The sequence below is a fragment of the Mesocricetus auratus genome, unplaced genomic scaffold, assembly GCF_017639785.1.
Source record: "Mesocricetus auratus isolate SY011 unplaced genomic scaffold, BCM_Maur_2.0 Super-Scaffold_6730, whole genome shotgun sequence".
In the NCBI taxonomy this organism is placed as follows: Eukaryota; Metazoa; Chordata; class Mammalia; order Rodentia; family Cricetidae; genus Mesocricetus; species Mesocricetus auratus.
In genome coordinates, this window is record NW_024429184.1 from 39497365 (window position 1) to 39569453 (window position 72089).

The following is a 72089-nucleotide window of genomic DNA, read 5'->3' on the forward strand; positions in this document are numbered from 1 at the left end:
GGGCTTGTGCTCCCATATATATAGACACACATATACACGCAACAGAGTTTACAACGCAGCAAAGAGACAAACAAAACCATGTGCCATTTGATAGGAGCCAATGGTAGCACACAGCCCTTAGCTGTTCCTTTCAGGACTGTGCAGAACCTGAACTCACCATGAGGTATAACCACTTGGAGCTATTCCTATAGGACAGGCTGTGATTCCAGCACTCAGCAGGCCAAAGGATGAGGACCAGGAGTTGGGGACCACATTGGATCATGTAAGGAGACACAATCTAAAAACAAACAAACAAAATCACAAAACTGACATGCTCTTTTTACAGAAATCAGGGACACAAAATTAAGAGCAAAGAGGAGAACTGTCCAGACAGGGTGGGTTTCCAAAGGCATAGCGACTAAGTGGAATTTGCAGCCCAGGGTGTGTGGGTTCCACAGCTATCACGTTGTCTCTGTGAAGAAGCAGGCTGCTAAGATAAATACACTTGATAAGATGTTCTGGGATGGTGGGAAATCATGACTGCAGCTTGCTCTCAAATGGTTCTAGGGGGAAAAATGGTTTCTTAACTGCAGCTTTTCTCTAACCTTGAAATTATTCCAATTAATATGAAAAACGCAATCGTTTACTTTGAGAACAGTAAACACTATTTTAAACCGTCTATTCCTGTCTGTTGTAACAACCAAATGAGTTAGTACCTACAACACACTTAGCATGACGTCCTGGGCAAGCAAAAGCCTTTAAAAAGTAGCTGAATGCGGTGAAGAGCATTGCCAGACACATGAGTTCCCAACGTCTGGCCAAGTAGTCCGCAAAGCCAAAGGAAAGGGTTCTATCAGACTGTAGAATCGTGTTACCCCGAGAAGCAAATGTCAGGACCAGATGACCTTGAGGCCCCATTTGTACTTAATTATGCCGAGTTGCTCAGTGCTAATTACTATGTTTCTTCAGCCCTTGCCCAGGCAGCCTCCTGATTAAGATCATTTATTAGGCAGAGGATGATGAGAGTCGCACCAGCAACACTTTACAAAGCTTGATTAAACGTCACACTTTTCTTGGCTCCTTTCAAACACGCCCTTTCCCTCTCTCTCTCTCTCTGTGGGGAGAAGCTGGTTTGAAGTCTGCCTCCCAAGGGCACAGAGCAAGCTGACAGCAGAGCCAGGAACAAGCACCTTGAGACTCACTGGCCTTGTTTCTCCAGCTGGTTCCAAATGACCAGCTCAGCTTACCACATCGAGGACAAAGCTCCAACTCAGCCAAGTTCAGATAATAATAGTTAATGCAGCTAGCTTTGTCCCTTTTCAACTCTGACTTTGTATTTAATTCCATATCTAAAGATGTCACCTCGGGGCTTGACACAGCCTCCTGAAAATAATTTGATGGAGCTTAGCCCGTGCTAAGTTCCCATGCCTTCAAAACTGTCTTCATTTAAAAACAAGTAGAGAGAGGCAAAGAAAGAAAACTGCAAAGAGCTCGGCCCCAGCATTGATTGCATTCTCCTCATACTGCACCATTTCTGGCACACTCAGCTCGCTTTGACATCGAGGGGCACTCTGCCAGCAAAGAGCCACATGGACTGCCGAAGGGAATCACAACCTGACCCTCTCATCTCCTGCTCCTCCCCCTCCTCCAGGGCCCCACTGCCAGCTTCACCAACAGTTAATTGTCTTTTCATGCAAAGACTTTGACAGCTACTCTCCCACAAAGCGCACACAAATCTTACCCCCTGTATAGTTTGGGGAGGGAAACGTTTCCATTTTTAGGACAGCATAAGACCTGGCCCATTTAATTTAGAAATTAATAATAATTCTGAATGCTCTCTCTTCTCCGTGTTCTGGAAGAGCAGTGAAGCAGCTCTGAAATGAGGCATTTACTACTGTGCCTGCCAGGACAAAAACAGATGGACCAAAAAAGTTTAGATGGATGAATCTGAAAAATTGGATGACCTTTATTATACCCCAAAAGTTATAAAAAAAAATTAGAAGTGCAAAACTTCCACTTGCCAAAAGTCTCTCCAGTTTGCAAATTTCCTATTGTGAATGTGGGCACAGGAGGGAGCAATGCCCATCACCCTCTAGGCCACTCAATGTCGTTTCCTGGGCACTAGCCCACGGTGTCTCCTTACCTAGAAAGTTTAGAGAAATGGTTCTGTTCACCAAGACCACGTCCTTGCTTGCATGAAGAAAAGATTAAGGGCTTCATGGTCATGTGAAATTCTCGAAGTGGATACAGCTCCTTAGAACTTTAACTAAATGAAACCAAATCTTGCCCAGTTGTTGAGTTGGCCCAGCTAACTTCATGCTTGTTGCCTACTCCTAACTGATGCTATTGGCGTCCCAGATTCACCTATGATCAAGGTGATGGAGAAACTACAGACTTATAGAGTATAACTGGATCAGTGCAAATCTAGGTGCTGCCCCTGCCTGCACTAGACACTTGATCTATAAGGTGTGGTGTGTAGACAACAAACTCAAGTCTCATTCTCCAGCATGCTATGACTTAGTAGAAAAAGCATAGAGCTGTCAGATCCCCAAAGAGGTCAGAGATATATGTCAGAGAACCTGAGATCGAGGAGGGAATCGGGATACCCATCTTCCTCCCTCCTGAAGGTTCTAGAGACATGAAGCAGGTTAAGTTACAGAACACACCAGCCTGATAGTCTGATACAGATAAGGAAGAAATTCCAGGCCTGGGGTGGAATGCTGAGTCTTAAGCCTTACACTACCTATGTGCCTGGTCACTAGATGGTTCTGTGGGGCGTTAACTCTCCCTGCTGTTTCTGGTGGCTCTGACTGGCAGCAAATTGCACACACAGGGAATTCCATTTCACACTGTTGTGCGGAAGCATTCTGCCAGCTGTGACAACAAAGAGAAGCCCCCAGGTCTTTTTCATCTGCAATCTCTTGGGATCCACTTAATCCCACTCAGTTATTTTTATTAATCTAATTTCACTTGTTTTTAAAATGCCATCCAGATAACAATCCTTACAACAAGCAGCCTTTACCATTTATCTCCTTCCCAAAATAGTAATAGTATACCCAGACACCAATCTCCAGCCCAAACTAGTAATTCTCTCTTTCTCCTCCTGGGACCAGGTACTACTGCATTAGCAAAAGAGGTGGGGCATCATGATGTGCTTAAATGTCAAAACAGTCTTAGAGCTAATACATGCAAGGAAAAAAGTCGGACATTTGGGCTTTTGTATCAATTATGTCTGCAAAGTGAATGAAATGGTAAAGCATTGAGGGCGGGTGTTTCTACTAATATAAGCAGAGCAGAAAACATCTTACCAATGATTAAAATGCAGGCTGCTGGTGTCCCTCAGGATTTTTATCATTTGTTCACATTCTTCTGCTTATTAGGAAATTTGGACTGTGATTTTGGATGCTGAGTCAAAAGAACTAATTAAATGATAAATGCCACTTTTTCTCCCGACTTACACAACCAGGATTTGAATAACATGTTCTTCTATTATGCCGAACCAAGAGAGAAAATACTACTCTTTTGGTCCTTAGAGGGCAAGGGGATTCATAAGAAATGAGTTGCTGTTTAGTTCCTGGTTTATCCACTTCTGCTTTTTTTTTTTACAAGATAGATTTCTAGCGAATTCCTGATCCTTTGATCAACTTACAAACATTTATTCACTACCTTGGTGAAATCCTGAGTGGCTTTAAATTTATTATTCTTCCCATTTACAAATAAAGCTCAGAGAAACAAAATTCTAGGTATCAAGGTTGCCTTCCTCAAGCTTAGTCTGGTTTCTGATCTTGGTTTCGGTTTATAGAGTTGTGTGTTTCGGCCACAGGGTTCAGTGCTTTAGTTTCTTCTCACCCTCCTCACATTGCCTACAAGAAAGAGCAGGAGAGGAAAGGGAAAGGGCTGAAAGGGGGTAGGGGGGGAGGAGGAAAGGACAGGGAAGGAACCAGAGGCAGAGGAAGGGAGAGGGAACAAAAAACTGTTAACAAATACAACTATGAACGTCTTAACAAATCAAAGTCTAAAGTAAGCCTTCCCTGCTTCATCTTTACATTGATATATATGTTTATAGCATTCTGCAAATCCTTAGTCCCCTGACCAAACACACACACACAGAGAGAGAGAGAGAGAGAGAGAGAGAGAGAGAGATAGCGAGAGAGAGAGAGAGAGAGAGAGAGAGATAGCGAGAGAGAGAGAGAGAGAGAGAGAGAGAGAGAGAGAGAGAGAGAGAGAGAGAGAGAGAGAGAGAGAGAGAGAGAGAGAGAGAGAGAGAGAGAACGTTCCAGGCCTGGGCAATCTGTGTCGATTTGGTTGCCCAGCATAACCACTGACTTCTATTGTTGCCGTTGACAACATAATCATACGGTTCCCAGGGCTGGAGGTATTAGCTCACACTGTCATCAGGCAGTGTGGTTCAGACATTGCCGACTACCAGTGTTCTACACATGGGAAGGCAGCACCCGACATCATTTACGTGGCTCTGGGACAGTCTAGATGCAAAGATTACCAGGTGCAAGAGTTCACTGCAGTTCATCCTAACTCTCCTGTTAATCAGTTTATTTCATAAATCCATGCATTTTCCAAACACCGGGTAGGCAGGTTCTAGCAGAGGAGGGAAACTTGTGCCATAGTCTCAGTTGCTGTCTGAGGATAACCTTCACCTTCGCCTTATGATGAACATAGTTAGCACATTCTAAAAAGCTTTTCCTGGTACTCAAAGGATCTTAAGTCAGAAACAAAGGTGGCCATGAATACCTATTAAGGAGACTAAAGGTGGCCCAAGATAATTTGGTCCTGAGCCAGCAACATCCCAACTCTTCACAATCTTGGAGTTCTAGTCAATCACTTAGCTTTGTAGAATATCTAACATGACTGTGACATTTTTACTCTGTGTGTGTTTTAGTTCACAGATGGAAATATTAAGAGATTTTATAGCAGAGGAACAAAACTTAGACAAAATGTTTCAGCAAAATCTAACCAATAGTATGTGTTCAATAAATAGAAGTCATTACCACATGATTTTAACATTTGCAAGAATACTTTGTATTCATGGATATTTCCAAAAATGATGTATAATCACAGGAATCCCTGCTAGAATTAATTCTCTATTCTTCCAATAATGCCACACATTATAATTACAGCTCCTTAATCTAAAATAAGAAATCCCTAAGGGCTTCCTGGGACTTTTATCATTGGTTAAAAATTCACTTTCCCACTGCACTCAGAGATTTTTGTTTATTGCCTTTGTTGTCCCTGGTCAGCTATGGCAGACTGGAACCTCTGACCAGCAGGGCCTCCCAACAAGGTAGGACATTCCCCATGCCCCAAAGTTGCTTTTAGTTATTTCAAAATTGTATCTAAGCTGAACATCAATACCACATACCTATCACCCCAACACTTAGGAGACACAGGTGGGAGAATCCTGAGTTTGAGGCCAAATTGAACTATGTAAAAACAGATATCATGGGACCTCCTGAAACTGAAAAGCTTCTGTAAGGCAAAAGGACAAAGTCAGCAAGACAAAAAGACACCCCACAGATTGGGAAAAGATATTCACTAACCCCACATCTGACAGAGGGCTTATCTCCAAAATTTACAAAGAACTCAAGAAGCAAGTCTCCAAAACACCAAAGGATCCAATTGAAAAGAGGGCTACAGAACTAAATAGGAAATTCTCAATAGTGGAGTCTAAAATGGCTGAGAGGCACTTGAGAAAGTGCTCAACATCCTTAGCCATTAGGAAAATGCAAATCAAAGCAACTCTGAGATATCATCTTACTCCTGTCAGAATGGCTAAAATCAAAAACACCAATGACAGTCTGTGCTGGAGAGGATGTGGGGAAAGGGGAACACTCCTCCACTGCTGGTGGGAGTGCCAACTCATACAGCCACTATGGAAATCAGTATGGAGATTCCTTAGGAAAATGGGACTCAGTCTACCACAAGACCCAGTAATTCCACTCTTAGACATATACCCAAAAGACACCCATTCACATAACAAGAATGTCTGTTCCACTATGTTCATAGCAGCATTATATGTAATAGCTAGATCCTGGAAGCAACCTAGATGCCCCACAACTGAAGAGTGGATAGAGAAAATGTGGTACATTTACACAATGGAGTACTATTTGGCGGGAAAAAACAATGAAATCTTGACACTTGCAGGCAAATGGATGGCACTAAAGGAAACCATCCTGAGTGAGGTAACACAGACACAGAAAGACAAACATGGTATGTACTTCCTCATATATGGATTTTAGATAAGGATCAGGGGAGTCTCAGCCTACAATCCCAGTGCCAGTGAGTCTGGGAAACAGGGAGATTCCCAAGAGAGATGCATGATACCTCAGAGAAGTGGAATGAGGCAAGTTCTCCAGAGCACATTGGGAACATCAGGGGAGGGGAGAGAGAGCCAGGAAAAAGAGAGGGGGATAAGAGGAGGGGAGAAGAAGGTATGGGGGAGCAGGAAGGTTGAGTCGAAGTAAGAATAGAGGAGAGCAGGATGAGAGATTCCATAATAGATGGAGTCATTATAGGCTTGAGGAGAGAGCTGACACTAATGAGATCTCTAGAGATCTACAAGGATAACACCAACTGGCAAACTAAGCAAGAGTGGAGAGACTATATTAAATGCCCCTCCTTGATGGTAACGTTGATGACTACCTTATATGCTACCCTAGAACCTTCATCCAGTGACTGATGGAAACAGAGACAGATACCCATAGCTAAACACTGAACTGAACTCCTGGAACCTAGTGACAGAGATGGAGGAGTGATGAGCAAAGGGGTCAAGACCATGATGATGAAACCCACAAAGACAACTGACTGGATAAGGGGGAGCTCTTGAATCCCAGACTGATACCTGAAAGGCCAACAGGGAACTGATCCAGACTCCATGAATGTAGTTCCAGTGAGGAGGCCACATAAATCACTGGGGCCTTGGGTAGTAGATCAGTGTTTACCATGGCTTATGAATGATCTTGGGAGCCCATTCCAAATAGAGGAATGCTCTCTCAGCCTGGACACATGGGGAAGGACCTAGGTCCTGCCCTGGATGAAATGACAGACTTTAGAGATCCCCCAAGGAGGGCCTCACCCTCCCTGGGGAATGATGTAGGGATTGGGTGGGGGGCTGGGGGACTAGTGGAGGTACAAGGGAGGAGGGGTGGGAGAGGGAGCTGGGACTGACAAATGAAGCATTTATGTTTCTAATTTAAATAAAAACATTACAAAAAAACAGATATCAAAGAAAATTGTAAGTAACAATAAAATAAAATTTTATCTAACAAAATGTTGTCATCTGAGTATACTCCCCGATATTCAAATGTTGGAATTGAATAACCAAAGGGGCTATAATAAGAGATTAAGAGGTGGGACATTCAGGAGAGCAGTCCTGACTGGAAATGGAGCCCAAACACAGGTTATAGAGCTCCTGCCACTGATGCTTCCACTGTGTGCAAGCAGAGCTCCAGGATTCAACCATATGCAGGTACAGCAAGAAGGCTCCAAGCAAGCTCCAGAGGTCGGCACCTTGATCTAGGACTCCCTGGCCTCCAAAACCATGAGAAGAGAAATGTCTAATCATTATTTATTACTACATCTCAGAAATTATGTGTGACAGAGCAAATGTCCTAAGAGAGTTAACTGGTTAGAGTTGGAGAGATGGCTTGGAAGGTTAAGAGGACTTCTGACTCTTCCACAAGACCTGAGTTTAGTTCCCAGTATCCATGCCCGATGCCTAAAAACTACCTGCACCTCCAACTCCAGGGGGTCATCCATGCTCCTCTGGCCTGCACAGGCTTCCACATATATGTGGCTTAATTTATACATGTAAATAAAGATAACAGATGAATTACTCATATTTTTAACAAAAGGCTATTGTTGCAATTAGTGATTAAAGACAGTGGCGTAAACAGTTTCAGAGTGCAAATGTGGAATCCAGAAAGACCTGCCACACTACATTTATCATTTTACAAAAGACATCTACCTCCCTAGCCTATGATTTTCTTGCTTAAATAGTAAAAACATCATATCTATGTATGAATCTCACAGTGATTAAATGACTTGAGAAATGTTTATGTTGTCAAAGTTCCTGGGGGATACATACGCATAATGTGTTTTGATCGAATCCATCCCCATTTCCTCCCCTATAATTTCTCCCATCCTTCCCAGGCACTTTTTCCTTGCAGCTTCATTGCTTTGTTTTTGTGTTTGTTTTTTAACCCACTGAGTCCATGTAGTGTTGTCTGTGTGAGCATGGGTTTAGGACCATCTGCTGGAGCACTGGGTAGTCTCTCACGCTGCATATCCCGAGAAAAAAATGACAGGATAAATTGCTAGTAGCTCTTCAGCTAGGGTGAAACTTCATGATCATCTCCTGCATCCATGTTAGAACTTGTCCAGCTTAATCTCACCAAATGCCACAGTCACTGTGCGGTCCTATGTGCACCTGCCCAGTTGTATAAGGAAAACAGTTTCATTTGTAGCCATTCATTGCCTTTGATTAACAATGTTTCAGCCCCATTTTCCATGATGATTCCTGACCTGAGCCTTTGGAGGAAGGGATGTGGTACAGATGTACCTGAGACCTGAGACTCCACAGTCTCTTGCTCTGTGGAACTCATCCCATTGTGGGTCTCTCTGTTAAGCAATATCTGCTATAGAAAGAGGCTGCTCTGATGAGGGTTAAGAGCTGCTTAATCTAGGACAAGTCATTAGTGGTCAGTTTAACCCCATGTTCATTTAGCAGAATGATAGTTACAGGTTACCCTTATATAGCCCATGACCTCAGTTTCTTGGTCTAGACAAAGGTGTCAGGCATAGATTCTTTCTTATGGACCAGGCCTTAAATCCAATCAGAAATGGACATTAATCATTTATAATGTGACATTCATGTCTGTAATCCTATCTCTTAGGATGTAGAAGAGGAAGTTTAAGGGTTTAAGGCCAACCTTGGCTGCATAGCAAGTTAAAGGTCAGCCTAGGATACATGAAACATTATCTCAAAACTCCCCCAAACTGTCTTCAATGAGTCTATCAATACTTAACCTCTATCAAGACAATCACCTTTGAGGTTGAGCCCAGTGGCATCCTAGAGGATGTCAGAGCTAAGATTCAAGACAAGGAAGGCATCTGCCAGACCAGTACTGACCAATATTTGCCACAAACAGCTGGAGAATGACCACACTCTGTCTAACTAAAGCATCCATAAAGAGTCTACCCTGCACTGCACCTAATGCTGGTCACCATCATGGAACCTTCCCTGTGCCTGCTCTCACTGAAGTACAACTGCAGCAAAATGATCTGCCCCAACCACTATGCTGTCCTACACCCCAGCCCTCAGCTAACACAAGAGGTTCAGAGACAACCAACAACCCCCACCCCAAGAAGATCAAGTAAAGCTGCTTTCAGGCTCATAGCAATGGACCCCTAATTAAGTCCTCCTTAAACGTAACCATTATAAAGTCAGTAGATATAGCATTTAAGAGTCTTCCTGGTTTGGACTTCTGCCCTTTCCTGTGATCTTGAGGGTCAAGGCGTAAGATTTGTACTCCCACAATTTTGATTTAGCTGTTGAAGACAAAGCACACTTCATTTGAACTTATCATTTCAAATGCCATTGCTAAGCATTCAGAGAGCATCAACCTGTGCCTGTCTCTGATCACACAGACTGTTGTAATCAGGGTGAGCATTCTGCGGTGATGGAACTATTTGTTTATCAGACTTTCCAGTTTTTGAAACCTTAAATGTTCCAATTCTATCCAACACACAATTAATACTCTCTACAAAACAAATCCAAGCTGGAGAACTAAATTAACACCTTTCAAGAGTGATCTACCAGCTCAAAGTCTATGGAATGTTTTATTCTTTTCCCTAACTTCATGGCTAAATTGCAAGACTATGAATGCCCCCGAATAGTTTTAATTTGTTCAGAGATGCAGAACTATGCATTCTTATGAGGAGCAAGTGCAGAAATGAAACTTCTGTGTATATGAAAGCCTTCCTTCAAATCCCTAACCTCTGCTACAAAGCTAAAATGCCTATTGATTAGAACTGAAACCAAAGTTTTGTGGAAATGATCAGAGCTGAGACAAATGGTTTAGATGTTTTTCTATCCTCCCACTTGGGAAGAATTGTGTTCCAGACCAGCAGCTTGGTGCAAGGGATTGTCCTTCCTGTAGTCAGGGCCACACCTTTCAGTCACACCTTCCAAATGCAGAGTCAGCACACTTTTCCACATATCACATGCTATCTCTAGGATTTGAAGTGAGCTTTTAGTTTGTAGGGGATTTTTTCCATTTGTCTGTCTGTATGTCTGTTTATTTGTTTGTTTTAGGAATACTACACTGATGACCACCAAAAATGTTTCCATAGGACCGCATAATCGAATGGAGGTTGAGAAAAAATTGGCAACTGTGAAAGGTCTCAGAAGGTACCACCAAAACTGTAATTCAGATTAAATGCAGAGTGAATCTGAGGTCTTCCCAGCAGCATTTTTCCTTCTTGCTCCACACAATTACACTGCAGCCTTGGTTCTGCACACACAATTCTCACACTTGCACTCCGAGGGTCACCATCACACAACTGCACTGCAGACTTTGTTATTCACACACAATGCTCACACTTGCACTCTGCGGGTCACCATCACACAATTGCACTGCAGCCTTGGTTCTGCACACACAGAGCACACATGCCATCCACGGGTCACCATCACACAACTGCACTGCAGCCTTGGTTCTGCACATACAACATGTGAACGTGCACTTGGTAGGCCTCAATCCCACACAACACCAGTGAGAGCAGCTAAAACAGCAGCTTGGCTTCCAGCCTATTCTGTAATGAACCATAGTGTTTTTACAGTACATGCAAAGTTTTCTGCTCTTACAGAAACATGATGGCTTGATTACAGAAAACAAAGACTTTTCATGTTTTACTATCATCATTCTTGAGCTTGTGAGTATCAAATTAGTCTATCTCTGGATTTTATTATGTTTGATTTTGAAAGCTGTTCTTTGAATTGCTGACTTGAGTTTCATTAAAAAAACGTTCAATGAATTTTGCCTTAGGATTAGGATGGAATTTTCCATTTCTTAAATGTCCCTAAAACATACTTCTACATATTCATATAAGTCAGCATTTTTAGCATTTATACTATAAAGTCTAATTATTGATCAACTCCAAAATAAAACTTAAAGATGTGCTATATACTACATTAGCAAATACAGCCAATATTTAATTCTTTATGTAAAAATGAAGAAGCTACCAATCTTAGTTAGGGTTTCTATTGCTATAAAGAGACACTAAGACCATGACAATTCTTGTGAAGGAAAACAATTTAATTGAGGTGGCTTACAGTTTCAGAGGTTTAGTGCATTTTCATCTTAGCAAGAAGCATGGTGGTGTGCAGGCAGACATGTTGCTGGAGAAGGAGCTGAGAGTTCTACATCCCAATCAGCAGGCAGCAGGAAGAGACTGTGAGCCACATGGGGCCTGGCTTGAGCACCTGAGACCTCAAGGCCCACCCCCAGTGACACACTTCCTCCAAGAAGGCTACAATTTCTGCAACAAGGCCATACCTCCTAATATTGTCACTCCCTGTCTACAGGATCCATTTTTATTCAAACCATCACACCATCCATCTCATTAGTATACAAAACTTTCTTTCATCTGCAATAATAAATGGTCAGGCTATATACATGAAAGAATTAAAATCAATAAAAACATTTTTCCAGGAGCTGAAGAGTTGGAGTTGGCCCAGTGGTTAAGAGAACTTGTTGTCCTTGCAGAGAACCCAGGTGTAATTACTAGTACCCACATAGTGACTCATAAATATCCATAACTCCAGTGCCTTCTTCTGACTTCTGTAGGTCCCAGGTGTGCACATGATACACATATATACATGAGGGGGGAAAACACTCATACACATAAAATAAATAAACCTAAAAATTTTCAATTCACCAATATTCATGCTAACCTGGCTTTAAGAACTAAAATGTGAGTACCCAGAAAGCCTTGGATCAGATACATGAAGCAGAAGCTGACCTGTGCTCCAGGAAGTACTTATTAAAAGTACTAGGACAGTGGGAGGACCCTTCCTCATCAGTCCCGAGAACCAAGGGAGCCGTCAAGCTTCTTCTTTCCCTTCAAATGGAAGTCATTGAGGTGCCTCTCACAGCTCTTCTCTTATGAACTCGCCTGGAGAAAGAGACTGGCTGGGAACTTCTCAGTTTTCATGTCTTCAATAAAACTTAAGGAGATCCTTTATCTTAAGAGAAAAGGAAAGTTGGTATCATTAGCAACAACATCATCATTGTTGTCAGCATTTCTATCACCATCACCATCTTCACCATCATCATCATCACCACCACCAAAATCATCACCATCATCACCACCATCATCACCATCATCATCGCCATCATCACCACCATCATCACCATCATCACCATCACCATCACTATCATCACCATCATCATCATCACCATCACCATCATTATCATCATCATCATCATCGTTGCCATCGTCGTCATGTTATTATACCAGGCCCAGGGCCTTGGCTTGGAAACTACATACAGAGTCATTGATTGTACTGGCATGAGCTGACAAATGGGAGACTAATGAAATAGTTGTTCAGAAAGATGCAAAATCCTACTCGGGCGGTAAAACACAGACAGGCCAGGGCTGGAGCCCTAAAACAAGGCTGTAGAAGACTGGGCTAAGGAGAGTAGAAAGGACAATGATGACAGGAAAAGATTTCCAAGCCAGCACTGCTGGCAACAGCCTGGCAAGGGAAGTCAAAAATGCTAAGAAGGGAAGAACTTCTGAAGCATGACCCTCAAAGATAGTGCAGCCAGGAAAAGTCAGGGCATGAATGTCATCTCACAACTCCAGAGAAACACCTAACAGTAGTTAGGGACATGGATTAACCAAGAACTTGTGGCAGTAATTAGACTAAATTACAATAAGCTAGCTTGAGAAGTCTCCAAACGCTTTTAAGAGGCTTAAGAATAACACATTTTAACAAACAGTACCATGGCAAGACAGAGTAGGAGCCCAGCTCAATATCAGAGCAGTAAGCTAGCATGTGTAAAGGCTCACAAAAGAAGAGAAGAAGAAAGGAAATGAAAGGGGAAGACTGGAGAAGGGGAGAGGAAGAAAGAGGGAGAGGGAGAAAGGAATGGAGGGAGAGTACAGCTACGCAACTGTTAAGGAAACAGATACTACTACAGTCACAGTGACTTTCCTTGGGAAAGTTTAGATCGCTTGCTTCTTGATTTACTATCTACAAAACCAGTGTTGGGCGAGCAAAGTGACCCAGCAGGTAAAGCAACCCTCACCACATCTAATGGCCTGAACTCAACCCACAGGACCCACATGGTGGGAAGATAGAACTGATTCTCCCAAACCGCCCTCTGACCTCCATGTGCACCATCAAATGTGTGCATACACACAGATGCATGCACATACACAACACACACACACGTACACACACACACACACATATGTGCACAACACAGAGACATGTGAAGGGGCAAATAAATGTAATACAGATTTAAAAACGGAAATCTTTCCAAATGTTAAACGGAGGTTATAAAATGTATTTGAGGATCATTTTGAGCATCATCTGCTGTTTTAACGGAATAGCACCAACTGGGCGTTCCACAAAGAATGGAGGTTTCTTTAGCTTGATGCTCTGGCGGCTAGAAAGTCTGGATGCCGGCAGAAGACACTACATGGTGAAAGACAACCAGCACCTCTCTTCTGCTTCTCCTGCTTCATTCAGGTATACAGGTTCTACCCTCACAACCCCTTCTAGCCCCCGTTATCTTCCAAATCCCCACCTCTAAACGCCACCAATGTGAATTCCATGGTGACTTTTCCAAATCATTATCTAGAGGGTGGTAACACAAGCTTGTAATTCCAGGTATTTAAGAAGCTGAGGCAGGAGGATCACAAGTTGAGGACCTGCCTGGGCAAAATCGTGAACTCAAGGTTATAGCCTAAGTAACATGGTAAGAGCCTGTCTAAACATTTTAACAAAGCAGAAGGACTAGGGCTATAACTCAGTGGTAGAGTGCTTACCTAACATGTATAAGGTTCTATGTTCAACCACCAATACCTAAAATAGTAAAATAATAATATCAAGAATAATAATCATCTTTATGGGAAAGATAAGACAGTGAAGTTGAGAACAGCTTCCCCAATTTAAAGTTAAAAAAACTGATCGTGATCACTGTGTGATTTTTCTATTAAGCTTGTTTTTGGACTCCAAGCCCACCAGCTAAATGAATAATTTGGTTCCCATGAAGAGGAGCACCACACCCTAAAGGAACATATGTGTTGATGATTGCCACAGTGTTTCCCAAAGGGGTCCGCAGGTAGCTCCCACCGGGAAGACAAGGGGCATGCTGAGACATCATAGGACTGTTGAACACAAGATCACAGGCAGCACAGCATGGCTTGCCTTGATGGTCAGAGGCCCAGAATTGCTTTGGAAAATGGGCAGCAACAAAGTCTGGGAAAGATGTACATAGAACACATACTCTATGTGTGCCACGGTATAGACACCCCCCCAACCCTGCACCACAGCTGCATAAAGAGGAGGGAAGGTGTGGAAGACAGAGGGCAGCCTGCGGGACTCAGTTCTCTCCTTCCACTATGTGTGCCTAGGGGACTGAACTCTGGTCATCAGTGTTGGCAGCAAGTACTCTTACCCACTGAACCATCTTACTGGCCATGCACCAGGCTTTTTTAATGGAGAGTTAAGTCAGTTCCTCATGTTTGTGTGGCAAGCACGTTGCCAACTGAGCCATCTCCCCAAACCTATTCAGCCACTTTGAAGTGTGTCATTCAGCCAAGTACTCGTGTTGTCACACAAATATCTCTACCACCCATCTCCAGAACACTTCCTTCTTGTCAGATGGAAATTCTCCACGAAGCACTGTCTACCTTTGCCCACAGCTGCCAGCCCCTGCCTGTACCCACCTACATCTTGGCTCCGGGATTTTGACTCCTCTGCTTCTCTAAAGAGTTTATGTAAGAGGACTCACAGTAGGTTTCATCCTTTCTGGTTATTTCACTTAGAATAACACTCTCAAGGCCTGTCATGTTGTACCATGCATTAGAATGTCATTCCTCTTTCCTCCTTTTCTTTTCTATGTTTTTGTGAGTTTGCTAAGAATCAAAATGAGAAACGTGTACATGCTAGGCAGACACTCTGCCACTGATCTACAATCCCAAGCCTTACTAAAATGCTTATATACATACATACATACATACATACATACATACATACATACATATTTCCAACACAAGCATTCTGGATGACATACCCAAGCCACAGCAGTATACATGTGATTATATGTATATATATATATATATAGAGAGAGAGAGAGAGAGAGAGAGATTGCTTTTGTAAGACTCCTCTGTACCTCTATATATATGCACATATTTTAGAAATGCATTGATAATTATTTTTTTGCCCTATCACTACTAATGGAATATTTGCTGGGGTTTTGTATATTACAATGAAACTGCTTTATTCACCCTTTCTTTGCCTGTGTATCACACATTGTTTTACTTATATGGGCAGTTTGGGAACACATATGAATCTAATGGGTATAAATGTAAACCACATAGGTCCCAGCCTATGTAGGACTAGTCCAAGACAGGTAACATCAGAAGCAATCATGCATTCCCTAATTATTGGATAGTACTGTGAGCTTGGCAAAATGCTAGATTCTGAGTACACAGTGCCTACCTAAAAGATCTAAGACTGGTCAGGCAGAGACATGCAAACCAGCACTCAGAGAAGCACTGATCCAAGCTGTGATTAGAATATGTATAAGGTACTGTGGTCATGGAAATGTCCTTGCACTTCCAAGGAGGGACAATACATTTGACTGTTTCCCACACAAATATTTGCTAACATAAAATATGCATGACAAAGAGACATGTTGAGATCTAATAGCAACTATTTTTAATTTTGCCAAATCTATAAGATCTACACATTTGGATCTGGTCTTGCAAACAGCCCTTATTTACCAAGTCCTCATCAGCTCGTAGGTGCGGTTACTACTATCCTTTAATCTCTAATTTTTAACACAGTTTCTGCCTCTAATCTTCAATCCCCCATAGACTTGTCATCTACTTTCCAGTTTGGGGTGAAGGTCATCACCTGGTCATTCGTATTGCTGTGTTCTCCGTGTGCTGGAGACATATGGCTAATGTGTCCTTAATTGTGTTATTTTGTTGTGCTCTGTTGCTATCTCATCTCCTGAATTTTCTTCATCCAATTACTGTCAAGTGCATTTAATTTCTTCTATTACATGTTAGCCCTTTGCCAACATTCCCCTCCCCATAGAGCCAATGTTCTGTCAGAGACACACCAGATTTTCACTTCACAGTGATGCAGAGAGTCATGCTATAGCCATGTGTTTTCCTTTGTGGAAGGTCCAGCCAGGTATTATAAGAGCAAACTTCTTTTAGCCAGTATATTTCCTCATCTTTTATTCAATATGCCAGTCTCCCTGTATACTTCATCACACGACACCTTGAAGAGTGCCATTATAGTCCAACAAAACAGGGCAATCATTCTGGATGTCAACATCTAATGGCAAAATGCTGTCTGCTTGTCCTCTAGCTAATAAAAACTACCTGGGGTCTTAACAGGAGAGCTGGAAGCTAAGTAAAAGACCTAAAATGCTTACACTACTGAGAAATGAAACACTGTTCCAATTGACTGTGCCACAGTCAACACTTGGTATCTGTGAGTTCCAAACCTAGGGATCCAACCAACCATGGACCAGAATGTGCAAACCTGCCTTCTGATCATTAGTTTCTATTCAATACGAAAGAACAACTGTTTACATGGCACTTACGGTAGAGTGGGCATTATAAGTCAATGGGAGGTGACTTTAAGAATATGAACGGATGCACAGATGCATATTCTATACAATTTTGCAAAGGGGAGTTAAGCATCTGCAGATTTCTGTATTCACAGGGGTCCTGGGGTCAATGGATACCAAGAGGCAGCCATAAATTGGTCACACAACTTTAAAAGTTTCCTGTCCCACCCCAGAACATAGTTTAAGAATCATAAAGTAATTGGAAAAGACCATACCTGGTGTATACTTCTTTTTAATCTGAGGTGATTAATTTATTTACCATAGAAAATAGACAGATTAGTTTCTAACTCCAAAAATCAACTTAATTTTGCCTTTATTCTCTAAATGTTTTTAAGTGCGCTGTTCCCACCACTTTCAAGTGTTGGTTTCAAGAAGAGATTCACAGTTTGCAACTTTTAGGTTCCATTACATCTGCTTTTTTTAGCGTAAGTCCTAAATGTACTAAGAACTGAAACACGTTTTAAAAACTATCTCAACAGCTCAGTCCAGATCACAATTTTTATAATTTAGCTATTTATGGGGAAAGCAATCAATTTTTTAAGTTAACATTTTATCACAAAATTTTCAGTGCATGAATAACAAATTTCTTCACACAGATTTTTCAAAGGTGTACAGGCACTAAATTTGTCCACAAAGAATTTAAAGAGGATATTAGAAGTGGACTTAGAATGCTGGGTGGCAGCTGGTCTGACATGACAGGCTTGAACAAATGTGCCAACAAAGCCCTTATGGTTTATTGGGTAATTATAGGACGAGGCACTGGTGCCAGCCAATCAAATTCCTGGGCAGCTACTTCTAAACCCACTTTCTCTTAAAGTAGATCATTAACAATGCACTTTGGTGGAGAAGCACTGCTCGTACTCGGCATAAATAGTCTATTTGCAAACTTAGTCATTTGGTCAAACGCAGCACATCAGTGCTGGTACAGTGAGCAATCACCTCCAGATTACATGCGCATCCTCCGTTAAAGGCATTGCAGAGGGAGTGTTCAGACGGGAGAGGAACCGATGGGCTGCAGTGTGCACAGGCCCATTCACTCCATCCATAAAGCCACACACCAACACACACAAGTGGGTCCATTCCATTTGTTTGCAGGGTTCTGAAAATTTCACTCCAGTGCTTATGTGTACAAAATAAATTAAACCCCCTTCCCTTCTCCAGAAGACAGAAACTTTAAATTGAAAGGATAAGTCTTAATTTCTGGAAGCCAGTCGCCTCCACTTCATACTGCCTAACCGAGAAACAAAGAAGTGATCACAAAGAGACTTTCAACCAATTATCCAAGATTAGGAAGTGGAGGTGGATATTCTTAAATGGGCAATTCCCTCTACTCTAAACTTCTAAAGTCTAGCTGGTTCCAAAGCCTATCTTGAGGGGAAGAGTAGATCAATTTTAAGAAAATTGGGAACTGTTCAAAAGTTATCTCAGGTCTGACATGAATTTGATGTTCGTTTTCCGATGTGACATTTGTTTTCATTCCCAGGATGGTACAAATATCCAATCCTGGAAGTCTCTGGCAAAGTATTTGGTCCCTGGAAAATGTATAAACATTAAGGAAAGAGGGCAAGAGAGATGACTTGGCACTTAAGAGAACAGGTTGCTCTTCAGGAGGCCCAGGGCTTAGTGATCAGCATCCCGTGTCCCTGGATAAGTCACAATTGCCTCTAATTCCAGGTGAGTCACAGGGTTCCAACATCTCTACATCCACAGACACCTACACGCATGTGCTGATCCGTGACACAGGTACAGACACATAATTAAAATAACATTTTATAGAATATTTTAAAAATTAAGGAGGGAAGTTCTGTCTATAAGCTCTCCATAATGGTGCTCAAAGTGGAAAAACTGGCTGACGTAAGCACCACCCATCAACACTGCACTGGGCAAGGTCACTACAGGAAATTTCAAGAGTTGGATCTCAGAGGAGGGACCAAATACACAAAGCATCTCCAGGTTCCCAGGAGAAGGGCCATTTGCCAAGCAGTTAGTTCATGTACTGGTGTGTTAGTAACTGGTTCTAACATATCTGTACATACTAACTGCCTGTAGACCTTACTCATACCTATACAAAAACACCCGTCACAGGGGTTAAACTCAGAAAACCATCTAAAGAGTGACAAGCACCTCGTGTTGGAAACAGAAATGCTTATCAGATGTGGCTGAGTTCTTCCCTGCAAAACACCAGAGGGGAGATGGGAGGACAAAGAGATGGTCATAGCTATCACAGCAACTAAAGGATGTGTGGTTGTGGGCCTTGAGGAAGAGGAGACAGAAGTGACCGGCTGGCAAGGATAACAAGTGTGCAGGCCACAGGAGCAATGAGGTAAGTACCAGCTCCCATTAGCATCTTCAATCCAATATGAAATCATCATTCCATCTTCAAAGCAATAGATGAAAAGTTTACACTGAAGACAAAGCACCTGAAGCTGACTCGTATTGCCGGGTGGATTTTCTATTACATTTCTACAGAGTGAACATCTGTCTCCGGGTGAGCTCATTCAGCCTCAGCCAAAAGCTCTCATATCCTGGCAGACTCATCATAATCAGAGGGCACCGAACTGAAAGATGCTCTGAGGAGATAAAACAGACCATGGAGAAATAGAATTTAATCCTGAAAGCTTATTCTGAATAAGGGGAAAAATGTCTCAGGTGAACCAGCATGAGGAAGCGTCCATGGCTCAGCAACCAGGCCCTTTTAAAAGATGAGCCCTTACACCGCCACTGTAAGGAAAGTGACCTTCCACTTCTGAAGCAGAGCCAGGTACCAAGGAGTGACTGACCTCTTGAAAGCACAAAGCACTTTATCTCGGAGACAGGAGGAAACTCATGTATAGTGCTTAGATTTTCAAACAATCAGTGGATGTTTTTCACTGGCATCAGGAAATGTTGGCCAGAAGAGTAAGGGAAAGAACAAATCCCTTTCAGTTCACTGTGATATTCTGAAAGAAGGATGCCATGGCTGAGTCCCTGCCTCAAAAACAGTAAAGGGAAAGAAATGGAGAAACAGGAGGTTATGAAACTGAAGACTAGTCCTGGCCAGCCTTCTTTCAAGGAACGTTTAGGGAGGCCGCAAGGATCCCAAGAGGGCTGCATTTGGGAGCCATGGCAGCGTACCATAGTGCATGTCAATCTCTTCTATTTCAATGGACCAGGTGTTGGGTTCTTTGAGAAGAATGTAATAATTGGAGACCATTGCCTTCTCCCAAATACCTTCCCCAAACCTTACCGCACTTAAGCAACTCAAAGTTCAATGGCTCAGTTCAGCTCAGAGAGATCTAAGGAAACCTGTGTATGAAAGACACAACCATTTGAAACAAGTGTGAACTAACTGCATGCCTTCTTTCTCTAGAGAAAAGACACATGACTCCCTGAACTAGAGTTCTGAATTGATTTAGCAAGCAGTGCATTTGAAAAGGGAAATCTTGTAGAGTCTCTCATCTGTCTTTAAACTCTCCTCTAGCCACTTGATCACAACTGATCTCCTTGAGATGCTAATAGATGTTTATCTGAGCAATGGCATGGTGCACTTCACAGAGAGCCTCTCTCTGGAAGGCACAGCTCCTTGGAACAGCACCACATTGGCCAGAAACCTGCATTTCCTGCAGTGCAGCATCCATCCAAGAAATACTCTCTCCAGGGCCAACATTGCCAAGAATAATACAGACAAACACTTTGGCATTCACAAACTTTGAAGGTAGCCCAGAAACAGACATGTTCAGAGCACTGACAGCAGAGAAAGATATGCACCCCACTTCTTTGCCCAAAATGTCAGCTACCTGAGAGGTGTAGCTAACCACCACTGGTGAGCCAAGACTGACTCCTCATACATCAGGTTCTTTCAAAAGGCCAGATCCTGTTCAACAAAATCTGATTCTACTTAGAGTAGTTTCTCCCAGCATGAATCTAGATCTTGCCAGTGTCTCTTGTCTCTATTTGATCTTGTGACCAAGTTAGATGCTAAAGAAAACCCTCCTATAATCTAGATCTGAAGTATCCCTGAAAGCCAGGGTGTTAAAAGGCTTGTCCGTTATTTATGGTGCTATTGAGATGTGAGCACATGTCCTTGGAGGAGATATTGGGATTCCAGTGCATTTTTCTGTGCTCTCCCGGGTGAGCATGCTGAGGTGAACATCTTGTTTGACTACTCAGTCCTTGCCATAATGTTCTCTCTCAACACAGGACCAAAAGCAACAGAGTCAAGCTACCATGGGCTGGAACCTCTAAAGCCATGAGCCAAAATAAATCTTTCTTCTCTAGAAGCGGATTGCTTCAGGTGTTTGTCACAATAACAGACAGCTGATCAATACATATCATTAACTAACCAAGAATAATTAACTTCAGTCTATATGCAGCAAAATGCAGGGCTGAATCTACAGCTCAGTGGTAGTGTTCTTGCCTAATATATGTGAGGTCCTAGGATCAATCCTTGGTACTATATAAACAAATAAATAAATAGAATTCACACAGTTGATCAAGCTTATTTGAACCTTACCTAACCAACCTTTCCAGTGCCCTTGGGATAGAGAGTAGAGATGTGACCAGATATGAGTGCTATCATCCCCTCCCTGAACTTCTGTCCCTTTTCTATTCTACAAGTAGAAAAGAGTATGCAGAAATTATAAGCCACTCAAATGTTGACAGGCGCTGTTACCATAAGTCCCCTACAATTAAGTGACAGGAGATCCTGGTTAGAAGATTCTCACCATCTTCCATGCTACTCAGTAGCTACCGACCCTACAAAAACCCTGAGGATGCCATTAGTGCCAACATCTCTTCAGAATAAAACAGCTTTAGCTGGGCATGATGGAACACACCTTTAATCCCAGCACTTGGGAAACAGTGTTGTGAATTCAAGGCTACACAGTGAGATCCTGTCTCAAGAAAACAAAGAAAAACAACCAAAAGAAAAAAAGCAAAACAGTAAAACAACTTCTGTGGCATTATAGCACACACATTTAATCCCAGCACTTAGAAAACAAAAACAGGTAGATCTCAAGGACAACCTGGGCTACACCGTGAGACCATCTCAAAAAATAACACAAAAACAAACAACCAAAACAGAGTAAAACAGCTTCTTCTGTGGCATGATAGCAAACACGTTTAACCCCAGAATGCAGGAGGCAGGAAGATCTCTGTGAATTTGAGGCCAACATAGGTAAGTGCAGGTCAACAGAGACTACATAAGACCCTGTCTCAAACAAACAAACAAAAACTCTCTTCCAAGGGTAATTTTATTTTGAAACACTTTCAAATGTACAGATGTTTCTTAAATTGTCTTTTTATACACTAAGCTAAGAACTGGGCTTAGAGGCCTGGAGAGACAGCTCAGCCCTTAAGACTATGTGTTACTCTTTCAGAGGATGCCGCCTCAGTTCCCAGAATCCACATGGTAGTTAGCGGCCATCTATAATAGCCATCTATAATCCCATTTCCAAAGCATCCTACCCCATTGCTGGCCTCCATGTGCACTGCATGCACAGACATACATTCAGGGAAAACATCCATACACATAATATAAGAATAAATACTTTCAGAAGATTTTAGCTTATGAGCCTGTTAGGAGCTAATTTAATTTTGTAAGTCATCAATTCTAGAGAGTGTCTTCTGCCCCTGACAAATCTAGAAAACTATATTCCCCACATACCAGGCTGAGTCTCACAAGCAAAATTTGTAGGTATTTCATAGCAAAACCTTAGGGAACACACTGTTGAGGCTGTGGAATCACACAGCCATCAATGGAGGCAGAGTAAAATTAAGAGAGATGGACAGGGAGAAAATATCTAAATACCTTTTAAATGAGATTTGAAAAAGAGATGGAGAAGCAATGAGGTGTAAAAATAAGACAAAGACAACGTTCAAACTCCCTGATAAACAAGCGGCCATCATTCACAATTCTCAGAGCCAGCGAGGCAGAGAGGCCATCAGGCCGCACCAGGACCAATGCTCCTGCTTCACACGTTAATTATGCGACGAAGTCTAGTCCTTGTCTGGCATACAGCTAGTTAGATTTCTAGTTTTCCATCTCACTGCCTTAAGGAATCATTTATGTTGGCTCAAGCCACCAGAGACTAATGGATATTCCCCACTCCATAAACCAGCAGCCACATTCACATGTTACTATGGCAAGGCTGGGAAGGGAATACATGTATGGCTTTCCATATCACAGAAACTATCACTCCCCATTAAATCAGGGCAAATAGTATCTTCTTAAAATGCTGCTTACCTAGACTTCTAGACAAATATTTGTCTGATCTGGTAATAAATTTAGTAGAAAGCCTCAAAAATGAGAAACCCCAAAGTGGAGGGGGGAATCCTGTATGGCAGTAAGTTGGAGAAAACCCGCTTTGGCCTCAGGTAAGCAAAGGTTCATGGGTAAATGTGAATCATGGCTTCCAGGGTCAGATAGGGTCAAAAGGTTGCTTGTGGCCACTTCCTTCCAAAATGACAAGTTTTGACTGTCTGTACCTTTACCAAGCAATTTTTTAATTAACACTCAGGCTTAGAAAAATTTAAATTAACAGCAAAGAAATAAACAGGCAAAAAAGGAAATCATCCACCTTGATGCTTTCCCTTTCAAAGATGATAAAAGAATGTTAAATTTTTCAAAAGCTTTCCATTTGACTGACTAAAATGGTGAATTACCTATTAAAGTCAAGATACCAGATTTAACTTCGTGTGTCAGTGATACCATCTTCAATCCCACTGAGGGCCATCATAACTACAGAAAAGAAGAGGCAAAATCCCAATCAGATTACATTAAATTAATTCCCAGTTTCATGAAATTTGGACAGGAATATAAAATGTCATCAATAATTCCACCTTCTTCTTAATGGTGTTTAGATTTCTATGCTTGTAGCTTTTCCATTTATGTATTTGCTCACCTTTAGTCCCAGGAGCTATGTCACTGTCTGCTGAGCTCATGAAAAGGCAAGGACAGTGCTGGCTAGAAATGCCACCCGGGCCCAGAACCTGAGGCAGCATTCCAATAAGGCTGACAAGAGGTGGACCTAAAACTTACAAAGAAACTGAGCAGGGAGGTGTCTATATAAGCTTTCACATTTTCTTAAATATCCTTGCAACCAAGAAAATGACTTAGGTAGAGTATGCCCACAACAAATGCTGTGCCACCTGCCCAGGGAACTCATAGGACGATAATCTTCACCCTGGATGACCTTGATGTTCCACTCAAGTGGAAAATGAAGGCTAAAACAAACTTATAAATTATCTGTCATAACAATCAATGTATGCCCCGACACACACACATGGGGAGGGGGGCTGACTTGGTAAAGGCATGGAGCTGTACTGGTTAAGTCATTTACAGATGTTTCTATCCAATCATTACCTGACCAATAAACGAACCAAACAGAGACATCATTTACAGTTTTTATGAAGACTTCGCAGAATTTTTCTACAAATGTCATTAAATAAACAAATAAACAGAAGAAACAAAAGTTCCAAGGGAGAAGGGACTGCTTGAGAGGAATATAATATCTATAGTTGCAATATTATAGCATTAGGTATTCTATATTTCAGCAAAAAGCATAGATATACAAAAAATGAAAAAGAATCAGAACATACAAAAACAAAACCACAACTCATCTGTAATAAAAATCTGTCCCTAAGGACAACCAAATGTTGGGAATAATACAGGCTAAGTTACAATTATAAGTATTCTGAAAAAAAAAACTAAAAGAATCCATACATTACCAAAGGAAAATATGACAACAGAGCCTCAGCAAACCAAGATTATTGATAACACATAGAAGTTATAAAGATGAGGAGACTTGCCATTGCTCTTGATTACCCACCACGACCCTATTGCTGAAGACCAGTCACACTAGATGTAAGACACAAATGAATCAGCCTCAAACTGACCAGGAAACTCTCTCTGTGCTGGCTAGCTTACACGGTGCCAAAAGAAAAGCATCAGTAATCCAGCACTAGACCCTGAATGCTAAAATACTGACAAAATATGCACACTGGGGCAATAGTGATAGGACTCCTACAGACCACAAGACCACACAGTGATTGTACAGTCGTCATTCAATGAGACAGCCCACTAGTGCCAAGGGCTCTGTGTGGAGGAAATTCAACCAGTGTGAAAGCTGTACTTAGCATTATGGTCTTATGAATAAAAGTGACTGTTCCTTGCTATAGATCCTTCTAGTAGCTTATTCCTTTCTGTAACAAACTTGGGATTTACTTTCAACAGTTCAGCACTATCTGATCATTTACTGGGAACAAACTCTCCCACGTATTTGGAGTTTACTGGTTACTTTCCTTAGCCATGTGTGAGACCTGTCTCCCACTATCAGGTCCTCGTTCCCCTCTCCTATGGAATTGCAGAGATATATTCCTTCCTGCAATTATCCTTATTGACAGGCATTTGGTCAGTGTTTAGGGCCTAGGTAAAAGCATTAAATCTAAGACCTTCCCAGATAACCAGGGACATAGAATTACTACACACTCAAAGCTGTTGATTCATAGCTGCCCAGACGGATATAAAAAATAAGCATGCTCTGGTTTTGCCTCACTGGCAGATAGAGAAGTGATAACCTAAACTAACTCCGTAATAAAAGATTCTCAAACTTCTTGCATTTACCTTCATCCCAGTTTATTAACCCAAGATCTCAGCTCAGAGATTTACTGCTTGCTCCTGTTTCCCCAGAGAAGATAACAACAAATGTAATCAGCTCATCTGCTCATCCTCAGGAAAAAGTAAACTTTCCTGGAGACCTGTGTGCCACAGAGCTTTGGAAGGCACCAAGTTCTGTTTCTTGTGCAAATCAACTTAGATCTCTCACCTTGACTTACAGCCCTAAGCAACTGATGTTAAAAGCTTCCCTTAGCAGGAAACCATAGCAAAAGGCACCAGCAGAACAAAAGCTTCTTGCTTGCCTTCCTCTATTGTTTACTTCGGTTGCCTGGTTGCCCCATAGTCTCTATGCATGCTGGGAGAAAATCAGGGCACTGAGTAAAAAGACAGTCTTTGTCATACTTGTGATTTTTTACTGAATATAAACTTTTAGCTTTTTATCTAACCACTTAAAAATGTAGTGTAGCACACTAGTCTCCCTTTCTAGAATTCCCTGATGATTTAATCTCTTAACCAACCTTCTTCCTTAAGGAATTCACGGGATGTTCATTAGTTACCCCTACCTTTGAGCTGACAACCAGGACTTCCCTTATGTGAAGATTTTTTTGTTTTGTTTTGTTTTGTTTTACGAGACAGGGTTTCTCTGTATTGTTTTGGAGGCTGTCGGTCTAGCCTGGCCTCGAACTCACAGATATCCGCCTGCCTCTGCCTCCCGAGTGCCGGGATTAAAGGCGTGTGCCACCACCGCCCAGCCATGTGAAGATTCTTATCTGTCTTTTATGATGCTAAAGAATTCCAGTCCTGGACCCTGCTAGGGCTGGAAAATTGCTGGTTGTAAGGATAAATGAACTGGAAACATTTGTTGCTGGATAAGAGAATAATAAGCAGACTTGGGTAGAAAGATCATGTTGTAAGTAGATTCTTTTTTCCCTCAGATTTTAGTTCCTTAGTTTATTTTGGGGGGAGCGGGGTTTTGAGACAGGGTTTCTCTGTGACTTTGAAGGCTGTCCTGGAACTCACTCTGTAGACCAAGCTGACCTCGAACTCACAGAGATCCACCTGTGTCTGCCCCCCAAGTGCTGGGATTAAAGGCATGGGCCACCACCACCCGGCAGTTCCTTAGTTTATTGTGACTCATTTTTTGAACCCTGAATGGAAGCTTTAGGAGTTGAACTTCTAAAGTTTTTGATATATGATAGTTCTTGAAGTAGCCAACCGCTTGCTTTCTAATTGGATATAAGGATTGCTCAACAGGAAGAATTTTATTCCTGGTACTAAAACCCTGATCAAAAACCCATGACTGGCAAGATCACAGGCCCTAGTGGGGAAACTACAGTTGTTTTATTTAGTGATCACACTGTCACACTGCATCCTGAGTATTTATGCTTATACCAAGAGGTTTATGCTACTCTCGACTTCATTCAGAGAAGTCTTATTGTAAAAGAAGTTTCAGGAGGACTGGTTGGGGGAGGATAAGAGAAGGCAATGAGAATTGTAAATGTCCAAAACACAATCGTGTTGTTTGTTTGCCAATTTGACACAAGCCCAGAGTTATCTGGAAAGAGAAACCTCAACTGAGAAAATGTCTCCATCAGTTTGAAAAATCGGTGGGGCATTTTCTTGATTAACAATTAAATGGGTTGTCAACCACTGTGGGTGGTGCCACCCCTGAACAGGTGAGTCTGGGTCTACGAGAGAGCGGGCTGGGAAAGCACGTCCATAAGCTGCACCTCTCCATGGCCTCTGCTTCAGTTCCTGGCTCTGGGTCCCCACCTTAGCTTCTTCTGGTGATGGATAAAAAGCTTTCAGCCAAATAAACCCTTTCCTCTCCAAGTTGCTGTTGGTCATGGGGTTTCATCATGGCAGTAGAAACCTAAGACAACAGTATATGCATGTATGAAATTATCAAAGAATAGTTACATAAAAAAAAAATAACAAACGCTATTGAATGCAAAATTCTTTGAACATGTAGTCCTGTATTCTTTTACTATTTATCAATACATACAAACATGCTTTAAGTAACAATTATGTAATTTTGTCTTCTTGTATGTTGACATTGAGTGCGTTTTAAATAAATAAATAAATAAATAAATAAGTAAATAAATGGATCAGAGTGTGGAGTCCCCATTGCAACAAAACAATCTCTATTGGAATAGTCTTGAAAAAGTCTCCCTTATCATTTTAACAAGTGCCAGAATTTCTTTTGTTTAACATCACATAAACAAAATCAGATAATTTGTCACTAACAATTTTTGTGCTGAACTAAAAAGAAACAAGTAATTTATATCCACATGAAGATATAAAGAACAGCATCAAAGATAAATACATACAAAATTACAAAATAAAATGATATACATGGATTTCATCTATAAGTATTTTCTTCTACCTGATTTAGGAGACAAAGCAGTAATTATAATGCATAGAGTTGTGTGTATAACAATAATTATACAAAAAAGAGAAGACAAGTTATATTAAACTTTTGTTCACTATTAAAATTAGTTCTTACTAACATGAACTAGACTATTTTAAGATATTGTGTTTGCTCAAGATAACTAATAATTAGATAACTCAAAAGCATATAGTAAAGAACAAAAATATCAGTCCATCAAATAAGACACTTATAAACATACATACACACACACACACCTATATGCCTATACCTACCAGAACCTCAAGATATATAAAATAAAAACATAAGGAGAAAAATAATAATGGAGACCCAAATAACATAAAATCAACAAATAAATTGACACTGGAGCAATATCATAAGCTTGACAGTTGCAGAGTACTCCACCCAGCAGTAGCAGAATGTGAATTCTGAAGAAGAGTCCATGTATCAGACAACAAGACAAGTCTCCACACATAGGATGAAGTCATACTAAGTATGCTCCCTGTTTACAAAGGAACAAAACTTGAAGTCACTAACAGAAGAAACTTTAACATATTTACAAAGACGTGAAAGTTACACGATACACTCATAAACAAGCAAAGAATAACTCACAAAGAAAATTCTCTAAAGTTAATGAGAACAAAAGCCCAACATAGCAAAACATACGGCTGCCTTGCAGGCAGTGCTCAGAGAGCAGCTTACAACTGCAAATACCTACATTGTTTGGAATGATCTCAAATTAACCACCAACTTTTCATACAAAGAAATTGTGGCTTGAGAAGATGGGTCAGTGGGTAAAATACCTGCTTTTCGAGCTCAGCCCCCTAAGCTCAGAACCCTAGATCTAAGCTGAAAGGCTAGCAGCCAGGCACAGTGGCATCCCAGAGCACATACTGGGCATGGGGAGTGTAGAGCTGACAATGGTTATCCGGCCTGGTTGACTTGGCTGTGGCAAAAGCACTAGTATGAAACAAGGTGAAAATCTGAGGAACCACACTCACATGTTGTCCTCTGATTGCCACACATGTATTATGGAAGGCACGCCTGAATTCTCAAACTCTCACATATGCTCACATGTTATAACCATACACACAGATGCACACACACACACAGAGATACACACACACACACACACACACACACACACACACACACAGTTTAAGGAGAAGCTAGGAAACTAGGCATGGTAGCCCACACCTGTAATCCTAGCACTTGGGAACTAAAAGCAGTAGAATGGGAAATTCAAGGTAATTCTTTACTAACAGCAACTTTGAAGTCAGCGTACACTACATGGGACTCCCATCTCAGAAACAGAAAAGTAAAGAGAAACTAGAGAATCCTGAGTGATAAGAGAAAGGACTTAATAGAGATGATAGTACAACTCAATGGAGCAATTAGAATCAAAGTGCCAAAACTGACTCAAGAGGAAGTGGAAAACCTGAGCAAGTCTATAATAAGGAAAAAGAACAAATTCATGTGGGTTCTCAAAGTAATGAAATTCAGGAATATCCATAGAAACTACGATTGTAGTTGGAATTAAGGTTTCTGATACAACTAACCTTAAAATACGAGATGTTTGTAAGAATAACCAGGTGATCGTAGGGGTGGTCGGGTGGACAGAGAGGAGGTCAGAGGTGTGATCATGTGGTCAGAGAGGTGACTGGGTAGTCAGAGGAGTAATTAGGTAGTCAGAGTGGCAATTAGAGAGGTGATAAGACAGTACTGTGATGTACTGACCTCGGGTTGGCTCTGAAGATGGAGAAAGGAGACTGAAAGATAAGGAAGCTGTCCCTAAACACTTAAAAGGACAAGGACCATTTCTCCATCCATCCTGTCAACATGCTAGTACTTGATTTAGTCTCGTGATAGCTGTGTTAGACTTCTAACCTTCAGAAACACAAGGCAATATTTTGACATTATGAAAACTTAAGTTGTGTTCATTTGTTACCACACCAAAACAGAAAAGTACTACAGCTTTACACACACACACACTCAAAAAATAGTAATAAAGTAATTCTGAAAGCGTGAATATAGACAGACAGATTTCCCCCTCCCTGTCCCATCAGTTTCCAAATAACTGACAAAGAGACACAATATTAACTTTAAATGCTTGGCCAATACCTTGGGCTTGTTGCTAACTAGCTTTTACAACCTAAGTTAACCCACTTTTCTTATCTAAGTTCTGCCACATGACTCCTTGCTTGTTACCTCATTCTGTACTTGTCCTGCTTTCTCTGTGTCTGGCTCTGCCCTGCCCCTCCCAGAATTCTCCTAGTCTGACTCTCCCACCCAATCCCACCTCCTGCCCAGCTATAGGCCAGTCAGCTCTTTATCAGCCAATGAGAGTGGTACATATGTACAGTGTACAAAGACTGCTCCACGGCATGTGAATCTCAATCTTCTGCTGGTGATGCCTCAGAAGGGATGGGAGCATGGTGGAGAGAGCATGTCACCTTGAAGAAAGCCTACATCGTAAGTAATTTGCTGGCAGATTGAGGGAGAAAGCTATTAAACAAAAAGAAACCAGGATTTGATCATTTGGGAAATTTTTCAGCCTTTCCAGATTGCAAAATATGCTAAAATTTAATTTATTCACTGTTATGGGAGAAAAGCCTGCATGTCTGGATGTACAAACATTTGCCAAAGTCCCAGAACAGCAAGAGGTCAGAGTCCTTAGTCACACATTGCAGGAAAGGATCCAGAAAGAGACCAAGTGACTGATTTCAACTCCCTCTGCCTTCTTGGCAGAAATCAAGAAGAAAGAGGAAACAAACTAGGAAAAAATTTGGAGGGCTCCCTCCAAAAGAGTGACTTCTCCATGCACGTGACATGTATAAAAGTTCATGACATTCTTAAAATTTTTCAAACTGCCATCTTGGATCCAAAAGGAAGAAAGTAAAATTGCAAGAAGGCTGTTGCTGACCTCCAATTCTCCGGGCAGTAAATGAGCTGAGAAAGCTGCTACATTGAAAAAGAGAGGGGAACTTGGAGCAGAACTGACCGCAGAGAGAAGAGTTGAGAGATACAGGGAATTATGCCTGGGCACGGACCCTGATGGAGTTTGCTGGTTGAACTTTTAATTACTTGGGACCTGTGACTACTTATATTTCCTTCCATTCCCTCCCTTTTTGAACAAAAACATCATACCTCCTATCTGATGCCTGACCTCATTGTATTTTGTCTATAAATGATTTGTTTCTAGTTTTCACACAGGGGAGGTGAATTTTGCTCCAGGATGAACTGTGGTCAGATCTTCACATATGCCAAAAATTATTTAAGTGGTAAAATTTAGTAGTAGGAGTTACTGATATCTACATGATACTATGGAGTTTATGTTTATACTATAATTGGTTAAAACTTAGAGATGTATCAGCACAAAAACTTGAGCATGGATGTTCACAGCATTATTGTTGGTGATAGTCAAACACTGGAAACAATTGAGAGATGAGTTGATAAACAAAATGTGGCATATCCGTGCAATGGAACATTAGTTGGCAGAAAGAAAGAAAAAGAAAGAAAGAAGGGAAGGAAGGAAGGAAAGAAGGGAGGAAGGAAGGAAGGAAGAAAGGAAGGAAGAAAGGAAGGAAGAAAGGAAGGAAGGAAGGAAGAGCCTCTTTGATACATGCTGCAGTAGGATGGAGACTTAAGCGTTGTAAGTTCTTAAGGAAAAGAACTCTGACCAAAAGAGATAAAATTATTTCATAATCCCTTTTTTTGTGAATTGTCTAGAACATGCAAATACACAAAGACTAAAGGCAGATTAGCAGTTGCCAGAGGCTATGGCAAGGATGACTGATATTGCAAAAGGCTCCCAGACCTTAGCACAACCGACATGTTAGAGGCACCATTCTGACCTTAAAACCCAGTACACAAGTCCCAACACCTGCCAACACAGGAACTACGACCTAATCCCTCAAAGACAGAGTCCATAGTTCCAGGAATGTCACTAGATGTACTCACCTTGCTTTTTGGTTTCTGTAGTTCTGAATTTTGCTAACTGTTCTTGCTAACTGAAGTGTGACAACCAGGATGTGGGTTAAATAGAGAAAACCACTATGGGGTGAGGGAGACACCTGGTGCTAGGGTAATTCCCAAGAATCCACAAGGATGACCCAGCTAAGACTCCTAGCAATAGCGGAGAGAATACCTGAACTGGCCTACACCTGTAATCAGATTGACAAATAGCCCAACTATCATCATAGAGCCTTCATCCAGTAATTGATGAAACTAGATGCAGAGATCCACAACCAAGAACCAGGCCGAGCTCCGGGAATCCAATTGAAGACAGGTATAGGGAAGTTTATGAGCAAGGGAGGTCAAGATCGTGGAAACTAGCTGTGACAATTCCATGAGACCAAACTAGGCCCTCCATATGTGGGGCCCCTGGCAGTAAGACCAAGATTTATCCCTGGTGCATGAGCTAGCTTGTTGGAGCCCATTCCCTGTGGTGGGATGCCATGCTCAGTCTTAATGCATGGGAATGGGGTGTGGTCCTGCCCCAACTTAATGTGCCAGACTTTGTTGACTCCTCATGGGAGCCCTTACCATTAAGGAGGAATGGGTGGGGTGGGCGTGCAGGGGAGAGGTGAGGTAGGGCAGGAGGAGCGGTGGGGGGGAGAACTGAGGTTGGAATGTAAAATGAAACTTAAATTGTTTTCTAAAAATAAAATAGAATAAAAGGGGGCAGTAAGGCTCAGAGCTGCATAGTTTGGGCAAGTACCCCTTACAGCCACCGGTTGGTATTACAGACTTCTTTTCAGCTTTAAGAGTGTCTATGTGGTGGTCTCTGGTGGGCTTACCTTGCAACATCATGCATATAGTGTTTCTTTTCTAGGTAACCTTAAAGAATTTGACTCTCAGAGCCAAGAGTCACTATGTTTACCTGTCAGTTGTACCTGCTGGCAAGCATCAATCGTAACAGAGCTTGCTGATGGTTGACTTCCCTCCTAAATGGAAGGGCAGGGAAGGGTCATTGGACCCTCAACTGGGTGTCTAGCCATTCCACTCAGCTATCTGTATGCAGTTCTACCCTAAACACACATGGCTGTAGGCACCTCAGGGAGAGACTAGTGCACATACACTGAAGACGACTAAGAGAGGCTCCATCATGTGGCTATGGAGAAGTCAATCATCCAGACTTTCCAGGGCTGATGCTTTAGGATCACCCATGCTGCTGCCTACAAACCCTCAGGCATGCTCTATAAGCAAGCCTAATACACTCATTATTTCCCGGGGGTGAACTTCAGTGAACTCAAACCTTGATTTGTCTGTCACTGGGACCCTAGGAGGAGTTACAGCATCAAGGTTGACCACTAGCCTACATGCACACACTCAGAAGGAACATTTTTCTGAGTTGATGACTATTGCCAATAGAGTGTGGTGGATAATCAAAAAGGTTCACAAGGACTTTTTATTTCAATTGTAATTGTAAATCATTTTTTTCTTTTTAAATTTAAATAGAAACAAGCTTGTTTTACATGTCAATCCCAGTTCCTTCTCCCTCCCCTCCTCTCCTGACCCCCACCAACACCCTATTCTATCCCCTTTCTACTTCCCAGGGAGGGTGAGGCCTCCCATGGGGATCTTCAAAGTCTGTCATATCATTTGGAGCAGGACCTAGACCCTTCCCCGTGTGTCTAGGCTGAGAGAGTATTCCTCTATATGGAGTGGGCTCCCAAAGTCCATTCGTGTACTAGGAATAAATACTGATCCACTACCAGAGGCCCCGTAGATCACCCAGACCTCCAAACTGACATCCACATTCAGAGGGTCTGGAACAGTCCTACGCTGGTTTCCCAGCTATCAGTCTGGAATCCATGAGCTCCCCGTTGTTCAGGTCAGCAGTTTCTGCTGGTTTTACCAGTCTGGTCTTGACCTCTTTGTTCATCACTCTTCCCTCTCTGCAACTGGATTCCAGGAGTGCATCTCAGTGTTTAGCTGTGGGTGTCTGCTTCTGCTTCCATCAGCCGATGGATGAAGGCTCATATTTGTCTTTTTGTGACTAGGTTACCAGTAAATCATTTTTATGTATTTGTTTATTGACATGTATATTATGTGGGTGGGGGAGTCTCCATACCACAGGAGGTCAAAGGACAACTCTGTGGAGTTGGCCTCTCCTTCTACCCTTAGATGGATACTGAGAATCAAGTTAGGTACCCAGGCTGGTGCAGGAAGCACCTTCACTTGCTCCACTGGCCCCAAGAAAATTACATTTCAAGTTTATTAAGATAAGTGTGTATGAACTGCTACAATCACATGTTCATGTCCAAGAGTATGCCCTGGACCTTCCTTCAGATTTCTTCATCTGTTCCCTAAATACAACTTGAGATTTATCAAAAGCCTCAGCTGTTCTGCGCAAAAACAGAGTGTACTCTGTAGGCAGAGAGGAAGCTGGATCTCCAGGAAAGCCAGAGCTACATACTAAGAACCTGGTAGTTTGTTTTTTGTTGTTGTTTTGTTTCGTTTTGTTGCTGTTGTTGTTGTTTAAAAAGAAAAACAGATATTAAGACAAAATTCAAAATGGAGAGGATTTGTGAATACTCTAATTATAAACTTGCTTAGACATTTTTCACTTAAATGTTTATAATTGTTCAGTTCCAATTACAACATGTTATCTAAGGCTCACAACTGACATTTATAAGCACATTGAAGTGCTGAGAATCAGTGAATATCCAATGCCTGACCATAATGGTACACCTCTCCACCCTCCTCAAAGCTCAGGCAGTATGATGGACAACTGGTCAGAAAGAACCTAAGAACCAGAGGAAGGTGTAGACTGCTGTGGACTCCCATCTTCCAGGACTGACTTGACCACTGCACTCTTGAATCCACAGTAGCTGAGTTACCTGCAAAAGACTCAAATTAGACGTAAGAAGTTAGTGAGGACCAACCCTCCTGAGTAGCTATTAGCGATCCGTAGCTGTGGGTAGGGAGAGCCATTTTCTTCAGTGATGAATTGCCTGTGCGCCTATAAATAATCCCTCACCTGTGCTTCTGTAAATGACCCTAATTAAACTCATTGGGTCACTCCCAAAAAAGACATGAAAATAGAAGAGGAACTAGTTTGGGAGAGGAAACACAAGCAGGAATGGAAGGAGACGAGAGAGGGTAATGGGGATAGATATGACCAAAAGACATTATACACACGTATGAAAATGTCATAGGGAAGCCTAACATTTTTATCACACATGATTAGCCCACGCTAAAATATTTTATGAAAAGTTCAACCACTGTTTTCCAAGCAAACAACAAATATTTATTTCCCTGCTGAGATGAGACTCAGTCAAGAGGACCAGTGCAGAGGGAAATTTTTGCAAGCACGTTATTCAGTCTATTCTGAGATACTTTAGGTTTCCTTAAAGCTGTCTTTTGTATCCAAACCCTGTCCCATCCGTCAGCTACAGTCACATGCTAGCTCCATCACAAAAGCTCCCTGTCATCTCTGGACAGGACTACGACAGCTTCCAGAACATCAATTCTGTCAGTAACACTTACTTCTTACCAACCTACATAAAGTCGTATTAACTTAACCAGACTAGAAGCATTCTTACTCTGTTAAGATCAACCTCCAGGCTAAACCTGTCCTCACTCTGAGTTCTTCTGCAGGGTCCGTGTCAAGAACTCTTTGCCCCGAACCCCACCCTGCCTCCTTCTCTGATGCCTCCATTACTTGGTTTGCAGAAGTCATAATCAAGAACACACACACACACACACACACACACACACCTTGGTTAACACTCCATTAACTTTGAAGGAGAGTGTCATCAGAGGTGTGCTTCTGCTAAACCTTGGCTGGCACATTCAGGTCAGTCCTCCATCCCTCTATCCCAGCTACCTCTCTTGCGTACCCCAAGGCCTCCTAAGAATGTCCTTTGCAGAGGCCACCTCCACCAAATGACTGTCTAAGGTCCCTGGTCGCAGTGCATTCAACTTATCTCCCTTGAAGGATCCAAATATTTTGCTTATCTTTCATTTATCTTATAAATCATAAAAATCATGAACACTGAAGGTGGATAGTGTGGTACATTTCAACACATCACCTGACTTGGGAAGCAAATACATCCATGCACAGGAAGGAAGGTGCTGACCTGCGCTATCATTGAAAGTCGGTGATCTCAACTGAGAAATCCTTCTATTTCAAATTAGTATTGTGCAAATGCAATTATTCTCAAAGTGTCCTGTTTGAAGTCATCACATGTCTCACAATGCCAGCCACCTAGGGCTGCTGAGTCTCTCTTCAGAAGACAATAGCTGGCTATCAAGTGTAACAGAAGCAGACACAACACACAGATTAAAATGTGTCTTTGTCCAGTGATACTGTTCCAAGCATGGTAACTGACATGGCAATTAATGTCTGGGAACAGCTGTCTTAAAGATTAAAGAAAGTGATTACTTTGCCCTGTCAATGGGCACATCTACCTTAATGTGCTGAGATGTTTCCATTTTAAGTTTCATTTCCATGAAATACTACAGATGAAAGCAAGCTGTTTAGAAAAATCTACCCAGTCATAAAATGGAGGACGATTTTGAAGTATTTAAGAGAATTTCAACCTGCCACTCAAAGCAGTTCATTGCTGCTTTTGTAACTTTGTAACTTGGAGCCAGATCACAGCCTTGTCAAATACTAATGTGATCTTAAACCATTTGACAACAAAGAATGATACTTATTTATTTTGTGGGGGGGCCACAGACTGCTTTCTTATGTTTAAAGATGTATCATCATACAGATGATCTGTCTCATAAAATCAAAAAAAAGAAAGATGTATCATCACTTACTATGGGAATGAGTTTCTAAATGCCTCTCTATGTGAAAAGAAGTCCATCACCCAAAAGTCTACCTAAAACTGAGTGTCCCCACTAGAAAGACTACATGATGAGCTCTGCTGACCAAACTGACATCCCAAAAGGATTCACCTGAGTAATTTCAATTCTTCATATGTTTTTCCTTTACCATCTTTAATGTAGGTGGACACATATAGCCAGAGGCACCCACCAAAACCTGCATGCTTGTGGAGGCCAAAGGTTGAATGTCAAGAACCATCCCAAATCAGTCTTCCTCCTTACTCAATGAGGTAAGTTCTTGCCATCAAACCCAGAGCTTGCTGTCAATGACTACCTTCGTGATCCAGACTTGGGATTCTGTCTTCAAACTGAGGCTATAATTAGAGGTAGGCTGCCACTCTCACCTGCATGAATTACAGGTGGGCTGCCACTGCCACTTGGCATGCAGCACAGATAGGCTGCCACTCCTACCTGGCATGAATTACAGACAGGCTACCACCCCTACCTGGTATGAATTACAGACAGGCTGCCACCCCTACCTGGCATGAATTACAGACAGGCTACCACCCTACCTGCAGGCATTACAGGTGGGCCGCCCCTTGCACCTGGAAATCATGTGGACTCTGAGAAATCCAACTCCAGCCCTCATGCTTGCAAGAGCTTTAACTGCTGAGATATCACCTTAGCCCGGATCTTAAGGACATTTTAGACCTTGTCTTGAAAGCTAATTCTCACAATGAAAGAATATCCTATTACCCCAAGAGATTTACTCCTTGAAACACGAAGCCAATTCCTTCGTAGGATATATCTGGTATGTGACCCAGAACAGCCTTTCCGTCACTATTAAGATACTCACGTCCAAATTATAGTTTCGTATTGACCTCAGCTTGACACTTCAGCAAGTCAGGAAATCAGCAAGTTGCTTCCCACACAGTCACCTGGAAACATTCAATCACCAAGAGCCCTTGTTACACTTTAATACATACAAACACCTACAGAATCGTTTTTCAAGTGATGGGAGACGGAGGAGTTTCTGAGGGTCTGGAGTGGGGAGACTAGGGACCACCAAGCTCTGGAATCACTCTGAGACTCTACTGGAGGAGTGGCGGGCAGCGCGTTTCCATGTGCACTCCTGATAAGGAACACTGTCCCTGGTCACAGAGGAAAGTTGAATCCCCAGAACCCAGTACAAAGGGGAACTGTGCCAGCAACTGTCTGAGGAGGTCATCTCTCCACCATGAGACAAATACCACTCCCTGCTCCATCACCAGGAGGTACCATAAGAGATGATTACATATTTGAAATGTTTGTGACATCGGTGCCTTATTTGAAAGAATATGACAGACGGACTGCCCTAAAATCAGCCAAGACCTAATTTCAGACAGCATACCTGACTGTCACATAAATATACAATACAGAGTGACCCACGCATGGTTAGGGTTTTAGTTTTTGTTTGTACCTATAACAAGCATGACCAAAGCAACTTGGGGAGGAACAGATTTATTACCTCGTGTAACTGTCAGGCACAGTCAGTCACTGAGGGAAGCTGGGGCAGGGAATGAAGCAAGCACCTGGAGGCAGGGCCTGACGCAGAGGCCGTGGAGGGTGTTGTTCACTGACTTGTTCTGCTCGGCTTGCTCAGCCTGCCTTCTTACACTACCCAGGACAACCAGCCCAGAGGTGACACCATCCACAACGGGCTGGGCACTCCCAAGTCAATCACTAATCAATAAAATGTCTCCACGGACAGTCTAATGGAGGCATTCCTCAGTTAAGGTCCCTTAAGGTTTGTGTTAAGTTAACAACAACAAAAAAAAACTAATCAGGAAAAGGCAATTTTAGAAATTGCTGAAAATTCTATCATAATCTCAAGTCAAAATTCATGGAATGATTTTTGTATGAAAGTTAAGTTAGTGACTCAAAAAGCAATTATTAAAATCAAACTTACTTTTTCATTAGTTTATTTTTGTATTCATTTTACATACTGAGCACAGTTTCCCCTCCCTCCTCTCCTCCTGCTCCTCTCCTTCCATTCTCCCCCCCCACCTTCCTTCTGCCTCCCCACATCCACTCCTCCTCCATTTCCATCCAGATGGAATAAGGCCTCCCAGGGAAACCACAGCAAGCTGAGGCAGAACCAAGCTCACCCCTCCCCCGTATCAAGGCTGAGCGAGGCATCCCAATATGGAATGGCCAGCTTATGCACTAGGGATAGATGCTGGTCCCACTGCCAGGGGTCCCACAAACAGACCAGGCCACAAAACTGTTGCCCACATGCAGAGGACCTGGTTTGGTCCCATGCCGGCTCCCCATGATCTACCACAAGTTCATGTCAACTGTCTCTGTGGGGTTCCCGTCACGACCTTGACCCCCCTTGCTCATATAATCCCTCCTCCCTCTCTTCGACTGGACTCCCAGAGTCAGCGTGGTGCTTAGATGTGGATCTCTGCATCTGCTTCCTTCAATTCCTGGATCACAGAGAGCCACAGAATTGTACAGCAGTAAAAACTAGTATTTACCAAGTCACCCCACTAGATGTTGTTGGGGAGCCCTACTTGGCAAAGTCATGAGGTTATTGACTGGATAGCTGGTTGTTCCTGTAACTTTCTCAGGTGCCACTGCTATACCTCCCTAATAAGAACAGTTGTGGGGTTCTTTCCAGTGTTTTGGTGGTGTGTTTTACACTTGTTGAGCACACATATAGCTGTGGGTGATCAGGAAGATGACCATAGGATGAAGAGGAAGATGGACGTAAGACTCTCAGTCACAAAGATGGCCTTTTTTTATACAGACAGACAGATAGGCAGCTGTTTCAGAACAAATTCAAAGCAGGCTGGTTTCCCCTAGAGACAAATCCATGGAGTCATTTTCCCAGGTGTTATCTTACTGATTCAAGGCCAGAGCTTGAAGCAACATTAGTCTGCACCTCCCCTGTACCACTCAAGGTCCAGTTAATTAATTGTTATTGTGAAGTCTTGATTTCCAATGTCATTTTCTGTCTGGGAAAGAGCTACATGCATGGGTCAATATGACATTCATAGCCTGAGAGAAACCACATGACTTATCCTGTGTCATGAGAATGGGTCAGACTCTGGAAAAGAATGTATCTTATAATTGTCCAGAGTTTGTCTGCAAGAGAAGAGGCAGCAGAGAAGGACCTGGGAGCAGAGAGAGGCAGGGGCAGAGAGACAGAGAAGCACAGGCCTCAGCAACAGCATTGTGGAGATGGAAGGAAGGCTGTGTGGATCTGCGTGAGAGCTGCTGTGGAATATGAAGTGTGTGTGCTGAGTGAGAGGAGTAGAGGAGGAAACAGTGAGTGGGTGTGTAAAGAGAAATATGTAGAGCGTGTAAAGAGACATAGCAACTGGATATAGAAGTATGTAACAGATTATTTAAGTTAAAACAAAGAGGAGGTCACCATCAGGAAAGCATGGGCATGTTTCTTTTTTCCTAGGTGACCAGCAGAAAGTGGGTGCTTGTTTATTTTCCCCTCAGATAGAAAATTCTAGCAATCCTCAGGTAAGAATCTTTCTTAAACCCTGCCCTCTTTGTGTATTTTCTTATTTACCCTGATGCTGACTGGAGGCTGCACCCACCAAGTCAGCTACATTTTTCAATTCGTCAAAGTGATAGGGGCCAAAATCAGGGGTTTTAGGAAGTGGAAAAAGCAAGAAGTTGGTGTTTATTCATGCTGTTTGGGAAGAGAAAGGGAACCAGAGGAAGGGGCAAGTGGGGACAAGAGAGAGAATTCAAGGCAAGTGTGATAACAGCGTATTATTCAGATGTGTGAAACTACCATGATGAATCCCTTTAACTCATTGATTTATATATGCCAGCAAAAATGGGAAAATGTTACAGCCAAGCAAGAAGCAAGAGCGCTGAAGATCTGCTAGTTGGTAATGTACTTAGAGTTAACAATACTGCACTGTGTGCTGGAAAACCTGAGGAGATCTGAGGCAAAAGGAGTTCAAGACCAGCCTAAAGAGCATAACAGGACCCATCTCAAGCAACAGCTAAAAACAGAAAAACAAATGGTGTGCTACTAGAGTAGAGACCTTGAAGCAAAGACTTGGTCTGTGAAAAAGACACGGCATGTCAGGTGACAGAAGATCTATGTAGACTGTGGAAACATTTCATCCAGGGGCTGCAGCAGGCAGGCAGCCCAGCTTGGTAGAGTTGCCAAGCACACACGGAGCCCCAAGTTTGATTCCTAGCTCTACCTCAAACAAAGCATAGTGGTGCATGCCTAGAATCCCAGAACTTAAGAAGTAGCAGCTGGAGGATCAGGAGTTCAAGGCCGACTCCAACAACTAGCCAGTCATTCCTATGAGTTCCTTCTCACCTTTCCTTAACAACTCTGGGTTCTTCCTGAAAAGGAGAGATGTTTTAACTGCTTGACTGAATTTATATTTTTCTGATAAAAGTAGATAAAAGTTCCAAATGATTAAACCTATGTAAAAATTTAAAACAGAACAGGAAACAAATGTCAATGGTCAGTGGCTGCTGTGCCTCGTGGGCTCCAGTTACATAGGTGTCATCCCTCTAGAAGGGTTATGACATTGGGGTTTGATCTACCTACTGGCTTTGGGTGCATTCAAATGCAAGCTGTGGGGTTTCCTCAAGGGGACAGGGAGAGAGTGTGCAGATGGATTCTTTCCAAACACTTGTGTGAAAATAAACTACAAAATATTTACCCACCAAGAGGCAGCATTTCATCATTTGAGAGTGAAGCCTCTGGACTGGGATGCTCTGTCCTCACCTCAGGGCCACGGGCAAGACTCAGAGGCAAGCAGAAGTGATTAGGGGACGATGGAACGACTTCATCGTGAGATGTAAGACTAACTGGCAAAGTCAACATCTTTTCCCACAAGGTTGTGTGATAGAAAATCTTTACTTACAATATTGGTTTCAGTGATCATTGCATTCATTAGAACCTAAAAGTCACATTTGACATTAATCTCTACTTAAAAACACCACATCCTGAGACACAGCCGTGGTAGACAGAAGCAGCTAATCGATACTGTGGGGATTCTTTTAACATAGAAAATAAGAACTTGGCAAATAAATGGATTTCCTGTCTTGTCCTCTAAATCAATAGGTCAATTGGTTCTGACTCCAAGTATTCAATATATATTAGACTTAAAATTAATAGACTGTTTTGGTCAAGTTGTATGATACCTTCCAAATAAGTAAACTGTGTCTATATGTTATTGGAGACCAAAAAAAATTCTAAAAATAATTGATAGGACAATTCAATACTGAAAAGACGGGAATCATTTCCACACAGTAACTTACAGATGTTTCCAGTCTGTTTGTTTCTAATTCTCTCAGATTCTACTGTAGTTCTTGAATCTTTTGTGCCTTTCGTTATCTCAAATGTCAACATGATCTCCATATTCTCCAATACTATTCAAATAATTAATTAAACATTTATTAACTAAGCAGCAATCTGTGCAGCAGGACGGAAAACTTCCTGTCCTCCAGAGTTTACGTTCTTCTGAGGGAGACACCAGCAATAAACAGTAGTAAATGCACCAGACGGTGGGTTAGTTGGTTCAGTGCTAGGAGGGGAAAAAAAGTAAAAGCAGGAAGGTCAATACCGTGGTGTGAGAAGGTTACCATGTTGCAGTGTTAAATCATCTGCCCTGGTTGAAGACGTTTCAGTGGTTTAAAGCCACTACTGCTCTCGCATAGGCCCTTCCCAGCCCCTACAGGAGGCTCAGAGCACCGGAAACTTCAGCTCCAGAAGATCCAGTGCCCTCTTCTGGCCTTTTTAGGCATCTGCATTCATGTGCACAAATACACACACACACACACACACACACACACACATTCATAAACATACTTTGAAAACAAATTATTTAAAAAATAATTATGGACTCAAGAAAGAAATAATTCTTTTTAAAGATCATCTGACTAGGAAGTCTTCAGAGAGATCAAACCTGAGCAGATGTAGAAGAGGGAAAGAAGTTGACCGAGTAGATGCACTTGGAGAAAATATTCAAGGAAGAAGTCGTCCCAACAGCAGAAGTATGTTTGGAACCTCATCTATTTGTGGCCATTGCTGTTGTTACTATACCAAACTATCTTCGGTTGCGTGATTTATAAAGCACTGAAGTTTGCTTGGGGTTTACAGTCTAGGAGTCGGGAAGGAAGAGAGCACGATGCTATGTTTTTACCAACTGCTTTGGGTTGAGTCATCGGTGAAGAAGACAAAACCCGAGGTGGCCCTTGTGAACAGCAAACAGCTCCCTCGGTAATAAATACCTGGGAGGAGTTTACTCACGCCTTCAGTGGGCTACATAGCTCTTGGGGCTTCTCCTCTCAACACTGTTACCCTGGAGATCAACTTAGAGTGAGTTTCCGAGTAGATGGGACAAATTACGTGCGGACAGAGCATCTCTATATCCGGGAGCAAGAGAAGCTTGACCACCGATGTGAATCGCTGAGTGGGGCTCTTCTGTTTGCCACAGCAGGACTCAAGATGGAAATGCAGGTGGACCAGCCCTTCCCTGCCCCCACAATTATCTGTCCATGGGAGCGCCGGTTCTCTCTAACCTTTCCTGACTTGCTCTCCACCTTCGATTCTGGTAGAAACTGCTGAAGTGTGTCTAATCTATCCTACGTTACTGGCTTTCAAGTGAGCCTCTGTGACTCCAGAACTGTCTCAGCACAAGAGCTGCTAGCATTACAGGATTGGGGGAAACCACTGATCACACTGCTGCTGAGGATATATCAGAGACTGTTCCCCCAAATTACTGTTGCTTATTATTTCTAGGTGGTAAGATTTTAGGTGGGTTTTTTTTTTCATTTTCTTAAATAACCTTTTTATACTATTTGTTTTTACAAAGCCTGTATTTGTAATAAATAAAATCAGTGTCTATCATTTAACAGTTAGTAATAATCTCTTTTATGGGGACCTTGACCACCTATTTGTTAACATGAGGACTGTGGTGATTTGAATGAGAATGGCCCCCATAGGCTCGTAGGTTTGAATCCTTTGAGGTTTCAAAAGCCCATACCAGCCCACTCCTGCCTGAAGATCAGTACATAAAGCTCTCAGCTCCTCTCCAACACCCTGCCTGCCTGCCTGCCTGCCACCACACTATCCACCATGATGATAATGGACTAAGCCACTGAAGCGGTAAGCCAGACCCCAATTAAGTATTTTCTTATATAAGTTGCCTTGGTCATGGTGTCTCTTCATACCAATAGACCAGAGACTAAGACTGCGACATACACTATGTTTCTGAAAGAGAGAAGGGGTGATCCATAAAATGATACTTTCTTTTAGAGAAGAAAGCCTTAAGATATACATCAACATGTTGGTGATGACTTTCTCTGGGCAGTGTGATGACAAGTAACTTATACGTGTGTGTGTACGTATGTGTGTGCTGTGTGCATGTGTGTGCTGTGTATATGCATGTGTGTGCATGTGTGTATAAGTGTGTGCATTTGCATGTGCTTGTGCATGTGTGTGCACATGTGTATGTTGTATGTTATTTTCATGCATGCATATGTATGCATGGATACATACCTCTGTGCATGTATGTGTGGAGGCCAGAAGCATCAGAATATCAGGTGTCTTCCTTGATCAGTCTCCACCTTATTCTCTGAAGCCAGTTGCTAACTGTTCCTGGAGCTCATTGATTACAAAGCTCCCTGGCCTGCAAGCCTCCTGGAATCCACCTGGGTTACAGGTATACACTGCCATCCCTAGGTGTAGATGGAGTTTCAGTACCCCCCCACCCCAGTCCGGCCACCCTTCAGTCCCAAATAAACACACGAAGACTTATATTAATTATAAACTGTTTGACTGATGGCTCAGGCTTCTTATTGGCTAGTTATCTCTTAATTATTAACCCATAACTATTAATCTATGTATTTCTACATGGCCTTATCTTGCCGGAGAATGCCCAGTTTCCTATCTTCCCAGCAGTCTCTCTGGCAGCTCCTCTCTCTATCTTCTCCCCAGAATTCTCCTCATCTAGTAGTCCTGCCACACTTCCTGCCTGGCTACAGGCCAATCAGTGTTTTATTCATCAACCAATAAGGGAAACACATGTACAAAAAGACATCCCCCATCACCTAGGTGTTTACATGGAAGCTGGGGATCAGAACCTGGGTCCTCCCACTTGCACAACAAGCACTTCACCTACTAAGCTGCCCCCATCACCACTTGTGTTTCTCTATATTGCTGTGTATTTCATAATTCAATACTTACTACTTCTATGGTTGGTTTAAAAACAAGTAATACTTTTTCATATTTCACATGTTTATTAAAAATTAGTCTACCTATTTCTTACCTCTTTTTATTAAATGTATTTATTCACTCATTTATTTTGGGGGAGCACAGGTACAAAGGTCACCAAGCACCTTTACCTGTCGAGTCTTTTCCTGTCGACATACGCTACTGTCCTATGTTCTGCTGCATCTATAGACTCCAGGGAAAGACAAAAGCTTCAACCATGCAACTGCTCTTCATTTGTCCCTAATGTAAGGGGAAATTTGGGAGTGGGGAATGACATTAGGAAAGGCTACCTAGTGAGTCCACCACTCTTCCAAGCATTGAAGTAGGTGGGGCCAGAACCATAGACACCAACCTGAGAATGCCTCGCTTTGTTATTAAGTTTCTTAACTACTGTGACATTGTTTATTTATGCTGGCTTTTTGATACTTGTACTGTGAATATCTCAGGCCTCAAAGCTCACCTTTCCCTCTGTTAATGGCATGTTTCATCATTTCCACCTCTCCTCTGCGACTGGGTTCACTTATTCATATCTTCATCATAAAGGGTTAACTTATGGACCTTATCTTATGCTTGTTCTTAGAAATTCTGGCCAGAAAAAGTGCTCCTCAATGAGCCCTCGGTGTCTTTATTTTATATCTAAGCCATCTTCCTAGTCAATGAGCCCCCTAAAAGATTAATGTAGTTTGAACTTTTATAGAGGAATATCATTTGTGTGCTGTCATATTGAGCACAAATGGCGCTTCAGTCACAGCTCAGTAATATTCCAGCATATTATTTCCAAGGCATTTGAGAGTTTAAGGAATTATTGAAGGGCATTCTATAATCATTTGATAATAAGGCAGAGAGCACTGCTGTCTACATATGATCTCAGCAAATGGAATCTCTGGTAATTTCATTGCGCAGAGCAAAATAGTTGTGATAGTAACCCTGATGAGCCACCCTGCTGGAGGAAAAAGGTGAGACACATTTGATAAGACTCCTGAAAAGCATTGAATAGGAAGCCCAAGGAACTGATCACACAGTGTTGAGAAACTGTCTTCTCACATCCAGCATGTGCCCTTGACTCCGAGATACGAGGTCACGGTCTTTTCCTGCTCGCTGTGTGTCTGCAGAAGCTGTCAAACTGCCTAGGATCCCTGAAGTCTAATGAGGACAATGGGCATGATGAAGAAGAGTGAATACCATCTTTGAGAAAACATACCTACAGCAAAGCCCATGTCCTGTCCTGATTTTTGAAGCTTTCTAAAGAGTGCAGATTGATTTTTCAAAACATTTTCTTAACTTACTTTGATTTTTTTATTTGAATTGGCAGATATGTTTTAAAGGATAAAGTGGCGTTTTTGCTCTCAACATCAGTTAAAGGTTTCTGGATATGTGCTAATCAGAGGTGGAGGAGACAGAAGGAAGGAGAAAGGAGACAGAAGAGGAGGAGTGAGGGACGGAGAGACAGAGGGATGGAAGGATGGAGGGATGGAGGGACAGAGGGACAGAGGGAGAGACAGAGTCCTGCTGTCACAAATGCTCCCACTCCACCTCAAGCTCTGCCCAGATATCCTATGGAATTACTCACTCTCAGCAGCTGTAGCAGTTCTGCCTCTGGGTTATGAGAACCCTGGGAGAAGAGACGAGTCTACCCCTCTATTTCCAAAGCATGGAAGGTATATGCTGCCATGTTAGGAACTAGCTTATTCAAGATACATTGCTACTACTTCTGCCTATTAGACAGGATTCTCTGGAATTAGAATTACGATATGGAGATGTTTTGAGAATATTCCGTTGTCTGTCATAGTGGCTGCTGTCCTACACTCTGACGCTGTTGCTAGTGACTGCTATTGGAACATTCTGTTGTCTGTTCTTTGTCTCCAGCAACCAAAGCAATGGCAACCCAGTAACAGAAGGCCCCAGGCTTTTTCGTGAACATCATCTCTTAATTTACTTTCCATTGCTATGATTAAAAAAACTGACAAAAACAAAATGGCAACTTCAGGAAGGAAGGTTCTATTTCAGCTCACAATTCAAGGCACAGTTCATCTCATCAGGAAGCCCACATTGCAGGATCCTAAAGCATATGGGTACATCACATCTGCTACCAGGAAGCAGGAAAGTACTGTGACTCCCATAAAACGGGCACTACATGGGCTGGTCCTCCCACATCAGTTGATGTAATGATTAATTTACAGACGTTCCCAAAGCCCATCTCCCAGGTGAATCTCTATTCTGTCAAACTGACAATTGATGCTAACCATCACAGTCTCTATGTTATTTATTAAGGGAATGAGAAATGATTTCAGCAAAAGAAAAAAAAATGTTGGCATCTCCCAGCATTTGGGAAAGCAGTGAAAGGCACATGCTGACCAAAAAGCTTTTTAAACTTTAGTTTAGGTACAAAGGAGGTGTAAACTAAAAAGTACACAAATGCCAAAATAGTTTATGTGGAGACTTCTGACATGGTGACAAACCAAAAATCCCTTTTAGAATTCTCAAAAGGACTAGGAAATAGCTCGGTGAGCTTCACGCTGGCCACTAAATCTGAACACCTGAGCCCAGTCCTCAGAACTCATACACTGGACTGACTCCCAAAAGTTGTTCAGCCTCCATATGCACGCGCACAGATAAGTAAATTTGAGAAATACTAAATGGTGCATTTTACAGATGTTCCTGAAGCATAGAAATTGCATCATATTTACTATCTTGTATATAAGATGCTTTTTTTCCTCAGGTGTCTTACTCCTCTCCAGGTTGACTTTCTATGTTGATTCCAAACACGCCACACATTGTTTCCCTGCCTGTGTCCCTGTTCTGGTGGACCTGTGGCCCAGGTTCAATTCCTAGCACCAACATGGTGGTTCACAGCCATCTGTAACTCCAGTTCCAGGGGATCAGACATGCTATTCTGACCTCCATCATCATATATGCATGTAGTACACAGAAATACATGCAAGCAAATGTCCGTATAAGTAAGAAATAGAAATGAGTAAGTCTTCTTAAAAAGAAGTGGCAAAAAGAAAAAAGAAACCTGGTCCTAACAATACCCTCATCCTTGCCAACATCACCATCACCACTGCCACCAACCATCACCAACATTATTGTTCTGGGTTTATTTTGAGACAGGGCCTCACTTTATACCTATCCTGAAACTCATGACATAGCCCAGGCTGAGCCCAGAACCTGCTGCGATCCTCCTGCCTCTGCCTCTCCAGTGCTGGGATTAAAAGTATACACTACCATACCCAGCTTTTGATATCACTAAACCTCTAAACCAAGCCCTAAGACTGACTCAGATTTGTTTCTCAGCAATATAAAATGGCCAGTCTGTTTCATTAGATGGGATAAGGCAGACTTTCAACTCTCTGCAACAACGAAATGGACTAGGATCTACACAGATACAGAAAAGAAAAGGCAAATCAAGAGATACACTGTCCGGAGTAGAGCAACCAAAACCAGGGATGAGTGCAGAAGCTCTTCGTTCATGAAAGAAGAGGGAGCACACAGGCTGTGAGATGCGAGAATGGAGAGGAAATGCTGTGAAATACTGTGCTCGTGTCATAACATGGTTGTTTCACCCGTGAACTTCACAGCAGCTGCGCTTTCCCACACAAGGTCAAGCCAATGAGATCAGTCGGCAGGCAGCACTGACTGGTCTCACGCATTCAAGTCAGGGGGAACATGAAATTCTAGGAGGCTTGTTGCAGGAAGCTTAAAAAGAACAGCAGTGGGAAATTGGGGTGGATATGATCAAAATGCATTGTGTGTATGACGTTGTCAAATAATAGATAAAAAGATCTTTTAAGGAAGTACAATAAAATATATTGTCAAATATCAAATAAAAGCATTTGTGGGTGTGGCTATAATTATACATAATATTTTTCACCAGGCCACCCAGATTCTGTGACAAATGAGCAAGTAGATAACTTAGAGAGAGACACTATGCCATCCCTAGGCTCTGGGTACAAGAACACTTGATTACTTATGTTATTTTGTGTCTCTGAACAAAACTGGAACTGAACTAGGCCTAATTTTCTCTCTCATTCCAGGCCCAAACAACAGACTGCAAGGACTTAATTTCTGGTCTCCTGACAAATAGTTGAGGGCTGTCGGCTCTCAAGATTTTAAGAATTTCAGTCAAGTGACTACAGGAGCTGTAGGCTTGGGGATTGTGCTACCTTTGGTGGCGGTGGTTTTTGTTTTAATAACTGTAAGATGTCTTAATGTTCCTAGGCTGTCCTCCGAGAAAGTCTCCAGGTGCTCCCTGGCTGTGACAGCACAGGTTTGGCTCCAGGCCAATAATCTCCAAAGGCCTCACTTGAAGCAGCTGTAGTTCCCAGGACTGGCACAAGGAACTCAATAAGCACCAAGGAACACTTGGAAATTGTGCCATGAGATGCTGCCTTGAGGGAGATGTGACAAGAGAAGGGATGGCATGTGGCAGAGGCAGCTTGAGACAAAAAGGGACCAAGGCTATTCATGTGCTCTGGGGAAGACTTTGCAATTCACCACAGGGCTTGATGGAAGAGGAGGGATGCGGTGGTGAGTGACATTTAGATGATTCTGTCCTCCCTCCACCTCTACATGCAGCTACGCCTCCCTAGACTTCTGGACTACTTCTGACCTGCCCGACTTGGACCATCTAAAGAACTGTGATTAATCAATTGCTACTCTTGCAAGTCTCTAACCTTATTGTAATTGGTTACCCAGAAATCCACAATGCACACGTCTGTCAGATCTGTTAGGACAATGGGCATGCACCACCACACCTGGCAATATGGTATTTTTATAACAGTCTTATATTCATATTAAAATTGAATGAAAAATACACAGAGCCCAAACAGAGACTATTGAATCTAAGACTCTTGCTACACTAACATTTTCTTCCTACAGGTTCCCATGTTGTCCCATTTCAGCAGGAAATTTTTGAGAATATTGCGCCTCTTTTCCCTACTGTTGATACTGCAGGATAATTTACACCTGTTAGTGTTAGTTTTCAATTATTTCAGGGTTGGGATTGGAAGGAGGTGTTCAGACTTGGGCATCTCTTTCAAATAAGCTTAGATTTAGATGGGATAAATATACTTAGGGTAGGATATAAGAAGATTATAACTTGCTTAACACCTTCTATGTATATATGTTGTATATGTTTGAGCTTTATATCAAGTTTAAATCTTTTATTTAGACTAGAAGGAGAATTGTAGGGGAAAGCTAACATTCCCAAGATACTGTCCATGCTCCTTTGGGGTGTGGACAGAGGTATGCAGGACAGGTGAGGATAAAATGGGAAGGGAAAGCAAATCTCGCTCTCTTGGATCTTGGCCACTGGGGAGACCATAGAGCTCTCCCCAGTAAGTGATTTCTATATTTAATAAAGTATCTCAGAGCTCATTTTCATGTAACATTGTTTTCCAGAGTCAGAGGTGTCCTAAAACCCCACCCACGTGCATAGCCACATTCAAGTCCCCCGCATGGTATGTTGACACATCGTGATTACCTGAAGTCTACAGTTTAGATTAAGGGTCAGATTGATACTGTACATGATTTGAGTTTAGACAAGTGTCATGCATCTGCCATTACAGATTCATCCAGAATAACCACACTGCCCTACCTACTCCTCTCCCTGGACACTATAGAGTATTGCTGTTATTATTTCTTTCCTTCCTTCCTTTCTTTTTTAAGTGTCTCCAAAGTTTTGTCTTTCCCAAAATGTCATCTCCTTGGAATCACATAGTATCTGTCCTTTTCAAATCTATCTTTCACTTAGTAATAAGCAGTTAATGCTCCTCCATGTTTTCTGGGGTTGATAACACATTTCTTTTGAAGGACGAGTAAAGCCTTATTATCTAGTTGTACTTATGGACAGACATCTTGGTTGCTTTCAACTCTGGACACTTAAGAGTCAGGTTGTTCCTTCTAGGCAGTGGTAGCACATGCCTTTAATCCCAGAACCTCTGCAGCGGCAGAGACAGATGGATCTCTGTGTTGAAGGCTAGCCTGGTCTACAGAGCAAGTTCCAGAATAGCCAGGACTGTACAGAGAAACTTGTCTTGAAAAGCAAAAACAAAAACAAAAAGAATAAGGTTGTTCCATAGCCAGTCAGTAGTGGCAGACACCTTTAATCCCAGAAGGCTCCCAGAGGTGGTGCTATCCTGTGTTGGTTCTCCCCAGCATTAGAAAATAAACAGTAACATGAAAAAATGAAAAAGAAGGCTGTTATAAAAATCTGTGTACAGATCTGTATGTACGTGTTTTCAGCTCCCTCAGCTACAGGGCAAAAGGCACTGTATTTGAGAGTGTGCAGATCTCTAAGAGAAGCCGCCCAACTGTCTCCAAAATAGTTGTGGCAAGTGTAGTTGCGCACATCTTTAATCTCAGCACTCAGGAGGCAGAGGCAGCCAAATCTCTGAGTTTGAGGCCAACCTAGTCTACAGAGTGAGTTCTAGGACCCTACCTTGAATAAACAAAAATAAATAAGAGAAAAATGGTTGTGATGGTTTTCACTCCCACTGGCATGGATTCCTGACACGCTGCGCTGTGACCAGCATTTGGTATTGTCAGTTGGGTCCTCCTAACAGGAGTCCAGTAGCCTCCCGTGGTTATTGTCACTTCCGACATGATGTTGAACATGAGGCACTGGCTGTTATACTCATGAACCACCTGTGGGAACTATTGATCTTGCATTCAAGTCATTCTCCCACTTATTGCTTGGGTTCTGAATGGGCTACCAAGTCTTGTTAGATCCTCATGTATTTTGGATAACTGTCTTTTGCTACATCTGTCTGCTGGAAATTTCTCTTCATCTGTAGCATGTCTTCACATTTTCCAGACACTCTTTCACAGGACAGAAGCTTTGCATTTTAATGAAGCCTCACTCATCGATGCTCTGTTTCATGGACTTGGACCTTAGGTAAGAGGTCCAGAAAGTCATCACTAAACTGAAGGCTAGCAAGGATTCTCTCACCTCTTATTTTCTAGGAATTTGGTAGCTTTGTTTTTCACATCTAGGCCTATGAGCCATTTTGAGTTAATCTTCATGGTGGATATAAATTCTGTGTCTAGATTTATTTTTGTATGTGGTATCCAGTGATGCTGGCACCATCATTGAAACACAATTTTTTTCATTCCCCTACCAACTTTTATTGGAAGCTGACTGCCAATATGTTAATGTACAATTGTTTCTAACAATAATAATAAATCTCCCTAGGACCTGTGATGTGGTCGTTTCATATAAAGACTAAGCGATAGTGTTGTTTTTATTCATTCCTCTCAGAACTGCTCTGTGAGCCGAATGAGTATCATGGCCTTGTTTCCCAATAAGCTAAAATGCTATAAAGGAGGGAAGCAGCCTTGCTCACCCACAGCAGAATGAGAATTTACATCTGCCAGCCTGAACTGCTGTCCTCTGCTGGGTACCCACTGTATGAGTGTCACCTCTTCTCACCACTATCTGAAAAGCAATGAACAGACTGCACGCTAGAGTCACGGGGCTTGTATTAAGGAAATGGCCAAGGAATCTGGTTTTCAAAAGTAATCTTTCTTAAGGCTAGAGAGACGGTGCAGTAGCTAAGAATGCTTACCATCCATCCGATGAGAAGAGGAGCATCCAGACCCAGCACCCACATCAGGTGGTTCACAAGCATCAGTAACTGCAGGTCTAAGAAACCTGACATCTCTTCTGACCTCCATAAATACCTACACAAAATACCGTTACATATGTAATGGTTAATAATGGTGGAAACAATAATAATACAGAGCTCTGATGTTAAAAGAGCTTGCCATCCTTCCAGAGATTCCAGGAATTTGGCTCTATGTTTAGCTGTGGGTGTCTGCTTCTACTTCCATAAGCTACTAGATGAAGGCTCTATGATGACATATAAGGTACTCATCAATCTCATTATCGGGGAAGGACATTAAAGGTAGCCTCTCCACTATTGGTTAGATTATTAGTTGGGGTCAACCTTGTAGATCTCTAGACATTTCCCTAGCTCCACACTTCTATTTAAACTTATAATGGCTCCCTCTATTATGGTACCTCTTTTCTTTCTCTCCTCTATTCCTCCCTTGACTCAATCTTCCTGATTCCTCATGTCCTCCTCTCCCCTCCTCTCCCCTTCTCTCCCCTCTCCCCTCCCCCAATGCTCCCAATTTGCTCAGGAGATCTTGTCCCTTTCCCCTTCTCCAGGGGACCATGTATGTCTCTCTTAGGGTCCTCCGTGTCTTCTAGCTTCTGTGGCAGTGTGGATTGTAGGCTGGTAATCCTGTTCTCTATGTCTAAAATCCATATATGAGTGAGTACATACCATGTTTGTCATTTTGTGACTGGATTACCTCTATCAGGATGGTTTCTTGTAGTGCCATCCAATTGCCTGCACATTTCAAGATTCCATTGTTTTTTTTCCCCATTGAGTAGTGCTCCATTGTGTAAATGTACCACATTTTCTCCATCCATTCTTCAGTTGAGGGGCATCTAGGTTGCTTCCAGGTTCTGGCTATTACAAATAATTCTGCTGTGAACATGGTTGAACAGATGTCCTTACTGTATGAATGTGCGTCTTTTGGGCATGTGTGTAAGAGTACAATTGCTGGATCCTCAGAGGCAAAAGGCTTCCACTAAACTTCAGACTGCTGCTTCTCCTCGGTGTGGCTGGTGAATGAATGCCATCCTATCCTCAATGTGGCTGGAGAATGAATGCCAGCTCTGAGACCCTTTTCCTGCCTTAAACACGACTCAAGTGTACTGAGATTAGAGGCTAACTAGTGTGGCTGCTTTGCTATTTTGATCTCCAGTGGCATTAATAAATCTATTACCACAGTACCATGAGCTGTTGAACAAAGTTCATGAAGTTTTGATGTGCTACTCTGGGTGGCACACATCCTTAAGAGCGATTCCAAAGATATGTCAGATGTATATGGGGAACTCACGGTCGGTTGCTCTCTGTGTTTTGGCCAGTTGTAGCTTTCTATGATGGTTGCTGTCTGCTGGCAAAAAGAAGCTTCTCAGATGAGGGTGAGAGCCACACTTACCTGTTGTGATCAGCATAGTAAAAAGTGCCTTTTAGACATGTAAATACAGCTTAGTCAGGGTCCCCACTACACCCAAGGCTGCACCTGATATCCAGCCTCAGCAACATCACTCACTCAAGACAACCAGACACAATGCTAGACCTCATGATGGCCACTGAACAGTACATTAGCAGAGACCAAGAGCAATGCTCTGCTCTGCACATCTGGAGAGACACCACCTTGATCTGTCCCGAGGCTGGAGAGTCTACCCAGGGCCCTGATCCTTGAGTCAAAGAATTCTGGACCTGACCTGCCGCTAAGATACCACACAGGTGAGCAGCCCTGGGGAGACAGTCTTAGGACAGTAGTTAGGAGTTTGGAGTGTGAACTTTGTGTGATGAGTATCAGCGTAATACAATATAACTTTTCCTGTACTAACTACATGTGTCTATCTTCTTTCTCATGTCATCTGCGGACATAGGGATAGGTATTTAGAATGCATTTGGAAATTATACTGGTTTAGAAAAGGCTCGAGGAATGTCCCAGAAGAGGAAATGGGAAAATTGGAAGAGTCAGAGGATAATGGCACCTGCTGTGAGATAGTATCTTGTGTACATGAAAGACAGGTACACCCATGGAATTTCAGCAATATAAGATCTGCACAGTGACACCATCAGTTGACATGTAAGCTTGGATGGAGTAAAAAAAATCACAAGGAGGCCTCACCCCTAGATATAGACAGAGCTATAGACAATTAATGGCTGCTGAGAAAGAATTAATCTTCTCCAGGAACAACCTTATTGATAAGTTATCCAACCCTAAGTGGTCATCTCAAAACACATATACATATGAGCAACACTGAATGAACTCCATACTCTCTCTCTCTCTCTCTCTCTCTCTCTCTCTCTCTCTCTCTCTCTCTCTCTGTGTGTGTGTGTGTGTGTGTGTGTGTTATAACAATAAAACAAGGCATGAATTTGAGAGGGCAATGGGAGGGCATGGGAAGAGTTGGAGCAGGAGAGGGTGCAGTGGAAATGATATAAGCACAGTAGTCATGTGTGAATTCTAAACTAATTAAATAATAAAAGGGGACGGGGTGGAGAGATGGCTGGCAGTTAAGAGCACTCCCTGGATGCTCTTCCAGAGGACCAGGGTTCAATTCCAGCATCCACATAGCCACTCACAACCATATGTGACTCCAGTTCCAGAGGATCTGAGGCCCTCTTCTGGCCTCTGTTCTCTGCCCACATGCAGTGCACAGACACCCCTGCTGGTGAAACACCCATACACATTGAATGAAGGTAAATTCTAAAAAAAAAAACAGTTCCCCAAACGATGCTCTTCCCAGTGTGATCCTACAGGCCACACTGCATAAGCCATAGTCTCTGGGTATGCCACAGGCATGAGACTAAACATCTGTTCCCAAAGACAGAGTCAAAATGGCCAGGAGTGGAGTAGCACTGGTATCATTAGTTTACACCAAAGGTGTCATGTCCAGTCAGTGTGGAGAACAACAGTCGTGTCCTGAAGATGCCATCCATCCTGGGTTTGACACATGGCTTGACAAAATTTTCACTTCACAGTAAACAGAGTCATCTCCACTCAACTTTGAGGACCTTACACACTTCGTAATCCCTTGACCTAGACATGAGATTGTTCTTCAGTGACAGACAGAGAAGGTAAGAAAGTTTGAGGTTGAGAGACCTTACACAAACTGCATCTTAGCCAAGCATACTTAAGTACAGCACTTTGTAGTCTATTTCCAGGGGACAGATGGGACAGAGTTCGCAGAAGCAGTGTTGTACAAAGGGAGCAAAGGGCATCTTAAGGATGTTACAGACTGAGCACACCATGCCCTTGGGTTCTTAAGATCTGAAGCCCAGCTCCCCAGAGGCCCTGACCTCAGGCTGGTACCACACTATCAATCATATTCCTGGGTTTTGAGAAGGAGGTGCATGTATTCCTTCTCCCCACATCAGGGCCTTGGGGAAACCCTCAGTTGATCAATCCAGCCCTCAAGGGTTTCCCCTTTTTATTTTTAAGGCCAGATGGGTGTACTCAAGTCAGAGCATCCAAGACTTCCATGTCACCTAGACCAAAATATGTCTTCTGGCATCATCAAAACAATCATCAACTTAAGTCCACCAATCACAATACTGAGTGAATGTTGAAGGAATCGAAACAGGTTACATCCCCATAATGTATACAATAAATCTCTGGCCAGTTTAGAGGTGAAATCAATACAACTAGAGAGGGGAGAGATTGTTATGTTCCCCAGTTTCTGGACTAGAGGGACTCCAGGGAGTAACATTCATGGAGGGTTAACACAGTCAGTGAGTCCAAACATAAAAGGATGTCCGTGTTATAGTTGTTTACTTCCTCTAAAAGTCCTATAAATGATCACATTATGCACGGCTGTGGAAAACAGTCAGGGGTCCAGCTAAAAGGTTTCCTCTGCCACTCTAACAGGAAGCAGCCAGTGAGGGGGTTCTAGGAAGCTGTCTGCATCCAGGTGGGCACCTCCAGGACAAGTTGACCAGTGTCTCAGGTTGTCCACTCAGAGGCAAAGAGCTCTTTAGGAGGGACCGTGTCATCCAAACGAAAACTCCATTCTGAAACCAGATGCCAAATTCTCACTGCATACTGGGAAACGTCCATCCAAGAGGGGCAACCTGTAGGTGGTTAGAGACTGGAAAACCCACGTGATGAATGAATGATGATGTTTGATAAACTGTACCATTGATCCCTCCTGGACCCCAAGGCATGAAAGCCTTATGACTTACACAGATGAGAGGGACACATCCATATTAACCCACCAGTGACAAACAAACAGGAATGGTAGATAATATCCCAGTATAGTTAAAGAGAGCAGTGCAGGGTACCACATGACAAACACCCAAATGATCAGTTACACCACTCTGTTACTTTTAACTATTATGCAATATTTTAATAGTTAAATAGTTTTAAAGAAACTTTGATTTTTTATGCATATATATTTATCATTGCCTGTTTTGTAATTGTTAGTCTTTGACCTTAGAAACTTTAATATTATATATATATAGTACATATATGTAAGTTTTATACTTTATATACCTTATATGCTTATACCATGTCTTAAATAACTTATTCAAATCTTTATAACTTATAAAAGCCTTTTAGATTATTATCCTATAAACATATATCCATTTTAATCTTAATGTATAATTATTTATGTATAAAATTACTTTTATAACATTAATATTTTTAAATTACTTTTATAACATTAATATTGTTAATAGCATATCTCTTCATAGTCACATAGATAGAGCTCTCCTTTTATACTTTTTTTATACAAAACTGGCTGGGATGCTCTGTTTTGAGAAAATACCTCTTAAGACCCAGCAGAGCCTACCTTAGCTCTTTAGTGCCAGAACATCCAAGGCTTCTGTTATCACATCGGGTCTGACCTGAGGACTGAACAGACCTGGCACAATGAGTGGCACTCACTTGACAGTCAAGGTAAGTCACTTTCTTAGGTAAATTTCATCTTCAATTTAGCAAATTAATTACAGAGAACTATATTAGCCTAATTCTAACACAGATGCTAAAGTATAAACTCCACACTTCCTACTGCATTTTCCTTGTGCTATAAGCATAATGTGTATGGTTTAGTCAAAGCCATACGCACATCACAGGTCCACTCAATCATCTCTAAAATTACTAAGATGGATTACTCAACTGTACTAGTGTCTTATTGCTGTTATAGTAAATTATCACAGACTAAGTGGCTTTAAGAAATACAAGTTTATTTTTACTCTAGCAGTCAGAGCATCAGAAGGTATACATTCCTTCTGGAAGCTTCAGGAGACAATTTATCTCTTTGACTTTTTCAGCTTCTTCAAGTACCTGCACCCAGACCCCTTTTAACATCATTCTGACCTCTTGCTTTCCCCATTGAATCTCTACAACTGACTCTTCCTCCCGGCCCTCTCTTGTGAAGGTCCCCATTTCCACACTTCCCACCTACATGATCCAAGGTAACCTTCTCAGCCGTATCCGCAGTGTCTATGCAGACAGAGTGTACACAGGTTTCAAAGACTAGCACAGATTATCTTTGGGGCTCTTCTGTTGAGCATGCTTAGACCAATGGTTTCTTAACTCGTCTAAAACAGATATTTATATTCTTACACTCTGAAATATAACAGGCACATTTGGATGTCATCAGTAACAAGGATACCAAAACCTCAACACTAATAAACGTGTTTTCCAGCAGGTCGTAAGATAGTTTCATAAGAATTTCAGTTCAAAGATTCATAGGCTAGCAAAAAAGAATGAACAATATGGTTCTCAGAGCCAAGCACAGGAAATTAAGTAGGACACTAAATTCAGAAAGTGCCAAAAGTTAAGGTTGTCATAGCAACATGAACTCAGCAACACAGCTAAACCTGCTCATCAAAAGTATACACTCAACATGGCTTTGCAAAATTATGGTCTGCTGAAAGAGCAGCTTTCACTCAATGATGCAAAATTCTTCACAAACTCCAAGTGAACCAAAGATGGTCTGACTGATAAAACTCTATTTTTTTTTAATATTTGGATAGCCTCTATTTGTGTGAAATAGGTAAGACAATGATCTAAGTTTTTTGGGGGGAGGGGTGAAATGAAGGATAATGCATCATTCCTGCTGCCAAGGAGGCTTTCATCCAGACTAAAAGATTCAAGCAAATGATGGAAAGGAAAATCTGCTGAACAGAAAGATATTTGTAGAGGCTTCAGGGGAGTATGTTCAGACTTTTAGGTGAGACAAAGATTTCCTGGATCAAGCAGCATATGAGATGGACTTTGAGGCTGGGTGGAATAGTTTGCAAGAACACAGTACGTTTTTGGGAGCCCCCTAACCAAAGCCCAGAGTCTGATGAGAGCAAGATGTATAGGAGCACCATTGTTGTTTTGTCAAAATGAACGGTACAGGGCACAGTCAGCTGTTTGAAACATTGCATTCCCACCCTTTATAAAGCAGGGGCCTGGGACAGCAGGTGGTGACACACTTAACACATAGCGGTGGGTACAGTCTGGATATTAAATAATATAAAGGGTCGATCTAATCTCACTCTGCTGTAGTGAGTCCTCATGCGGCTTTTTTCAAGTCTCTTACTGCTTATGTTCCTTCTCAGCCACTCTCCTCCTCATGTGTTCTTCCTCCCAAAAGGCAAGGCAGACTTCCAGAAGTTCTCAGAAAATGTAGACTTCCCAGAGTTTCTTGAGAAAGTAGTGGTGCAGAGCATTAAACGTCTCCGTAACTAAAACGTGTAGCTATTTCCTTTTGATTTTGAACTCACCACTGTGTGTTTCAGCTGCTTCTTTGGATGTGTCCCTAACTACACTATCTCATGGCCATGACTCTGTCTTGCTCAGTCTCACATCCTTAAATGGGGCTCGCAGCTGACACAAAGCAAGCTCAACAGAGCGAGGCAGCAGCTTCAGGATGCAAGGTTGTCTTGGTGCAGGTAAAGCCTTCCCCCTTCGGACAGTGGCATCTCTTCTATGGCATGTTCATTTACAATAATGATAACAGAAAAAGACTTCATGATGCCTGCTTTATAGCATTACCTTTTTTCCCAGTAAGGAAAACTAAAAAACAAAAACCTCCAATCTTGTTAGGATGCTTGGAGAAGGTCATATTCTAGAAATCCTTGCCAACCAGATTTTCATCACCCATGGCCTAGAGATCTCACATAAAATGTCTGCATTACCATGACACCGCAGGATCCCACCAGCATTGAGTCTGGGAGTATGGGGGCTTCTTGGGGAGCTCAATCTGTTTGCCAAGACTAGAGCTGCCCTTTGTCCTTTCATCATCAAAGGACGCATCAACCACCCTTGGTGCCACCTGAGCTGAGCAGCTGATTTGCTGAGCTTAGCTTTCCCTAACCCAAAGCCCCACCTCCTTTTCCCTTTCTGATGTCACATACTTTGCCTAGTACTTTTCTCCAATCTCTGTTACATTAGATGTTCCTATTGAGACGAGCTACCCACTATTTCTGCCTGGTCCTCCCCTGGTTTTCCTTTCAAAACGTTGGAAAGATCACCAATGTCTCTTCAATACCACCCAACCCAAAGACTTCTGGTCACATGGAATTCACACCTCCATCCTCAGGCAGACCACTGAATTGTTTGCCAAATTTTGCCATTGTTTGTCATAATTATTTTTTCATAATGCTCTCTCCCTTCTCTCACTGGCTATAGCTTCCTTGCATGTTTCTGGCTCTCACTGGCCCTTTTGGCTGACAAAAGCAATGTTCTGAATTATACAATTTCACTGTTTAAAACATAATGGGCTCCTACAGGCCTTTCAGGTCAGATCGGGAGTCCTCCGTATGTGTTCCATCAAGAACCCAGATAGGTCTGCTCACAAGACGGCTAGAAAACAGCATGTATGTAAACAAGGAGATCAGACTGAAACAGATGAAGAGAGCACACAGACCACACAGAGAAGGTTCTAGAAGGGCTGGCTGTGGGACATTGCAAGCCAGAGACAGCCCTGCGGCTATTCATTGTGCTGTCAGTATGGGTATCACGGGAGGCACCTCGGGTTTCCAGTGCAACCGCAGAGAGGTTTGGATTTCCTGGGAGCTGCTGGGTGAAGGGAGATGGTGGGCAGACAGGAGTTCCATGAGCAATGACTGCAGTCCTAGACAGCATGGAATGGGGGAGCCCGGAGACTCTCCACACATATCGCCTGCCAGGTCCTTTTCCTTGATCTTCTTCCCATACGCTATCTTTTACATGTCTTCTGCTTCTCAGGTTATTTTAGAAGAGTCCCTAAGAGCTGGGTACAGAGGTGGAGTCTATCATCTCGGCCACTCTGGAGCCCAGGGGCTAAAGCAAGTTCTCATTTCTAAAACAAAAATGTCTTCATTCTTTGGAGATGTACTATCAAGAAACAGCCAAGCAAGGCAGCTTTCGCCGTGTACACAGAATGCCTGCCTGGGTGTATTCTCTCCGTCTGCTCCAGCACGACCTTGTTCAAATGCCATCTAGCCGTCTCCTCAGCAGATTCTCACTAGAACTCAGAACTCGTCGTGGCCCCCACTTTCCAGTCTTCCCTGGCGCCCGGGTTCGCTTCTTTGCTGAAACTATTGCGGCTGTAGTGTTTTGCTCAGTCACAAACCAGTTCGCTCACCTGCTGTGCTCTGCCAGAGTTACTGATTCTTCGTTCTACTAAACTTCACCAAGACACAGAGCCTCTAAAACACCGCTACAGCAGACAGAAAGTGTAGATCTCCATTGTGTGGGTGCTACTCACCAGCCCAGAGCATTGCTGTCTGTAAAGTCACAGTGCGTTTGGAACCTAAAAGGTGTCTGAGAGACCAAACACACAAATAGGATTACAGTCTAGGCTCCCACGCTTCCAGCAATTAAAGCTGGAAGCAAAAGAGAGAGGCTTTTGTGTGGAAAAAAAAAAAACCAAAGCAAGAGCCTTGGAGTAAAAGCTATTCCTGGTGGCCTCATACTTGCAAATCCCAGCATCTTATTAAGGGGACTTTTTCTACAGTTGATTGATAAATAACAACAAAAGGCCAAGCAGCTTATAGAAGCACCGGGCCACAGCACTTAATACGGAATCCAGGGAGTTGAAAACGAGCTCGTTAAGTTCGGAGCCTTAAGACTTGGATCTGAGTTTCCGCTGTTTGTCGGAAGCGGTTTTTGACCCATCTTCAAGAATTGTGGACCCTGCTGCAGGGCCGGGTTCTGAAGGGTTTGTCGCCTGCTCGCGTCTGGCCTCCCGAATTTGCTGGGATGAGCAGGGGCGCCGGCCGCACCCAGGCGGCCTTGAGCAGAGCCAGGAGCACTCTGCACGGCGCCCGCCCGAGTAAACAGATGGGGCTTCCGAGCGCCCCGAGGCAAACAGACCGGCTCTGCAGGACCGGCGGGCCAGCATTCCAGAGGCTCGCTGGACCAAGCGCAACGTGCTGCTCCCCCGACTTCAAACCTTCCGCCCCTTGATCTCCAGCACCGTGAAGGAATCAGAGGGAAGAAGCGGGTCCCCCGGAGAGCCCACATTTCAGTCCTGCTCCGCCATAAGTCAGCACCTGAACCAGCTCGCCCGCCCAAGTTCCCACAGCCTTCCCAGTAGAACTGTGCAAGGGTAAACACGGAGAGGTCATCAAGGAGGGAGGGAGTTCTCAAATTATCCCCGCTGTGGAGAACGCAGAACCTCAGAACAGTTGGCCGACAGGGTTCAAGCACCAACTTCACCTGCTACTGTTTTATTTTTTAAAAAGTTCCATTAAGATGTTCTGTTTGATATTCAAGCAGTGCCCGCTGTGCCTACAGCGTAATCACAGAATTCTATTGCTTATTTCTCTGGTGGTTCCAGGTTTGAAAAGAAGTTTCGATTTTAAGTACTCGACTGAACATACAAAATTATTTCCTTCAGCGTTGTCATCTAGGTAACAAATAAATAGTAAGCAACATTGCCTCAGCAGCGCCCCTTGAGAGCATTGTGTCACCAGCCGGGAATTGTGTGCCCATGTGGAAGGTGTCCATGGCAGAGTCCAAGTTAAACAGGACCTGCAGAGCACTATCAGTGAGATCTCCTTTTGTTTAAAGAGATGTACATGTGTGGTTATCTTACTTCTAGAGACATCTCTGGCAGAACATCTACAAGCTACCCTGAGGGAATTGTGGGAGAGTTTATTGCCTGCTTTATACACTCCTGTGTAAAATAAAATCTTGCAACAAGTATCTCATATTTACACAAAAATCCAACTTTAGAGGTTTATGTGTGTATGTGTAAGTCCCTAAACTTGAGCACAAAGAACTTCAATGTAACAAGTAATGGATAATAATTAGTTTGTTATTATGTCTATAAAACAGTCTACAGAGGGCCTTTTGTCACTTTGTAAGAGGTTCATGACAATCGAAGTCATTTATGGCAAATCGGCCTCTAATGTCTGAGTGAAAATACACAGCCTCTATGCATTGTTAAGTCCAGTTGTCCATGCTACAGTAAGAGCGAGAGCAGAGCCAAAGGCACGGGATGTAAAGTGAGTCCAGGAAAGAACAGTAGAGTATAAGAGTCTCTCTCCACAGCCCAGCCCTTCCACAGCCCAGCCCTTCCACAGCCCAGCTTCTCCACAGCCCAGCCTCTCCACAGCCCAGCTTCTCCACAGCCCAGCCTCTCCACAGCCCAGCCTCTCCACAGCCCAGCCTCTCCACAGCCCAGCCTCTCCACAGCCCAGCCTCTCCACAGCCCAGCCTCTCCACAGCTCAGCTTCTCCACAGCCCAGCCTCTCCACAGCCCAGCCTCTCCACAGCCCAGCCTCTCCACAGCCCAGCCTCTCCACAGCCCAGCCTCTCCACAGCCCAGCCTCTCCACAGCCCAGCTTCTCCATAGCCGGACCTCTCCGCACACAGCCAGGACTCTCCACAGGCCTCTATCCACTGTCTCCTCAATTCTGGTCTTAATACCTAACCCCTTTCTTATTTGCTCTTTGTGATATACCAAATCTGCTGGAAGGAAAGGAATGGAGGCAAGGAGGCTCTGAGGGGGGAAGGGTGCGAGGGAGCGAGGGTACTGAGTCTCTGAGATCATCTGTGAAAATCACTGAGACACCATGCTGCACACTGCTACAACGCCACACCTGACTTTTCAAAACAGCCTACAAGGAAACCAACTTGAATAAGAAGAAGAAAACTCTCTTTTGTCTCTAACAGAAATCACTTGAGAGCTCTAGCTGGACACTGTTGAAAAGGACCTAATCACTCTTTTTCATTCTAGTAAGCTGGCAGCACTCTCTGGAGAGGATAAATTTAAATGAGCATTTCTCTGCTGCCATCTTGTGGATTATGTAGGAAATGCATTCAAAGCCCGGGGGAAGTCAAATGTCAAGATACTGCCAATAAAACTACACCAGAAAAAGTCTTTTTGATTATTTGAAGTAGTCTATTTGTCAAAACAAGGCATAAATTGATATATGTAGCATAACATCTATAACATATGTATAAACCACATATGCAGCATACCATCTATAACATATAAACCTCCTCCCCAAAACAAGTCTCAGGCCTGCAGGTGAGATGGCTCAGAGGTAACAAACATTGCTGCCAAGACTTATGGCATGAGATGACAGGAGATGAACTCCCGCAAGTTGTCCTCTGACCTCCACATGCAAGTTGTGCATTCACACACACACACACACCACACCACAGACCACACACAGACCACACACACACACACATCACACACACCATACAGACACACCACACACATCATACACACACCACACACCACAGACCACAAACACCACACACACCACACACACACACACACTATACAGACACACCACACACATTATACACGCACTACACACACCACACACACACCTCACACACACTCCACACATACCACACACACACACCATACACACATCATACACAAACACACCACACACCATACACACCATACAGACACACCACACACACCCCACACATATACCACATACACTCCATACCACACACACCACACACACACCACACATACACATATACCACACACCACACACACCACACCACACATACACACACATGTACACACACATACTCATACATACACCACATGTACACACATAAACCACACACACAGACCACACACACCACACACACCACACCACACACACATGTACACACACACACTCATACATACACCACATGTACACACATACACCACACACACACACCACACACGTAAAGAATGCACGTGCTAGAGAACTAAAGAAGATGCCAGAACTGTTCCGTTGTCTCTTTGCTTCCCTTTCACAGTAAATCTGGAAAGCATAGAGTTTTCCCACTTGAGAGAAATTTAGCAGAATCTTCATAGGAAGCTTTGAGTTTACTCTTCAGAATCCCCTGAATGAGAGTTAAGGTTGGTGTCCCACCCAGTGCCACATGCCCAGACCTGTTGTCACTCAGGCACAGGGTACAACATGCCCAGACCTGTGGTCACTCAGGCACAGGGTACAACATGCCCAGACCTGTTGAACTTTAAGAAAAGCAGCTATGGGACAGAGTTCAAGCAGAGGGGTTTTTATTAGGGCAATGGATCATTAAAAAGGGGGAGAGAGGAGGGGGGAGACCAGCCTCCAGAGACAGGAACAGAAGACAGGAGAGAGAGGGATAGGGAGGAGGTGGGCAGGGGGCCCTTTTAAAGGGAAACGTAGTGAATGTGCACAGGTGGTGCTCTTAGTGGCTGCAGCTGAGGGCGTTTCCTGTCAGAATCCCAGGCATAGGTGAGGACAGATACCTGAATACTAACACATACCTTTGTCACTCAGACATGCCACCACGAAAGCTGGGACAGTGGACACTGTTGCTGTGCTCCACATGGATGCATATGTGCCTCTGTTTCTAGTTCAGATGGTTCAGTGGAGGAAGAAAGGTCTTCAGGGGTCGTCCTGCTCGAGATGCTACTTCTCTGTTACGCTACATCCGATAGATACATAGACTAGTAGTTAGACCCAGAGAGGTCTGCTCACCACATATGGGAGGAGGAAAGAATTTCAGGTAAACATCAATTGAACACATTTATGTGAAAAATATTCTCATTTCCCTGAAATTTAAATTTCTAATGAACGCCTCAAAGTTTATCTGAAACCCTAATGTTTCCTTCCCAATTGCACTGCCAAATGGAGAAAATTGATATCTCGTCCAAGAAAAAATAAACAAATTGGTTAATTCTCTTTAACACAAACTTATTACGCTTTAATAACTAATAAAACAGAGCAAGACTACTTGAGTAATAGACTTTCCATGCAGGTCCCTGCTGGTTGCCTCCACAGACAACACCACACTAGACTTGAGCAAAAAGAACAAGATGGAGCCCTACTCCACTGGATTCTAACGTGTCACAAACAAAGAAACAGAGAAGCTAGAGCATCTGGTAAAAACAAAAATACAGGAAGGAGGATGTCAGGCCTCTTCTCTGTCTCCTGCCCTTCATACGCAAGCACCAGCAGTCAGATGAGAAGAATTAAACAACATAGAATTCGGCTTTCTCTCTACAGGAAAAGACCTGAGAGGATTCGCTTATAAAGAAAAAAGGTTTGTTTTAGCTCTGGCTCTGGAAGTTCCCAACCAAAATCAAATTGCCCAAAGCAATGAGTGACAATACATCAGGTTGGGAGATGTGGTAAAGCAAACTGTTTACACCACCAAAAAAGAACACTTTCCCATAGCTCCTCCCCATGGTCACCCACCCAGCCCCATTCCACCTACAGAGACCATGCCTTTAACATGTAACCTTCCAGAGGCCTTTTTATGTTAGTAGTGGTAGTGCTTGGAAATGAACCCAGGACCTTACAGGTGCTAAACATACAGTTTACCACTGGTCTCCACCCCAACCCATGTATTGCTTCTTGGTAAGCATCAAAACCTATATTCATTGCCTGCAAAATAATAAGTTGTCAAACAGAGAGCAACCAGAGAGAGATTGTCCTAGCATTCTTGCTTTATGAAATAGAGACCACAGCCCCGGAGTCAGTGGCCAGCTCCTGGTGTACTCCATCTAGAAGTTTTCTTGCATGCTGCCTCCTTAGGTGAGGTCTGGCCATGAAAACGGACTAGTAGATAGTCTTTTACAAATGATGAATAAATTCACTGTTAAAGCAGCAAGAATTTTCAAGAAGAGAGACCACTGCCTCGGTTGTAACACAGGTCAAAGTACATGCGAGCTAGGCAAACACTGTGAAAATGATTAACTTAGCTGGTGATGCTTGCAGCTTGTCAGCAAGTAAAACCTACTCATTTCACCCTTTGCCCTCATACAGCTGGTTCAAAGACTAGTTAGTCCCTGGACTTAGTAACAAATTGATTGGGAAAGGTCACATTGTCTTGACAAGAAATTCACAGAAGCAAAGAGCAAGGAAACTGAAACTCTGGTGCTACTCACCCAGGCCAATCCCTTCTTTTCTCTACATTTTGCTGTAAAGAATAAAGCAGGGGGATGAGGAAGGGAGGGAGGGAGGGAGGGAGGGAGGGAGGGAGGGAGGGAGGGAGGGAGGGAGGGAGGAAGGAAGGAAGGAAGGAAGGAAGGAAGGAAGGAAGGAAGAGATGAAGCCCAACCGTCCCAAGGAAAGATGAATTGCATGAAGTAGCAGAATGAACCCAAGTCTTCATTTTCTTCTGGTCCCTCCCTTCCCTAGCCTCTCAGGAGATCTTCCTGTCATGGTGGGACTTGGCTGTCAGTTCCCACTAATGGCTCATGCTCCTGTGTGTACAGAAATAGGCTGGCCTCTTCTAACAGGAAAGCCGGCAGGAAACTTCCTGTGAAATGTGGATCAGTAGTAGTCTCTGGCTTTCTCATTCCTCCCAGGATCATGTAGGATACTTTCAACCTTTGCTGCTCTATGTCATCCATCTCCTTGTCCTGCAACCCCATCTGCAATAGAGGATATAGGGGACCCGTAAAAAGACCATTCATATGGTTCCTACTGGCTAGGCACCAGCTTGCTACCTTCCATTTCAGCAAAGTGTCCAACAAATGGGCACCGAAACACAAGCATACGGAAAGATAAGTTCTCACGCTCTTCACACGCTAAATGACTGCAGTCCATTAATCTTATCACCGTCTAAAAGAGTCCCTGGCTGTCATGGCACACCTCTGTAATCCCAGCACTAAGAACGCTGAGGCAGGAGGGTTGCAGCGGCTGAGGCAGGAGGGTTGCAGCGAGATGTTTTTTTCTGAAAATATGTCTCACCTGAAAAGAGGAACTTTTGCTAGACCTTGCAGCCAAGTTAGTAATATACCTTGAGATCGTTTAAGACAATGCACTCAATCTGCTAGCCTTGTGTAATTACTGTGTGCTCAGCCTGTGTAATTTTAAGCTGCCTGTGAAAAACCAAATTACATAGCTTTAATGTTAACTAATATCCATGCCCTGACTCAAAAGTGTGTGTGTGTGTGTGTGTGCGTGTGTGTGTGTGTGTAAACAAACACTGTGGTAAAGATTTGCTGAATACAGCCACCAGATTGAAAACAACCTTAAACTAAACAAATATATCAAAAATATTGGAAGCAACATGTTTCCACATGATGATATTATAGGTTGAGATCGCACTTGCAGTTTTGAGTGCTATTCTGAGTCAGTTCGGGTCAGTGAAGTAACTTCTTCCTTGTGAAACTTTGTTAAAGTGTTCTCCACACCCCATAAATATGTACAATTATGCGTCTTACCCTCCCTGGGGAGCAGAAGGGGGATGGGATGAGGGATTGGTGGGGGGAATGGGAGAATGGGACAGAGAGGGAACTGGGATTGATATGTAAAATCTAGAGAAAAGCGCCGGGCGGTGGTGGCGCACGCCTTAAATCCCAGCACTCGGGAGGCAGAGGCAGGCGGATCTCTGTGAGTTCGAGGCCGGGCTGGACCGATAGCCTCCAAAACAATATAGAGAAACCCTGTCTCGTAAAACCAAAAAAAAAAAAATCTAGAGAAAAGCAAAAAAACAAACAAACAAAAAATCAACTCCAGAGGGAAACCATGCCTGGTACCAGAAACCTGGCAAGGTACCTATGCTAGTGAAGTCATGGTTATTGGAGGAAAATCTACAGACAATAATTTACTAAACCAGCATAATCCCTAACAACTATAAACTTTTGTCCTTATAACCACATGTAAGTCTGGTCTTCACCTTTTACCACGACCACGACAGAAAACCACAATCAATCAAAATGCAAAATTCCCAATGACAGTGGATATATCTACCAAACACTCCTGTACTTAAGGCTGTGGGGACGTTGTGGGAAAGCGAGGGTGTAGCTGTAGTTTTTCTTGTCCTACCAGGTCCTACAGCCCCTTGAGCCCCAAATAAACACATAGACGCTATATTAATTAGAAAGCTGTTGGCCAGTGACTAGGGCTTCTTATTGGCTAGCTCTGTCTTAATTATTAGCCCATTTCTATTAATCTAAGTATTTCCACCTGGTCTTGGCTTACCATATAATGTCCATACATGTTTCTCCTCTGGCAGCTATACAGAAGGACATCCCCCATCATGATGGAAAGGTTGTAAGAGCCAGAATCAAGATCAGGGTGTTTGCTATGCGATTGTGCTATAGGCAACCAAGGAAAGCTGGGAACAGGAGAGGTGGCCTTCCCAGGAACAGCACATTGATTGGTGGCCCAGAGCCAATCAGTCTTGAATACACACATGCAAATAACATTATGTGGTCTGAACAGGTTAAACTTGGGATTATATTTGCATATGTTTATTGTGGTGGTTTGAAAGAAAATGACCCCAAAGAGAATGGCACTATTAAGAGGTGTGGCTTTGTTGGAGAAAGTGTGTCACTGTGGGGTTGGGCTTTGAGGTCTTTTTTGCTCAAGCTTCCTGTTGCCTGCAAGATGCAGCACTCTCAGCTCCAGCACCACATCTGCCTGCACGCCGCCATGCTCCCTGTCATGATCATAATGGGCTGAACCACTGAAACTGTAATCGAGCCACCCTCAATTAAATGTTTTCTTTGTAAGAACTGCTGTGATCATGGTGTCTCTTTGCATCAATAGTAAACCCTATCTAAGATACATATGTGCATGCAATAACAATTAGTAAAATAAGAGGCAATGGATTTGAATGGGAGTATGAGGGGTATACGAGAAGGTTTAGAGGGAGAAATGCTGGGACTGTAATATCAAAAAATGAAAAATTAATAAAAATATTCTTTTTTAATCTTTTAAATTAATTTTTAATTATTTATTTTTTGTGTATAAGTGTTTTGTTTGCTTGTACGTATGTGCACCACAAGTGTGCCTGGTGCCCGCAAAGATCAGAAAAGAGTACTGGGTACCAAGGAACCAGAGTTACAGACAGTTGTGAGCTGCTATGTGTGTTCTAAGAACTGATCCTGGGTCCTCTGTGAGAAAAAAAAATGCTCTAAATCACTGAGCCATGTCTCCAGCCTCAAATAAAATATTCTAAAATCAAAAATGTTTTTATTTTTTAAATACCAAATATTTGCCTACCCCTGCACACACACACACATATTTGAAATTTTCAAAATTCTATTCATGCAAAAGACATTTATGATTTACACCTGGGACTCCGGCCCCATCACTATTTGCACCCTGCTGTGCCCTCAACCCTGTGATGAGATATTGTTTATGATTTATTAAAGTTTGCCTGAGGATTCAGAAAGCAAAGTCAGCTACAAGCTATAGAAGCCAGGCACACACACCTTTAATCCCAGCAGCCAGAAGCTAGGAGGTAGTGGTATACACCTTTAATCCTAGGACTCAGGATTAAGAGATAGACAGATCTCTGTGAGTCCAAGGTCACCCAGATCTACACAGGAGTGAATCAGTCTAAAAGAGAATTATAGCGCACACCTTTAATCCCAACATTAGGGAAGTATATAAGACAGAAGCAAGGTCTCAGAGAAGCATTAGTTCTCCAGCCACACCGAGGAGAGGCAGCAGTTTGAGACTTGATGAAGAGCTCATGCATGGATCAGTCCTTTCAGCCTGAGCTAGAGGTGGGAACTAGTGGCCAGCTGCTTCGCTTTTCTGATATTCGGCTTGAAGCTTGAACCCCAATAGAAGTCTCTAGGTCATTTATTTTTTGTGTTACACAACCCTCCTCATTCAGCAGCAGCTGAATCCACTGACAACACAGGTCTAAATCTCTAGCCAGACGTCCTTTTTCCTACAAAGAAACCATAGTAATAGCCTAGTTGGACAATTTTCAAATTTCATCTATAACCACAGAAATTCATTTAGGAATGAGGCTATCAGAATCAGTAAGGGACTGAAACTCATGGTGGGGTCCAGGGAGAGACCTCGCAAATCCAAGAAGTTCAGCTTATTCAGCTTAAGGCTACTGCTGTCTTTTAACAGCGCTAAGGTATAATAGGGTAAGATAAAGAAAGAAACCAAATCCTATGGCAGTGTTGAGGTTCAAACTATATTGTCTCTGAAAGAAGCCCGGTGACAACACTTTTTATTTATTTATTTATTTGGTTTTTTGAGACAGGGTTTCTCTGTGGCTTTGGAGGCTGTCCTGGAACCAGCTCTTGTAGACCAGGCTAATCTGGAACCCACAGTGATCTGCCCACCCGAATGCTGGGATTAAAGGTGTGTGCCATTACCGCCCTGCCAACACTTTTTATTTTATGAGCACTTTTTATTTTATTTTATTTAGTGTAAATTGAATTTTCCAAATGAACTCTATATAATTGATAGGCCCAGACATGGCTGAGACCATTGGTAAGGCATACCACTCTGAAGAGAAAGAGAGTAGAATATCCCTAAAGATCAAAAGTATGCTTGTCACAGAAGACACAAAAGGAAAATTGAGGACTAGAGAGAAAACTCAATGTAAGGACACCAGCAACTCTTGAAAAAGACCAGGGTGCAGTTTCCAATACCCACATGGCAGCTCACAACTGTCTGTAACTCCAGGTCCAGAGGATTTGACTCCTTCAGGCCTCTGGGGGCACCAGGCATGCACATGGTACACAGACACACATGCTGGCAAAGATCATACCCACAAAATAAAAATAAAATCCTTTCTAAAGGGGGGAATGTCTCAGGAAATACATCATAAAGATAAAGCCACGGAAATTGAGGGGACAACTGGACAAGGACCAGCCAGAGAAGACCCATATTAGTTAAGTAAGGGTAAAAAGAAACGGTGACAGGAAGAAAATACAAGGTTCTTAAAGCTGAGAAAAGATGTGTTCAGGATGAAAGGCCATGGAAAATGAATGCCTCAGAGACTGCATACCAAATGTGTACCTGTGAAACTGCAGAACTCCAAGGAACAAGTGAGAATCCTGAAACATACTCTGGATAAGAAATGGGTTCCCTGTAAAAGGACAGAAGCCAGAGTGATGGGTTCTCAAAAGGCCTCTGAAGACTAGCAGGCAATGGCATGAAAGTTTGCAGGATAAAGTGGTGTAGCATACAGAATGGCAGAGTGCTGGACATCCGCCAGGGAGGTGAGAGAATAAGAGCAGAGAGAATTATAGTCGTGAGCTGCCAATCACACAGTATACAGTTTGGTGTTCTGTTGCTGCCTGCAGATCACGATGTAGAACTCTCAGCTCCTTCTCCAGCACCATGTCTGCCTGCACGCCACCATGTCCTACCATGGTGATAATGGACTAAACCTCTGAACTCTAAGCCAGAACGACACAGAACAGGAAGCTGTAAGAACCTAATGCATAAGAAA

General features: G+C 42.7%; 1 long non-coding RNA gene across 1 annotated transcript; it reads right to left on the reverse strand.

The window, feature by feature from the left end:
* Positions 1 to 3663: 3663 nt before the first annotated feature.
* On the reverse strand, positions 3664 to 46681 carry LOC121138953. The gene is made up of 4 exons (XR_005875818.1): positions 46465 to 46681; positions 37500 to 37581; positions 12016 to 12238; positions 3664 to 3876 (listed from the first exon to the last, which is right to left on the reverse strand). It is a non-coding gene; the product is annotated as an uncharacterized LOC121138953 (long non-coding RNA).
* Between the last annotated feature and the right edge of the window lie 25408 nt (positions 46682 to 72089).